Below are 71,547 nucleotides of genomic sequence, written 5' to 3'. Positions count from 1 at the left end.
CAGAGATGAGCTTCATTTTTGTTCTAACTGAACCAAATGCTCAACCAGTCAATGTTAGGACTGTGAGACATCTAGAAGTCATCTCATATCCTTTGCTGAGAGCTCGTACAGTAGATAGGAGTCAAGAAGTCTCGGTTCAAATTATTAAAAATTTGGGCCATACATATCATCTCTCAGAAACTTTCCGTGCTCTCCCCAATCCCTCCCCTTTCTGCTTTAATTTAATTTTTTTATTTTGAACTTAAACACCCCCTAAAAGAGCATTTCCACACACTCAGCAGAACACAAAAAGAGGATGTTAAATGGAGCTGTGAATCTATTTCATACCACTTGCTTAGATATATATATATGATAAATTTCACATGTTAATTTCAAAACTGTCTTTTGAACCTCCTTCTGTGTATTTTTTAATAATTTGAACTGGACCTGCAGTCAAGAAGATCTGGGTTCAGATCTGGGTTCAAATCTGGCTTCATATACTTACTAGCTACAAGTAAGGGACCCTGAGTAAGTCACTTTGCCTCTGTCTGCCTCAGTTTCCTCAACTGTAACATGGGGATAATAATCACAGCTACTTCCCAGGATTGCTGCAATATCATATTTGTAAGGTGCTTTGCAAACCCTAAAGTGTATAAAAATGCTAGTTATTAAATTGCACAGTAATACCAAGAATCCAAAAGGAGCCCTCTTCATGACCTTTCTCCAGGTTGGAAATGGGAACTTCAGTTTATAGATTTTTCCAAAGGTTTTTAACTAGAACAAGCCTGTGCCTCATGAAGCAATTTTTTGGCTGAGAGGACTCTCTCTCTCTCTCTCTTTCTCTCTCTCTCTCTCTCTCTCTCTCTCTCTCTCTCTCTCTCTCTCAGGACCCAAAGTGCAGCTGTTGTTTTTTTACTTTTTAAAGAGAACAAGATGGGACAGTTTTGCTGTGTGTTCCTCCAGCTCCAGCCTACTGTGAACAATCGAATTGCCATACGGCCACTGTCAGACCAAGCCGCCCCTCTGGTCATCTGAGCAGGACACAGAGACTTCTTGAAGTAACAAGGATAGTAGTGGGGTGGTTCTGTCTGTGCCTCTTGCCAGGACATCACTCAACCATGCCATGAATCATAAGGGGAAACTGTTTCCCTCTTTTTCCACAAGCAAAACTGAGCACAAGTAGGGCAATCATGTTTCAAGGGCTTGAAGATTCCCTGGTACACAGAAGAGGATAGCTGCCATATTAGGTTAAGCTAGCGCACTTGCTCAGGAGCAACATAGGAAAATAGGCAGGCTGTGATCAGCCACACTGACTCACTTGCTTTTTGAATGCCGCCATTTCCATCTCCGTCCCTTTGCACTTGCTATCTCTCATGCCTGGAATGCCCTCTCTTCTCACTTCCACCCCTCAGAATCTTTGGCTTCTGTCAAGACTCACCTACCGCTCAGATGAAGTCTTCCTTGATGTTTCTGGCTGCTAATGCCATTCCCTTCTCCAAAAAAAAAAAAAATCATTTGTATTCATTTTGTGTGTATGTATACAGACACATATTTATTTATTTATTTGTTTGTTTGTTTGTTTGTTTGTTTGTTTGTTTATGTAAAATTCTCCAGGTCATTAGTCTAGGGATTTCCAAGTGAGGAAATACCCTCTACCCTCACAGATCAGCACCAACTCTGTGAATTACAGGCTTCCCTTGGGGCACTGACAGGTTGGGACTTGTCACAGTCCCCACACAGTGAGTTTATGTCAGATTTACTTGAACCCAGGTGTCCTTGGCCCTAGACTCAGATAGGCAAGTTTTCACCTTGTCTTTCCTAAAACCAGGCCATTACATCACTTCCTAGAATCTTCTGGCCCTCTCCCCAACTCTTCCCTTTTCTATTTTAATTTAATTTTTTTAATTCTGAACTTAAACACCCCGAAAAGAACAATGCTACACAGGAACTGAGCTAGTTTGTGAACCTGTTCTCCCTTCCCCCCGAAATGAGGTGGCATAGACAGAATTATGCCCTCCACAGTGTTTGTACTTTATTCTAACTGTATTGTTAAGTGATTATTCCTTTGTAAAAGCTATGGGATGTTAAATAATTAAGTGGAACTTGCTACTGGGCCCATAAAATTGAGGGGAATGCTACCAGTGTAGACAAGCTGAAAGGGTCCTCAGAGGCCATGTAGGCCAACCCCTTCATTTTACAGATTGGGAAACAGAGGCCACAGAAGAATGTGCTAGGAATTGGGTGATCCTGATTGTGTGATTCCTCGATATTTGAACTCACACTTGTGTAGATTGGCATCTTTCTCCTCCAGTCTCTCCTGTGCCCTCTGACATTCCACCTTAAAAAAGAGTTATTCTTGTGCCTAAGCTATCTCCTCTACTAACTAGATGTTATGGTCCTAGAGGGCAGAGGCAGTTTTCCCCTTTGTCTTTGTATCCCCTAAGCCTATTATCAGGCACGTAGTAGGACCTCAATAAATATTCCTTAAATTGAATCTCATTGAGTAAATTAAGACATCCAATTAAATTCAGTAAACATTTAGTGACTGTCTACACTATGCCAGGCACTGTGGTTGACACTAGGAATTCAAAGACAAACAAATAAAAACCAAAATGGCCCTGGCCTTCAAGGAGTGTGTATCCAAATGGAGCTTGTGTTATTCCCTAGTGTTATCCACCAGAGAGTCGAACTCAGAGGGATGAAGATGGTGGGAAAGAGGAGGAGAGAGGAACAAAGTCTGGTCCATCTTTGGTGGGTTGCCAAAGTGGGATTATCTGGACAGTCCAGGGGCAGGTGAGCTCTGGGAAGATGGCATGGGATAGAAAACATCAAAGACATTCTGTCTACTTCACAGTGTGGCTTAAGGCCAACCCTTTCCTGAAGGCCCCCCCAAAAGATCTTGCTCAGTTTCATCAACCATATTCTCTTTCCCCTTCCCAGTCTAAACAACACTAGGCACATCCACATTTCCTCTGGAGCTGTGGAGAGATGTAACTCTCCTTTTGTGACAAGTAGAAAAAAAATGGTTCAAAAGTCAGAAGACCTGGGTTCAAGTCTAACCTCTGAAACTTACTAGCAGTGTGATCATGGGCATGGTGACTGGTGCTTTGCCCCAGGACACCAAAACTAGACATCTTTCAACAGCATAAAAACAAATCAGAGCCATCTCCACGCCCTGATCTGTATGTTGCCACTGGACCCAGATGGCTCTAGAAGAGAAAGTGAGGTTGGTGACTTTGCATAGCCCTCCTCACTTAAATCTAATTCACTTGCATGTCATGGCATCACCTCCTTGATGTCATGGTCCTCTTTGAGAATGAAGGACAAACAACAACAAAAACAAATCAGCTTAGCACTTAGTTACAAAGAATAATTGGTTCAAAGAAGATGTTACCCCACCATTCTCCCTCACTGTGTCCCATCCTTGCTTTGGTAACCTTCCCAGCTGTAATCTTGAGTTGGGTTCTCAGGCTCTCTGTCTCCTCTCTCCTCACCCCCAGTTGAGGGTACAATCCATTTGACTTGCTCCCATCCTCAATCATGGACTTTATCCCTAACCCTAGTCAGGTTTCTGGGGGGTTTTTTGTTTGTTTTTGCAGATCTCTAATGTTGCAATGAGAGTGTGAATGGAGAACTGCAACCTAAACCTACCATCAATCAATCAATCAATGTGTATTAAGCACCTACTATGTGTCAGGCACTGTGATAAGTACTGGAGATATAAAAAGGCAGAAGACAGTTCCAGCCCTCAAGAAGCTTACAATCAAGTCAAGTTACAATCAAGTCAAGTAGCTTCTGGGGAAAAAGAAGCAACTGAAAAGATAAGAAAAAAACAACAACTGAAAAGACACATTCAGTTCAGTTGTGTCTGACTCTCTGTGACCCCATTTTGGGGTATTATTGACAAAAATAGTGGAGTGGTTTGCCATTTCCTTCTCCCACTTACTTTACGGATGAGGAAACTGAGTTAACTGACTTGCCCAAGGTCACACAGCTAGTAGATGTCTGAGGCTAGATTTGAACTCATAAAGCTGAGTCTTCCTGACTCCAAGTCCAGTGCTCAATCCACTGTGCCACCTAGCTTCGGTCTTACGTAAAGAAAAGATAACACAAGCTAAGAAGAAAGTCACATGGGGCTAACTTCCACAGGCTGTCTTAAAAACTCAAGCTACATGCTTTCTTTTCAGGGTCACTGCCTCTTTACTGTTCTCTCCAGTGAGAAAGGCTTCGTTAGAACCAAACCTTCCGGTGTAATTAATGCTGAGAAATTCATTCCACCCACCCACTGTCTGTCTGCCTGGTCTTAGAAAAGAACCAGTAGATGAGGCTGAGTCCAGAATCCTGGGTCCTAGTTCATGCTCTGCTACCAACTAGCTATGTGGCCTTGGACAGGTTCCCTGACCCCTCTGGGCACAAGCTTCCTTCTCTGTCAATGGCGTTGGCCAAGATGAGCTCCAGGGCCCCTCCCAGCTCTGATCTTCTGAGATTCTGTGTATGTCTGGGTCTCAGGGCAAGACTGAAATCCTTTTTAGTAGAGCTGTTTTGTCTCTGACCTCTTCTTTGTGCTTCCATTATTTCTCTTCTGTAAGGTGACAAAACTCAGCCAGCTCTCAAGGAAAGTCCCAAAGACCCCAGGACACCTGGGTCCTCTCTCTCCCCACCCCCGCTCCCAATCCTATACTATTCTCATTCAGATCTCCTGCAACTCTCATCTGGGAAAAATTCACCAACTACTCTGCTGCCACCTCTATTTCCTTCTCTTTGCAACAATTGCATGGATGAGACACTGGCCAAGAAATTTGAGATGAGATTTTGTCATTGTCTCACTGGGTGGGACCCTGTCTTTTCCCTATCACTCCCTCCCAGGAACCTCAGACCTCCTCTGCTCACTGTTGCTACCTTGGTCTCTGTCTTTTTACACTCTGCCCTCCATTCACATGACCGAATTTTCACTGCGTTATTCCGTTTCTCTCTTCTCACTCTTCTGCTTTCACATTTCCAGTAGAGAAATTTGAAAAAGGAATATTCTCCCCTCCCCCAGCACTCCTGGCCTTTTTTCTGCTTTGAGACAGCAGAGGGGATGGAAGACATGATTTCCTGGCTAGTTCAAGTCTCAGCCCTGCCTCCCATCTATCAATCAATCTATAAGCATTTATTTTTTTTTTTACTTCTCTTTTTTGGTGAGGCAATTGGGGTTAAGTGACTTGCCCAGGGTCACACAGCCAGTAAGTATTGTGTGTCAGAGGTCAGATTTGAACTCAGGTCCTCCTAACTCCAGGGCTGGTGCTCTATCCACTGTGCCACCTAGCTGCCCCTGAACTATAAGCATTTCTGAAGTGCCCCTATGGGCTGGACACTGTGCAAGGAGCCGAGGAGACCAAGATGAACCAGCTCCTGCCTTTAAGGGGCCTACATCCTATCAGGGAAAAGAAAGGTCCACATCCAAGTATATGCAAATTCTAAGATAGGCACAAGAACTAGATGGGCCTGTGATTTCTTTGGTACAGAGAACTCCCCAGTGAGGACGGTCCCTCTACCAATGCAGGTTGACACCTCCTCTGAAACTTCTTGTCTTAAAAAATCGCCCAGAGCACTGAGAGGTTAATGACTTACCTGGGGTCATACAGTTGCTTTAAGTCAAAAGGTAGGATTTGAACCCAGGTCTTTGTGACTTCTAGGCCTAGGCAGCAGGCCATGCAAAATATAGACAGAATAAATACAGTGTAATTTGGTAGGGAACACACCAGCCAGTTGGGTAGATCAGGAAAGACTTCATCTCAAAAGAAAGAGGTGCATAAGCTAAGCTTTAAGGAATCCAGGGATTCAAAAAGAATGAAGTGAGGAGGGAATGAATCCCAGGCAAGGGGCACCAGCTGTGCTAAGGCATAAGGACGGGAGATGGACCATTATTACATGTGAAGAACAGCAAGACCAGTCTGGCCGGGACCGTAGAATGCATGAAAGAGAATGCACTATCGGAAACATGCTGAGGTGGGTCAGAGCTAAGTTGTAAAAGACTTTAAACATCGTACCAAAGAGAGTTGTATTCAATCCTCAAAGTCATAGGGAGTGACTGGTGTTTATTGAGTGGCAGAGTGACGTGACCAGACCTGTAATTTAGGCATATCACTTTGGTAACTGTATAGAAGAGAATGGGATGGAGAGGGAAGAGAACAGAGGCAGGGAGATAAGATAGGAGGCCATAGCAATAGTCCAGGTAAGGGTGATGAACAGGGTAACATATAATTATACACAAAGAGTAATGTGGGAAGTGGCTGGTCCTTGGCACACACTCAAATCTGCCCTTTCTGGTGGCTCAGACAGAGCATGCACAGCGATCGCCTGCCTTGTTCCAAACAGCTGAGGTTAAATTGAGTAAGGATTCTAGATCAGGGGAAAAACACGACACTCAAGTATTGTTTGCATTGAGATGAACAAGATATACGGGTACCTGATCTATTTGCAGGCAGTAAACAAAGAAATGTAAGGCAAAGGATTTACTGATTTACTTTGTCCTAAATTTCTCTACAGAGCTAGAGATAGAAAAAAAAATTCGACCAACTCTTGTTGCTCGATAAATGTCAAACCGAAGAGGAAATGCATCTTGGGAGCCTGTTTCCCACCACGCATGCCTGAGGGGCTGCTGCTCATGTAATGATGAGAAGTCTCATCATTAATGGATGATTGGTGGATGCAGAAAATATAAGCAATGACTGTGGATGTGCTCACTCAGAACTGAAGGGATGACCTACCAATGTCTCAGTTTCTTCTCCCTCCTGGTGGCTAGCAAGGTCAGTACCTCTGTGAGTGGCTGGCAAGGGAAGTGGAAATAAGCCATGGTCTCCAACCCAACATCCATCTGCCCCTGAGCACATGGCACTTTTGTTTCTACTGTGTGTATCCTTTCCCAATAGTAGGTATATGATTACTACAAGGTAGACATGTCCAAGTATTTTGAATTCAGAAGTCCTAAAGTCAATGAGAGTTGATAGCACAGTCCCCTGGAGCCAAAGCAGTGGCTGCCAAAGTGGTAAGAAGCTGATTACAGTAAATGCATACGGAAGGATGTGGAGAGGCATTGGTACAAGGGTGGCGACGGCTTCAGAGACTGTGGCTCCTTGGGATTGGTGGAGGTGTTAGCTATGGATTCTGGAAAGGCACCTAGTAGAGAAGTCTACCCAAGGGGAACCTCTTGAGGATTCCATGAAGGGAGAAAAGGACTTTCAAATCCACATTCTCAAGTACCATTTTATTCATTGTCCTCAAGGACCTTGTGTGCGAGAGGGAGAGTAGCCTCTTGGTTTAAGGGGGATTGTTTCTCAACAACTTTTTTCACTATACCCTCTCAGCAAATCTCTCTCTCTCTCTCTCTCTCTCTCTCTCTCTCTCTCTCTCTCTCCAATTTTTAGTTTTGAAAAACACAAATGCTTAACTATAAAAGGAAACACTTGATATAATTTTTTTTTTCAGTGATTTGGAATATGTGGATAAACCCTATATCTAAGATACATACAAAATGAAACTTTTGGAAACATAACAGGTTCTCATTTCCATGTGTCTCTCAGTGGAGGTTTGAGGAGGCAGTGGGGTGGGAGAAGCTTCCTGAACTATTCTCACAGCAGAAGGTGCGATAGATCGATTCCACCAGATTGAATCTACTTCCAATCGATTCCCCAAATGTTATAAAGCGCTCCCCTTCCTATTTGAAATGTTTGTCTCTGACCAAAGCTCTGAGGAGATGCCAAGCCTTTAGGCACGTGTTCCATAGAAATGTTAACCAGTGAGCCTCTGGGTATGTGTTCTCACTAGGAAGAAACGACAAAACACACTGCCTTCCGGAGGCAGAAAATGTTCACGCTAATACTTCTGCCATTATGAAACAACGTAGATGAGACAATGTCTCTGCCATAGGAAACTGCCTGCTGTTCATTTGGAGCTGAAAAAACCCCGAAGTTTTCTTGAAAACATTAAACGAAGCAAACTGTGACCTTTCTTTCTTGAGAGGAGGGCTAAGAGACATTGATCAAGGGAGAGTCACAAGTATTTCTACCTATTGACCGGTGTAGATTTCATCATTTTACCTGAGGATGATTGGTGTTGTAGGCAGGCAGCCCTTCACAGTACCGTCGCTGACCTGCAGCAACACACAGCTTTAAAGCAGACTGCTAGTGTCCTGACAAGGCAACACTTTCTCCACCAAATTGTATTGCACGAGAGAGCTTTTTGCATACGCAAATAATCAGACTGAGTTTCTTTCCCGGTAGGGAAATGGTATAGTAATCATGGCAGCTGCAGTCCTCCAAATATCAACTAACGAGAAGCATACACAAAATAACTCAAAGACATCGAACACTTAAACATTGGGAGGAGTAATTATGTAATTAAGGCAAAGGGGAATCTGACCACAGTAGTGAGGTCTGCAAACAGATAGCTCTAACTAAAGTGCAGTGTGTTTATCTGTCCTTGACAATGGGATTAATCTCCCTTTGGAGGAAAAGTGGAAATCTTTGTGAACTCGGTGAGTTTTTACTTATTATTTCCCCCCGCTTTAAATTATCTTAGTTAACTTTTCTAACTATTATTCACGTATCTCCTCTCTGACCCCATCACCACCACCACAATATGGGCGGAATCCTCAAAGTCCCCCTCAAATTCAAGCCAGCAAGAGGATTACAGAGATGCATAAATTTACCCAGGACTTTCTGGGCTACAACAAACACCCCAGTCGTGGAACTCAAAGCAAGACACTTCACTTTGAGTAAGTCTTCCTGGATTCTCATTCTCCAGCAACCAGACTCTTAAAGGAAATAACTGTCCTGGTTATTCATTGAAAGAACAGTGTGAAATTTTAACTGACTTCCCCATTTAACTCTGAACTACATGGGAAGACTTTAGTGTCTGATAAAAATAAGATTACAAAATGACCTATTATTTTCTTCACCTTTATCTCACCTTTCCCTAAATCTGCTTACAATTGTTTTTAAATATCCCACTTCACTTTATGGTACAAATCAAACTGCTAAAACTAACTTTTCAAAACATCGCCATACTCCCTAAGCAAAACTACAGCTGAGGTTAAATTGAGTAAGGATTCTAGATAATGGGAAAAACAGGACACTCAAGTATTGTTTGCATTGAGATGAACAAGATATACAGGTACCTGATCTATTTGCAGGCAGTAAACAAAGAAATGTAAGGCAAAGGATTTACTGATTTACTTTGTCCTAAATTTCTCTACAGAGCTAGAGATAGAAAAAAAAAAAATTCGACCAACTCTTGTTGCTCGATAAATGTCAAACCGAAGAGGAAATCATGTGCTCTTCTCCAAGAACCAGACTGACAGGGTGGTAGCCGGACCTTCATTTTCAGGGCTGTTGAAAGTGCTGTGTTGTCCTGCTAGAAGGATGCTTTTCCGTAGAGGGTTGTAGTTTCGGGTGAGCCATCTGAGCTGCAGCAGGGCATGTCACCCCTTGCAATAACACCAGAGATGTACAAGTTGATTTAGGTGCTTTCCCTTTCATGATCATCCTTATCTCCCTCTTCTTTGGCATCTCCACTATGAGGGGGTTCTACACAATTCTCATGCCTCCAGCTTTTACTGCAGGAGGCTTCCAGCTCTAGTCTCTGCTTTCTTGTCAGCAGGCAAAGACATTGTGGACCCTGACTTGCTCCCTCCTTTTTCCAGCAAATCTCTTTTCTAAAATTTAATGGCATTTAATTAATTGAGTTACAACACTAGAAACTCCAATTCTCTAGGATTACCCCTAGATTCCTAAGGGGAGTAGTAGTCAGCCACTCTTCGGAGACCCCAGCCCGCGAGTGGAGTACCCAGGTGAAGGAGTAACCCTGGAGATGGTAGGCCATAAAAGTAGATATAAGATAATTTGGGGTACAGGGAGTCACTAACACCTGGGTAGATCAAGAAAGGCCTCATGTAAGAGGAAGAAAGACTTGGGCTGAGCTTTGAAAAAAAAATTTAAGATTCTAAGAGGCCCATGTGGAGAGAGGAGTGTATTCCAGGCATGGAGATGGAGGGGCGGGGTCAGTTTGTTAAAAAGGCATGGACGGAGATGGGAGGTGGTTTGGCCCAAAGAGTGTGGGAAGTGGGAGTGAGATGTGCCTGGAAAGATAGGTTAGAACCAGGCTGTAAAGCTAAGTGGAGGAGTTTGATCGTGGAGGCCATAAGGAGATACTAGAGTTTATCTGTGTTGGAGGCCAACCAAAGGGTTTAATCCTGGCGGAGGGGCTGCCCCCGGGTGTCCTAGGGAAACAGGTGCTGGGTGAAGGAATTCTGTTGCAATAAGCCTGCTGCCTCCCCCTCTTTCTCGGTTCTCCTGCCCACCCAGGGTCAACAGAAAGGAAAGAAGCTGTCAGCTGTATGCTTCCACAGTCCACACGAAGGTCCTCATAAAACTCAGCTTCCAAACCCCGGGAGGTCTCCTATGTCTTCCAGCTGTGCTTGGGAGCTTTGCTTTTTTGGATAAGAGCTGGGTGCCTGAGTCCTAAGCATTAACAAACACGAGCAAGAATGTGTGTGTGCATGCGTGTACATACATGAAGACCTGTGCTGGCATGTGTGCCTATAATGCTAGCACTCCAAACCCCCCTTTCCCCCAGGGTGGACTCACCTGGCCCTTTGGCCCTGCCTCTGGGCAAGACTACCCCCGAGGTGCCCCCACCCCAAAGGAGAATGGTTTTTCTTTCTCATAAATGCCCACCCATGCAGCCACATCATGTAAATCTTTATGGCAGTGAATGAGCCTCAGAGCAGATTTGGAGGCAGGGTCTATAACCACAAAACAGTCTTCCAGGCAGGGAAACTACGTTCTAACAAGGCCAGTCCTGGTCACAGTCCTTCTTCCTCACGTAGATTTCTATGTGTGTCATGCATGACTGTTTACAGAAAACTCTTTGGACGCTTGTCAACATAATCTGAGACTGGATATAAAATGAACTCCCTTCTGCAGGGCATTTGTGTATGTATGCATGGCAGAGTGTGGGTGCAGCAAGGTGTCAGCATGGGTGTCTGTGTGCTAGGGTGGGCAAGTGGATCAGAATTATTGGAGGAAAAAACTTTTCTTAAAAATCACAGCCAGCAGTGGAATCTTTCCAGCCGTCGGTCACTTCCAGCCATGGCCAAGCTGAGGAAGAGGCAAGGGATAAGTCTGGCCCCCAGCCCTATTCTCCAACTTCAGACTTGGAGAAAAGCACCAAATGAACCAAAATAACAATGATAAAAGAGGGGGAAGGAGACAAATCTCCATAAAGCTCATAAAAGGCGGGGAGGGGAATAACAGAGAGCCTAAAAAATGAATAAGCACAGAAAAGTTCCAAATATGAGGAAGACATTCCATGGTGTGAGAGAATCATAAGATCAATCTGAAAGGGAGATCAATGTGCTAAATGTAGCTGGAATCCCAGAACAGAGAATAGAAAGGCCACAAGGCTCCAGAGAGTGCTTAGAAGGGCAGGGAGGAGGCCTTAAGGGAGAAGTTAGGGAGGGAAATTAGGGCCTTTATGGGGGGAGGGAACCCCTGGTTTGGCAGAGAAGTTTGTAAACATTAGAAAAGCACTGAACTCCCTGAAAAAAAGAATGAGGATTCAGAAATTCAGTGGTATAACAAGAAATATTAGAGAAAAATACATATTATGTCCCTCACAGTTTGTGAGGCATGTGGGCTGGTGAGAAACACTACCCCTCCCCCCAAGTCTAACTTACTGTGAGAATGAAGAAACTAGGGAGGGGAAGAGCTAGCCATCATGCAATGGGAAGACATTCCAAGGACACAGGAGATATTCAGCCAGGAGAAGAGAACTCGGAATCAGCTGGATCTGTCTCTAAGTATCTGAAAGACCTTCATGTGATGATGGGTGACCTGCTTGTTCTCTTCTGCCCCAGAGGAAAGAATCCAAAGAAATGGATAGATGTCGAAAAGGGGCAAAGTCATACTGAATGAAAGAAAGACTTTATAAGAAATGGGCAGTCCACCAAGAGAACACTGCCTTAGGGAGTGGTGGGTTTCCCCTCACTGTGTGGTGTATAAAAAATTCAAGAAACATAATTTCTGGGTAATTAGTCATTTTATTTTAATAAAAGATGTCAGTGGCACTCTTGAATGCCAAAGACAATCATGGCGGCAGGCTCCTAGCTTATATGCCTGGAAAAAGGGTGTTCCTGAAGGTGACAATCAGCTTTGATTGGTTAATAATTAATGAGAGATTGAATATTACAAGGAGAGGCTGGATTTATTCTAGTAAACTTTGATTATGTCATTTACTTCTAAATTACCCAACCTTGGGCAATCTAGTCAAAGAATTTATCCCCACCCAAACCTGAGTAGAATACTGGGTGGGGTCTGACCAAGATTGAGGAGAGTTCATTCAATCTCAAGAAACAGAACTTTTAAATGACTATAGAAAAAGGGGAAATTCCAGTTCTCCCCAAATCATTGGTTATTAATAATAATTTCTCTCAACTGGAAGTCTTGAAGCAAAATCTGGATGGCTTCTCATTGGGTGTTTTCTAGAGGGATTTGCAAAATATTTATTGCAGCTTTTTGTGATAAAGAATTAGAAAGTCCATGCTTGGAAACCTGGAAAGAAGGCTGGCAAAAATTAGGCTTAGACAAACATCTCATACCATATTCCACAATACCCTTGGAAACCCAGAGATTCCACTACTGACTTATAACCCAAGAAGGCCATTGATAAGAATAAATTCCAAAGATGTGCCAAAATATTTGTTGTAGCACTTTTCATGATGGCAGAGAATTAGAAAGTCAATGTCCATTGATTGGCATACATGAATTTAAAAACAAACAAGGTGGGGCACATAAATTTAGTAATGGAATATTACTGTGCTGTAAGAAATGACAAATGTGATGAACACAGAAAAGTAGAGGAAGATCTACATGAAATGATGCATAGTAAAGCAAGTAAAGCCAAGAAAACAATATATACAATGACTACAGCAAAGTAAAGAGAAAGAACAGTTTTTTAAAAATCAAAAGTAGGGGCAACTAGGTGGCACAGTGGATAGAGCACAGGCCCTGAAGTCAGGAGGACCTGAGTTCAATTCCAGCCTCAGACCAAACACTTGACACTTACTAGCTGTGTGACCCTGGGCAAGTCACTTAACCCCAATTGCCTTAAAAAAAAATCAAAAGTAAATGTTGCACAATTATAAAGAATAAGCATTACTCAAAAGAATAGATACCCCCACCCTACCCCTTTGCAGAACTATACTGGGCATGGAGGGAGATAGAAAAAATGTAAAACATGGTCTCTTCCCTTGTGGGGCTCATAGTCTCATATTACTTTTAAGGACTCAGTAGGATGGGAGATAACTTAAAAACAAGTAAAAGACAATCCTTAGTATGCTTCGCCATTGTATTTGCTCCTTTCCATTTTAGGAGAAGAGGTTGGAGGCTATAGTCTCGTAATTTCAAAATGTCAGGATCGGGAGCCCCCAGTTATCCCAGCATCCCAGTAGATGCCCTGAGGAGTAAGGAAAGACCTTTGGAAATGATCTCCAAGATCCATCCCAGCAGTAGCTGAGACAAGGTCACATCTGGATGTGATGTTACATTTGAAGGTTAACTTGTTGAGACTCCTAAAATAGGGACTCAAGTTGTTGGCAAGAGAGGTGCCGCTAGCACCCTGACAGAGGGATCTGGCAGCCTGGGTTTGAGAGAGTATACTAGAGAATACTTGCTACGGTCCTATCACCTGTGTGACCTTTTCACTTTTCTGGGCCTCAGTTTCCTCATCTGTAAAATGAGGGGGTTGGATTAAATGGCCTCCAGGGTCCCTTCTCACTCTAACTTGATGATCTTGTGATCCATACAGCTCTTAGGCTGCAGAGAAGGCAAAAGATGGGAGAGAGAAGGGCCAAGGAAGTCTCTGCATGTGTTTGCCAGTCCTCCACATGCCCCAATTAACCCCTGCTTCCAAACCCCTATTCCTGCCTGAAGCTGGAGAACTCACTTTGGGTATCATAGGCTTGGCAGTTAGCTGGCTTCAGTTAAAAAGTCCTGGAACACACAATCTCCAGATGTATTCCTGTGGTGTCTCCAAAGAGATCTGGAGCCCTGCCTAGCCTCTCCTTACCCCTCCTGACCAACAGTCCCCTCCCCACTCCCTTGCCTTCCTCCCACTCCTCAATCAAACATTGACTTTGGCTCTTGGTGGAGAAATTCCACCTGCCTCGGAATTTGAAGTTTCTCCCCTATCTCCCTCTTAAAAGCTGTGAAATGATTCATGCTTGTGAACTGGTGGCTTCCTCTCCTCCGCCAAGCTCCCTTCATCTTGGCAGTTCAATAGCTTCTCAATGGTCTCCTGCCTGCAGTCTCTCTCATTCATCCAGGCTACTCCTGGCAATTAAGCTTCCTAAAGCAAAACTTTGATCAGATTACCCTCCAGCTTAAAAAATGGTGTCTCCCTATTGCCCTAGGGAAGGCAGTAGAGGCTGGTGGATACAGTGGGGGTGCTAGAGCAGGGATTCTTCACCTGGGATCCATGGAGTTCATTAATAGAATTCAGGAGGTCTGAGAACTGAAATGGAAAATATATATATGCATATTTATTTTCACTTCTCTCTAATTGAAATGTAGCATTTCCTTCGATGATTTAAAAATCTTATTCTGGGATGACTCCCAAAGGGATCCTGGGCACAAAACAGGTTAAGAACCGCAGAGCAGAGTTCATGCTGGTCCTCATGTACTTACTTGCTGTATGACTGGTCATTTAATCTCTCTTAGCCTCAGTTTCCTCATCTGTAAAGTGGAAATAATAACAGTACCTATCTCTTGGAGGCATTCAGGGCTATCTTCACCACACTACATTGATTGCAAACTTCCCAGACAGCCTCTTTTGTATCCCTCACATTTTGCACACAGTAGGTGTTCGTCTGATATCATCAGAGACAGCTACTATACCAAGGGAGAAGGGACAGATATAGACTGGAAGAGGTGCCTTGGGGAGTCCTCTTCTGTCAAAGACCCACTTGGACAAGTCACTGACCCTATGTTTTAGCTACTTTCGGCAAATGGAAACATATAGACTTCCCTAGGGGTCTGTAAGCGGCTCCTGTGATAAATGACGCAAAACCTTCTGAAAACACTTTTGAAGCATTATCTAAACTGTGTTGCCCTCTGTTAATTATCTCCAATTTGTCCTGTCAGTAGCTCCTTTTGTACATAGCAATTTGCAGAAGAGTAGGGATTGTCTTTTATCTTTTTCTGTTTCCCTAGTGCTAAGAACAGTGCTTGGCACATAGTAAGCACTTAATAAATGCATGCTGATTAACTATATAGTGCAATTATTTTTTATTATTTTAATTATAATTATTTTAATTTGAACTTATTTAATTCTGTTTAATTATAATTATATTATTATTATTATTACAGAATAATAAGTCTTTTTAAAGACAAGTAAGATGGCTTTAGACAACCAGAGGCTCTTGCCATGAAGGGCAATGCAGCACGGTGGAAAGAATACTGGATTTGGTATTGGGGGCCTGGATTCAAATCCTACCTTACTTACTAACTGGGGGCTCATTAGCCTCTCTGGGCCTCAGGGTCCCACTCTATAAAATGGGTAAGAATACTACTACTTATCTCTCAGGGTTAGGAGGAGCAAATAAGCTAATTGATGAGTAATTAAATGATTAATAATAATAAGTAAAGGGCTTTGCAAACCTCTCATGCCAATGGCTCATATGTTCTCTGGTCCTCAGTTTCTTTATCTGTAGAACAAGAGATTTGTTTTTGATGACTTTTTAGGGTCCTTCCAACCCTAAATCTGTAATCCTAGTCATACAATCCTAAAATTAGGAGGGGGAAACCCCTTCATGCTGTACTCTTTTCATTTTCTGGTTGGAGTGGGGTAGGCATCTGGAGCTAGAATTGTAAGGATTGTGTGGATTTGGGCTCCAGTGAGCCAATGGGCCTGTTGTGGGACTGATGTTGGGAGCTATGGTTTAGCCAGAGTCTGGTGGGGATGTGAGATTCAGTTGGCATGAGACTAGTGTGCTGATGTGGAGAAGAGCGTGGGGATTAGGATTAGGAGAAGCAACTTGATCAACTGCAGGTTTGGCACAGTGGGTCTACAGTGGGGTAGAGTCAAGGGGCTCAGGTAAGTGGAACCCTTGGGCCTGGAGTGATGTCAGGAGCAGGGGACAATGGGCCATGAGATAAGAGAGGCCAAGTAGTATCTTAAGTGGTTCTGGGGCAATTTCCTTGGGACAACCCTGCTCTGTGGACGTCACCTTCTAACTCCTAAATAAAGTATGATGATGACCTGAGTTCTTGCAAAATAGAACTTAAAAGAGGCTGATAATGGGGCAGCTAAGTGGCGCAGTGGATAGAGCACCGGCCCTGAAGTCAGGAGGACCTGAGTTCAAATGCGGCCTCAGACCAAATACTTGACACTTACTAGCTGTGTGACACTGGGCAAATCACTTCACCTCAATTGCCTTTGAAAGAAAGAAAGAAAGAAAGAAAGAAAGAAAGAAAGAAAGAAAGAAAGAAAGAAAGAAAGAAAGAAAGAAAGAAAGAAAGAAAAAGCCTGAAGTTTGGCACAGCATCTCCCCACCCCAGGTGATTAGAGCCCAACTTTAACATAAAGTTCATTGTCAAGAAATAGACTAGGAAAATGAGCAAACAACAAAAAATAACTTAACCATAAAAAGCTACTACAGTGGCAAGGAAGGCCAAGACATACACAGAAGAAGAGAACAATGTGAAAACAGCTACAAGCAAAGCCTCAAAGAAAAATGTTAACTGGACTCAAGACCAGGAAGAATTCAAGGAAGAGTTAAAGAAAGAGATAGGAGTGGTAGAGGGAAAATGGGGAAAGAAGTGAGGGTAATGCAAGGAAATTATGAAAAGAGAATTAACAGCTTGGTAAAAGAAACACAAAACAATTGAAGAAAATACCTTAAAAAACAGAATTGGCCTAATGGTAAAAGAGACAAAAATAAATTCAATGAAGAAAACTCCTTTAAAAGCAGAATAGGCCAAATGGAAAGAGAGGTACAAAAACTCACTGAAGAAAATAGTTCCTTAAAAATTAGAATTGGGCAAGTAGAAGCTAATGACTGTATGAGACCTCAAGAAACAATAAAACAAAGCCAAAAGAATGAAAAATAGAAGAAAATGGGAATATCTCATTGGAGAAATAAAATACCTGGAAAATAGATCCAGGAGAGATAATTTAAGAATTATTAGACTACCTGAAAGCCATGATAAAAAAAGAACCTAGACATCATATTTCAAGAAATTATCAAGGAAAACTGCCCTGATATCTTAGATCCGGGGGATAAAATAGAAGTTGAAAGAATTCACTGATCATGTCCTGAAAGAGGCCACAATATAAAAACTCCCAGGAATATTATAGCTGAATTCCAGAGCTCTCTGGTCAAGGAGAAAATATTACAAGTAGACAGAAAGAAACAATTTAAATATCATGGAGCCAGTCAGGATCACACAAGATTTAGTAGCTTCCACATTCAAGGAGTGGAGGGCTTGGAATATGATATTCCAGAAGGCAAAGCTGCTAGGATTACAACCAAGAATCACCTACCCAGCAAAGCTGAGTATAATCTTTCAGGGGGGAAAATGAATATTTAATGAAATTGAGTATTCCTGATGAAAAGATCAGAACTGAGTAGCAAATTTGACATTCAAACAAAAGACTCAAGAGAAGCATAAAAAGGTAAATAAGAAAAAGTAATCATAAGGGACTCAATAAAGTTAAACTATTTACATTCCTGCATGGATTTCTTTTTGTTTATTTTGATTTGTTTAGGTTTTGCCTTTCTTTGCATCTCCAGCACTTAGCACAGTGCCTGGCATATAATAGTCATTTAACAAATGCTTGTTGATTTGTTGACTAAATGCTTGCTTTATATACATAATATTTACCATAAATGCATATGTATGTGCTATTATCATTGTGAGTGCAGTTATCTCCGCATAGTTATCTCAGTTGGTTGGGGAATCATGGCTTGAGTTTTGAACAAGAACTGGAATAAATGGATGATGAAAGCTGCGGCTGGATTCAACTTAAAGGTGCTTGACAGGGACGTACCCACTGAGGTCACTTTCCAGAGAAAAGTCCCCTCCAACAGCTTGCAGGGGAAATGATGAGAAGGGTGGGATGTAGGTCTGATGCAGGGTTATTCCTAGAATCATGGATCTAGGACTGTGGGATACCTCAAAGACCACCTAATACAACCCCATTGGTTTACAAATGAGGAAATCAAGGCTCATGGAGATTAAGTGATTATGTCCAAGGTTACACAGCATCCGATTTGGGATTTGAATTCAGGTCCTCGTACCCCAAAGTCAGTGTTCTTTCTTTCCACTATACCAGCTGCCTCCTCCTACATTACTTGAGCCTGGAATGGAATGATGGTACTTGGTCTGAAATTGGGCCTTGGCTTCAGGTTGGGGGTGGGACCTTTACATACCCTTCATAGTGAGAAGTCCGCAAAGCATCATTAGTCCCACTTTTTACTTTCACAGAAAATAGGATTTAGCAACTAGTTGGAGAGAAGTTTGGTTGGGTGGACTTGGTGACCTGTGCTTTCCATTCTATTCCTGGATCCCTAGGGCTACACACAAGGTCATATCCTCTCCTGTTCCATCTCCTTACCTTCATCCTCCATTCTTGAATTAAACTTTCTTTTGATCTGGCCCTAGCCTAGCTACAATATTCCATTCCATCTCCTCCTTCCCTGGCTTGGCTTAAGTTTTCACCTAGGCCTGGAATGTTCTGCCTCTCCACCTCCACCTCTAAGAGCCCCCAGCCCCCTTTGAACCTTAATTGAAGAGCTACCCAAGGAGCTCTCAACACAAGACGGCCTTCTTAAATTCTCAAATTTATTTATCTGGGCACAGACTGTCTCCCCCACACTAGTAGAACATAAACCTCTAGAGGGTAAGAACTCTTTCTTTTGTCTTTGCACCCTCAGGAATACCCCTGGTCCATAGTAGGCACTAAAGGACTTAGTAGTCCTCAGTTGGATTGAATCGGTCTGCGCCCGAAAGGACTAGCCACAGGTTGGCTCCATGGGAGGAGGGGCATTCATGGGTCTTAGAGAACACCAGTGCTTGAAAAGGTCCCAGATCTGATCTAATCCAAACCCTTAGTTCTGCAGATGAGGAAATCTAGACCCCGAGAGGTGACGTGCCTTCTCCAGGATCATAGTGCCAGTGAGTGGCATGGCCCTGACACTTAGTCCATTGATCTTTCCAATCGATTACAAGGTATCTTCATCAATTCTGGTTTGAGGTCTGCAGGGCATCCCAATTCTTCTCCCTTCCCAGCCCAGCATCAACCCCCCACAGGGGGCTTTCTCTGGGACCAAACTGACCTTCAGGCTTCTGGAGAAGAGTTGCCAGCTCAGCTCCATTCCCCATTTTTCCATCCCTCACCTCAGGTTTTTCTTCCATGAGGACAGTTGTCCTCAATTTGCAGATGGGCAAACAGAGGCCCGCAAAAGTGAAATCTCACCCTGGGTCACACACTGGTAAAGTTAGAACAAGAACCCAGGTGCCCTGAAGCCTCCACAACAGGAGATGCCTTCATTAGCCACAGCACCTGTGGTGCAGCCAAGCAGGGATATGGGAAGGGAGATGATGGGGGTGGGTGTGTGGGGAAGGGGAGAAGGGAGAGGGGGACAAGAAGTCACTGATCTGAGCAGGGGTGCTGGGGGAAAGGGGAAAGTGGGAAAATTCTCTTTTCACTTGTCTCTTAGAATCTCGTGGAGGGAATGCTCCCCAGTTGCCATTCCTGCCCTTATCAAAAGGCCTCACAGCTAGAGCGCTGGACTTGGAAGTCTAGAAGACTTGAGTGTGAATCCTGCCTCCTGGCACTTAATACTTGTTTGACCTTGGGCAAGTCACGTCCTTTAAGTCCTAACTAAAACCCCATCTTCTACAGGAAACCTTCCCCAACCCCTCTTAATTCCAGTGCCTCCTCTCTGCTGGTTATTTCCTATTTATCCTGTATATATTTGCTTAGGCAGCTAGGTGGCCCAGTGGATAAAGTGCTGGGCCTGGAGTCAAGACCTGAGTTCAAATTTGGCCTCAGATACTTACTAGCTGTGTGACCCTGGGCAAGTCACTTTACCTTATCTGCCTCAGTTTCCTCATCTGAAAAATGAGCTGGAGAAGGAAATGGCAAACCACTCCAGTATCTCTGCCAAGAAAACCCCAAATGGGGTCATGAAGAGTCTGAAACTGACTAAACAACAACAAATAGCCTTACCAGGTCTATGTGTTTGAACGTTGCCTCCCCCACGAGATTGTAAGTTTCTCGAGGGCAAGGACCGTCTTTTGCCTCTTTTGAATCCCCAGTTTTTAGTACAGTGCCTGGCACATAGTAGACACTTAAGAAATGTTTATTGAATTGAATGAATATCTCTGAATCTATTTACTTGTCTGTAAAATGGGCATAATGTTACCTATAGGACCCACCTCACCGGCTCTTTGTGGGACTTGAGTGAGATAAGGGATGATGACTATACCCATGATGTCCTGGGTAGAGGGAACTTCCAGCTGGGGAAGCTCCCTTCACCAATGTAGGTTGACACCTTGAGGTCACCTTCCCCAGAGTCACACAGCAAATGTGTGTCAGAGATGGGACTCGTTCTCACTCAGCCTGGTTCCATGGCTGGTTCACCATCCCCCCTATACCAAGGGTCTCTAACTGTTTTTGTTCCTTAAACCACTGCAACAAAATAATAATAACAATGATAGCAGCTATTTATATGTCATTTACTATGTGCAGACCCTGTGCTGAGCGCTTTACAGTTATTATCTCATTTGATTCTCACAACACTGGGAGGCAGGTGCTATTATTATCCCCATTTTACAGATGAGGAAAATGAGGCAAACAAAGATGAAGTGATTAGCCCAGAGTCCCACAGCTAGTAAGTGTCTGAGGCTAGATTTGAACTCAGGTCTTCTGACTCCAGCCCCTCTGCTGTGCCTCTAAAATGTGTTGTAGGGGCAGCTAGGTGGTGCAGTGGATAGAAGACCGGCCCTGAAGTCAGGAAGACCTGAATTCAAATCCGGCCTCAGACCAAACACTTGACACTTACTAGCTGTGTGACCCTGGGCAAGTCACTTAACCCCAATTGCCTAAAAACTAAAAAAATAAAACAAAATAAAATGTGTTGTAAACCTTCAAGGTAATTTAATATACTACTCATAATATTTTGCAATTATGTACTGCTTAAGGTGCCACTGAAGGATTTTTAGCGCTGAATCCCTTGAACCATTGTCTCAAATCCCCAGGGGGACTCCTGCTAAATGGCGACCACCACTCTATGCCACGCTGCCTTGAATGATGTAATTTTTTATTTTCAAATACTATATTTGTGTTAATTGTAATAATTTCAACAATACAAATCTGTGTCCACCACAAAATCCACTCGGTCTGGCAAGTGTGTTTCTCCATATAGATTTTTTTGGTTTTTACTTCAATTTGAAGCAAACAGTAAAGCACAGAAATAAGATGCTTTGGCCATTAGAGCAGGAGGAGGTCTGGGAGAAGCCATTGGAGCTCCTCCCCAGGCTAGCCCCACTCTCCAGGCTAGCCCACTTCCCCCACATCTTTTCCTCCCCAAGTCAGGCATTCAGTCAGTCCCTCTGCCTGTAGGATCTGGAATGAATGAGCCCCCTGCCCTTCCCACCTCCCCCCATGTCCCTGAAAAGAAAAAAACAATCCTCTTGCTCTTCTCTTGTTGGTCGCAAGAAGATCCTGGGAGGCCTTTCACAAGTCTTGGTTTGGCTAAAAGAAAGTGAGGAAATGCCCTCCCCCAAGCCCCCAGTCTCCTAGTCCCCCTAAGTGGGCAAAGGAGCAGGAGCCACAGCTTCCTGACCCCACAGAGATATAGGGGCTGAGCACAGGGCAAACAGGAAGGGAGGTGTGTGACAGAGAACAGGATCCAGTCCTCCCACCCTCTGACTGTCCCAATTGCACCCAACTCTGAAACATCTGTTGGTCTCCATTTGGGAATGCTTGTTGGTAGCCCAAACAAGGTGCTGGGAACTTGGGAGCCAAAGAGGACCCAGAGGAGGAGCATTTAGGGTTCAGAATCTGTCCATCCCTAGGAGCTGACTCTTTCTGTGGGATCCAGATGGAATTCCTGACTTCTCTTTGACTTGAGGTGGGTTGGGGGGATGTTTCCAAACAAAAACTAACCGTGTGACATTCAAACAGATAAAAGTCAGTCAAATCTTTGGCAATGGCCCAAGGATGCTGGGCAAAGGGAAACTGTCCCATCTTCTGTCTCCACTCTTCCTCGCCAAAAACGGAAGGGAGAAAGGGACACATTCGATCGCATCAAACAGGGCCAGTGGGGCTTGAATGAAGTCAGGGAAGGAGGAGAAGAGAGCTTGAGAAAGTGAGATCTTTTCATGATCCCTCTCTGTCTGGTCCATTGACAGTCTGAGCATGGATGCTCATCTCAGAGGAGGAGAGGTGGTTGGGAGGCTGTGAGTTACAGGTGGGCATCACTGGGTCAGAGTCATCTGTGCCCTTGGCCCGGGCTGAAGAAAAGGCTCCTTAGCAGGGAGGGGCAGAGAATTCACGCAGATCCACGATCACTCCTGAAAGAAATCGCAAGCAATTAATTACAGCAGAGTTTCTCAGTGTTAGAGGGGCAGGGTGGGTCCAGAGGGCCCAGGATTTTCTACCTAGGAAGGATTTAATAATTAATTCTGAATGAATAAATGAATGGATGAATGAATGAATGAATGAACACAGGATTCAACAGGGGTCATCTGAGATGATATCACTGCCTTTCCTGGAACACAGAATTGCCAGAGATCCAAAAGAACCCCTCAATCTAGACCAACCCCTCATTTTACAGATGAAGAAACTGAGGCCTAGCGAGATCAAGTGACTTGCCCAAGGTCACAAAGACATCAGTTAGGATTCAAACCCAAGTCCTCTGCTATGTATTCTTATTTACCCCAAATCCAGGAAATTGAACCCTTTTCTTTTCTTTTTAAATATTATGTTCTCTGTCCTCATTCAAACCACATCTAGAGTATCCTGGTCAATCCTGGGTGCTGTTTTTCAGGAGGGACATTTTAGGGAGAACATTGAGAAGCTAGAGGGTACTGGGGAGGTGACCAGAACCCCAGGGGCCTAGAGATGACAGACACCATTAGAGGATTGGCTGAAAACCTAAGAAGGAGTATTTAGCCTGGGGAAGGGAAGACTCAGGGAAGCCATGATATCTGTCCCCAAGTATTTGAGTGACTGTCATGTGGAAAAATATTCATTTTTTTTTCTGCTTGGCCTTAGAGAACAGAACTAGGAATAAAAGATAGAAGTTACAAAGGGGCAAATGTAGGCTTGATGTCAGGAAAAAACTTCCTAATCATTAGAGTGGAATGGAAATGGATTGAGTTGGGGGAAGTAATGAGTTCCCCATCACTGGAGGGCTGTAAGCAGAAGCTAGATGACCATTTGCTTGGTATGCTGGAAGGAGAATTCTTGGTCTGCTCTGGTTTGGAATCATCTTAGGTTCTTTCAAACTTTGAGATTCTGGGATTCTGAGCTAGGGGTCAACCCTCTGATTCTGAAACTAAACCAAGTCACTCATTCAGAATCAAACCCACAACCAATGGGGTCAACCCCATTAGCACCATAAGCTAGGGAGACCCAGACCCCAAAGATCCCTAAGAGCCTAGCATGCCTCACTTGATGTTTAAAACCTTTTCTGGCAGAGCCATAAGTAGACATTTTTCCACCAGAGGCAAGTAGCACAAAAGAGATTGGTCACCTAGCCAGGAAGGGACTCACCTGGGGTGTGAGCCATTATTAGAGGAAGGGTGGGTGGTCCATCCAGATGCTTCCTATTTTAACTAACTATTCCTGCTAACTAGGGGCTAAGCTCAATTGTTTCTAGGTTATTACAGGAATGCAAGCACAGAGGATCATCTCTAAATTTCAGCACCTCAGGGCAAAGGTCCAGAGGCCGCACTCTAGTTACAACTCTACCTTCCAGCTGTAATACTCCTCTTTGGATCTCACCACAGATGTACAAAATAGGCTGAGAAGCTCATGCTGGGGGTGGTTATCTATAGATTTTGCAAGTGAGGAGGGGGAAGGGCATCTTTTCTGAAATCCTTGCTTGGTGGACAGCCAGGTCTAAGATCTAGCCTTGGGGTTTCATGAGAGGGCTTTAGGAAGAGCCAGACTCACTAGGTAAAACAACTCACTTCCACAAAGCTGAAATGCAGCAGTGTGCAAATAGCTGGGGTTTGTGCCTGGGATGAGATGGGGGGTAAGAAATGTCCAAAGAGGAAAAATGATTCTTGGCAAAGAGGGGAAAGCTTTCTCTGATGAATAGTGACTAAAATGGAAAGGAGAAAGAAAGAGGCTTGATGTGGGAAATATGGCTCTCTCGTTTTTAGAGCCACAGTGCTCTCTGGGACCCTCCAGGAATCTGCTTTTTGTTAGAGTCTGATGGAGGATTTAGGAACGGAAAGCAGGTCCACCGGGATGAGAGGGGGAGGGGAGTCAGCAGGGGAGTAATTTACTGCCCTCGTCTTTCCTGGTGGTCATACTACAGGAGCTAACTCCTCAAGAAGCCTGCCTGTCAACTTAGGGGAAGGAGGCAGGGAGCTGTAGGAATGTTTCAGCAACACGCTCCGCTGGGCTGGCCATGGGCACACAGAGGAAACGGGCCCTACGCCCTGGGCCTTCCTTCTCGTGGGGTCAGAGATTTGGAGCTAGGAGGAACCTCAAAGATCATCAAATCCATCCAGGATGGATTGGAGTTCGGAGAGACTAGAGGCCGGGAGACCAATTCCAAAGCTTTTGCAATTGTCTAGGCGTGAAGAAATTGGGACCTTCACCAAGGAGGCAGCCTTGGGTGGGGAGAAAGGGGACATATAGAAGCACGTGGCAACAGATTGAATGACGAACTTAGAGACAACCAGCTTTCCCAGTCTGGTTGTGCATTTCTCCCTTTTACCGACACTGTGGTCCATTCAAATTGGCCTTCTTGGGGTTCTTCATTCCTCACCTCCAGGCTTTTGCCTCGGCTGTCTCCCACATCTGGCATGCACTCCCTCCTCACTGCCAACACCTGGCATGCGTGGCTTCCTTCAAGGCTCTAACGCTACCTTCTATAAGATGCCCATCCTGATTCCTATAGCTACTAATGGCTCCCTGCCCCACTCCCAAAATAAGTCTGTGTCTGTTTTGTGTACACCTTTATAAATACATGTTTCCTCCCCTAGCTGTATTGTAAACTCCTTGAAGTAAGCAAAGCTTACCTCCCTTTTATCTCTGCATCTCCAGTGTCTAATATTGTGCCTGGCACATGGTAGGCACTTAAATAAACACTTGTGGATTGATTGAATGCAATCCCTCATTTTACAGATAGGCCCAGAGAGATTATATCACGTGCCCATGGTCACACAGGCCACCTAAGCTGGGACTGGAACTCGGATCCTTTGACTTCCATCCCACTGAACCACGTCTGTATGTTAGGATGGAAACAACCTCATGGTTTCATAGATGAGGAGATCTAGGTTTGAATCTCAGTTCTGACACTGATGTAATATGTGATGCTAGGTAAGTCACCTAACTCCTCCGAGCTTAGGTTTCCACACTCGTAAAATGGGTGTGATAATAGTTGCCTGACATCCCTTTTGGAAGCAGCTAGATGGAGCATCAGAAGTGTGTACCGGCCCTGGACACTTGCTAGCTGCGTGACCCTGGACAAGTCATTTAACCTCGGTCTGTCTCAGTTTCCTAAACTGTAAAGTAGAATAATAACAGTACCTATGTCAGCAGGTTTTGTGAGGATCAAATGAGATAATAAAGTAAAAGTAAAGTGCCTGGCACATAGCAGGCACTAGACAAATGTTTTCGCCCTCCCTCTTCCCCTCTGAGGTAGTGGGCTCCTCCTGGGTAAAGGTCTTTAAACTCATCTAACCCTTTCCTATTTCCCATCTCAGTCCCAGTAATGCAGCAGAGCAAGAGTTCAGTATATAACTAACCCTTAGACTAAATAAAGATCCCGGAAGGAGTGCAGGGCCAGGAGTCAGGAGACTTGAGTTTGAATTCCGCTTTTGTCTCAGAAATTCCAGGAATGCCTGAACTGTAATTTCTTCTACCCTTGTCTCCAAACACTCCAGAACAGGACTATGTTTTCTAGAGGTTATTGACAAGGGAAAACCGCGTACCCAGACTCAGGCATAGACATCATGTTAAACCGAAGAGCAGATAAGGGACATTAAATGAATCCCAGCCTACGAATCCAGTCTGGCCCATGATCCTCGCTGCTTCAGGGCCGCAGGACGAGGGATTGGCTCCCCTCTGCCATGCTGATCTGGGGGTTGACCCACCAAGGCTCTCTGCTCCAAGTTCGGTTTTCCCACCCCAGGCTTGTTCTTACACACTCAGGATTTTGTAATCACCCAAGTGACCTTATTGACCAATGGGATAGAGTAATATAGATTTTAAAATGACTAATGACCGTTTCATGAATGCACATAAAATTCTCATTTTAAACAATGGGAATTAATGGGAAGAAAAAGGTCAGTTCTGGATCTGGTTTCATTGATGATGCCTGAGAACTCCCGGGAGTAGAAACTTCCTCCCAGATCTGAATTTCTAGCTCAAAGAATTATTTGGAGGTTATGAGAAGGTTAATTGACTCGCCCATGGCCACATAGCCATACAGCCATATATCTGACTTGGTGGCTAGGCCTCAAGTCAGGAAGACCTGAGTTCAAATCCAGCCTCAGACACTTACTAGCTGCGTGACCCTGAACAAGTCACTTCACCCTGTTTGCCTCAGTTTCCTCATCTGTAAAATGAGCTGGAGAAGGAAATGGCAAACCACTCCAGTATCTCTGCCAAGAAAACCCCAGATGGGGTCATGAAGGGTTGGACATGACTGAAATGTCTGAAAACAACAACATAGAGCCAGTCCATGGCAGAGGCGGGATTCCCAACCCTGGCTCTCTTACCTGTAACTCTGTCCCTTACACGTCACACTGTCTCTCGCTTTGCAGAATAGGCACTTACTATCAGTTGAAGCCAATAATGGCCTTCAATGCCTTCATGATTAATAGTGGTATTAAGTGCACTGTGATGAGTTTTGTTTTGCCTTTTTTTTTTTTTTTTAAACCAAGGCTCCTCACACCGTATTTCCTCTAAGACAGGCAGCCACCTGCTCGGGTCTACGGAGCAGTATCTTCCCGCACCTTTGGTACTTTCCCAGCAGGGGGCAGAAGCAACCAGGGCCCTGAGGACATCCTTCCCACCTGGTGCACAGTCCTCACCTAGGCTTGGAGCTTAACTCACCCAGTTCAAAGAGCGCCAAGAATTAGGACCCAGTACAAGAAGCGTTCCTGGGCAGAGCTACCTTCCCCTCTCCAAAGGTGGCAGGACAGGAGACGTTCCGGCGAAGCTGAAGGACAAGGGCTGTTTTCCCTCTGAGAGTGACCGCCAAGGGTGTGCTCAGCCTGGCGGCTCTTGTGGGCCAATTGTTAAATTTTTAGTGTGAGCATCGATACCTCAGAATTAGCAAAGGCTCACTACAAATTTGGGGAGGAGGAGGGACATCTCCGGGGATGCTGAGAGAGGCTTGGGCTAGGCAGCACTCACTTAGACCAAGGGGAAAAACCCATGGTGTTCCCAGGCTTCCCGCCGTCCTGCAGGGATGGCAGAAGGATGGCCCTCAAGCTCTAATTGGAAATCTCCCACTATGAGGATGTTCTGGGTGCTGGCTCAGTCTAGCCAAAAGCTTTCCTCTGCCCCTTGACATCTCACCTTGCCTTGGGCATCGGCTTATTGCCCAGCAAATGGTGGGCCCTGGGCATACAAAGACAAAGGGGAAACAGGCCCTTATCGCTTCTTGTCTGGACTACTGTGAAAGCCTCCCAATTGGTCTCTGAAATTGCCTCAAGTCTCTCCCCTTGCTAATTAATCTTCCACACCAAAAGTGATCCTAAAGGTAATAGCCCCTCTCCTCCATCCCCATTCCCCCCCCCCCTTCCCTTCCCCTACAGCTGCTGTGGCTGTGGTAGGATCAAGCTTCTGGGCTCTTCAGTAGCATGTAGGCTCCCTGAGGTCAGGCATTGTTTTATTTTTGTCTCTGTACTCCCAGAGTCCGGCACGGCAACCAGTCCATTGAAGATGCTTAAGAAATTTGTGTCCATTGACTGAGGAGCTTACATGGTACTAAGATAGAACAACGTATACACAGGTAAGTAAATGCAAAATAAATACAAATTAACTTAGGGGAGGATGGCACTAACAACTGGGTGGGTACAAGACCTGAGCTGAACCTTGAAGGGAGCTAGTCATTCCCAGAGGCAGAGGTGAGGAAGGAGCACATTCCAGGTATGGGGAACTGCCTGTGCAAAAGCCTGGAGGTAGGAAATGGAATATCATATATGGGACGTAGCAGAAAGAACACTGGATCGAGTCTAGAGACCTGGGTTCCAATTCAGCTTTGCTGTTTCCTAGCCACAAAAACCACGAAAAAAATCACATCAACTCTCTAAGCCTCAGTTTCCACATTTGTAAATAATCTGGGGACAAACCATACCAAACCAAACCATACCTCACCTGATTGTTACGAGGAAAAAACTTTATAAACCTTAAAGAATTAAAGAAACGTGGGTTGTTGTTGATACTGTTATTATTTCTTCCAATCACTTTGCCTCCCTCTCATTTCCCTACAGAATTCCCTTCATTTCACTCCATGGCCTACTTTATGATAAAATTGTGATAAAATTCCTATTAGTCTCAGTTGATTATTGATATCCATTATTCACATATTAATGTTATTGCTATTGGCTAGTCTCTGAGGGGGAAGGCATGAGCAGCTGGGGAGACCAGAAAAGGTCTCCTGCAGAAGGTGAGATAAAGGTGAGTCCTGAAGGAAGCCAAGGGAGGTGGAGCTACAGTATTATTATCCCCATTTTACAGATGAGGAACCTGAGGCACAGAGAGGCAAAATGCCTTGACTCGGGTCTGTTGTATAGCTAGCCAGTGTCAGAAGTAGGATTTTTTAAAAAATGCTATTCTTTGTTAATGCCTTGGCTTCCAAATATAGTCTAGAAAGAAAGAAAGCAAGGAAGAAAGAAAGAGAGAGAAAGAGAGGGAATAAGAGAGAAGAGGCAAGAAGAGAGAGAGGGAGGGAAAGAGAAGGAAGGAGAGAGTGGGAGAGAGAGAAAGGAGGGAAGAAAGAAGAAAGGAAAGAGGGGAGGGGAGGAGAGAAAGAGTGAAAGTAGGAAGGAAAGAGGGAAAGAGGGAGGCAGGGAGGGAGGGAAGGAAGGAGAGAAAGAAGGAAGGAGGGTAAGAGGGAGGAGATGATAGAAAGAGGGAAGGAAGGAGGGAGGAGAGGATAGAAAGAGGGAAGGAAGGAAGGAGAGAAGAGGAAAGGGAGAAAGGGAGAAAGAGCAGTGCCATAAAACTAACCAAGATAGTAACAGTCTGACAGAACATAATAGCGTTCCACCCGGCAGGGTGGGCTTTGAATGCAGCCATCCTGATTCCAAGCCTGGCACTCCTGCCCCTCCATCATGCCGCCTTGTCAGGATTTCTGTGCCCCTTCCACAGCTCCCTCTGAATGCAGCCTGTTCCGTGGCAGCCAGCGAGCTTGTGGGCGGCTTTGGCGAAGGCTGGCAGGGAGCTCCTGAACCAGCTGTGATACAGGATGGGTCTGGAGCAGGAGAGCCTAAAGAGCCAGCAGGCAGCCTCAGCTGGTCCCCTTGCTGGCGGGAGGAGCTGTGTGGGACAAGGTCCTTTCCCCGCTGAGGGTCCTTCCTACTCCCTCCAAGCCAGGACTGAGTCCCTGGGTCCATGGCGCCGGAGATCTCCCACAGCCCAGGGGACTGGCTCTGTAAGTCTTCCCACCTGCTGTCCAACCCCTTTGATGCTTTCCAGATGACTGCATTTGTAATAAGAGAGTTCCTTTAAAAGTAACACCTGCAAGGCCCTGACCGCCTGGGACACACGTTCACTCCCACTCTACCTGACACCCAGGCGGGCGAGGCGCTGCCCAGGGACTGCGGTGTGAGGAGAGGGAGCCAGAGCCGAAGAGGGGAGAGGGGCTAAGAAGCAGTCTGGCGCCTTCCTGCCCCACTCTTCTCAACTTTTCATCAGCTAACCTTTAAAAAATAACCTTTTCAGATAGATATCCTTCAAAAAGCATAGTGCATACTGTCAGGCTTTCTTAAATAGAAGCCTTGAATCTAATTTAATCTTCTTCTATAATGCAGAACCCAAATTAGGAATTTCAGTGACTATACGCAGACTAACAAATCCACAGCTAGAGGGCGCAATATATAGACACTCAGCTATGTGACCGTAGGCAAGGCAAGGAATAGCTCTCAGCCTCAGTTTCCTCATCTGTAAAATGGGAATAATCATAGCACCTACTTCCCAACATTGTTGTGAGTACCAAATGAGATAACATATGTAAAAAAGCACTTGGAAAACCTTAAATTCTATTAAAATGTTTAATAGTAATATAGCAAATGACCCCAGATTGTTTGAGTTCTGGTATCTTTTTTTTAAATAGTTTTTATTTTCTCCTTAGATGTCACTTCTGCAATCAGGGTTAAGTGACTTGCCCAGGGTCACACAGCTAGTAAGTGTCAAGTGTCTGAGGTCAGATTTGAACTCAGGTCCTCCTGACTCTAAGGCCAGAGTTCTATCCACTGGGCCACCTAGCTGCCCCTTAGATGTCACTTCTTCCTGAGATTAGTGGGCCTTCTTCCAGCACAGTGATTCTTTCATACACACACATATGTATAATATTTTTTCACATTTTAAAAAAATTTTAAGTTCCAAATTCTCTTCCATCCACCCATCCTCCACCTATAGAGAAGGCAATAAATGTAGCACAGTGATTCTTAAGCTGGGGTCCATGAACTTTAAAAAATATATTCTTTGTTAACTATATACTGTAATTGGTTACCTTTCTAATCTGATTTATTTATGCATTTGAAAACATTCTGAGAACGGGTCTTCAGATTTCAACAGACTGAAAAGGGGTTCAGGGCACATTCAAAAGCATTAAAACCCCCTCTTCTAGCTGACCTTGCTTAGCTTTCTAATTCTAATCTGCCCAGGGTCACACAGCTAATAAATGTCCAAGGCTGGATCTGAACTCAGGAAAATGAGTCACCCTGACTCCAGGCCCAGCGCCCTATCCACTGCCCTTTTAGCTGCCCCAGACAATGTGTACACATGTAAATATAAGGGAAGTAACCAGGTGAGCCCATCCCCTTAACTGGAGCCTGGGCCTCTTCCTTTGCTAAAGCACTTGGTGATTTGGGATAATGGAGCAAACACTGGGTGTAGCCTGGGTTACATCTCGGTGATTGGGGGGGGTGGGATGTGAGCAAATCTACAGCACTATAGAAGGGGGACTGCTTTTGCTCTCCCTCTGTCTTCTTTTTTGTCTCTAGAACATGTGCTTTCTTTCCCTCTCTCCTCCTCCCCCCACCAGGCACTCCCATGCACTCAAGAGCTCACACACACATACACACACACACACACACACACACACACACACACACACACTTCCCTAGATGGGTAGGGTGCAAATGATCACTGTTCACACGTGACACGTGAGCAGGTGTTTACCTAGGTGAGCTTGGGCTTCTGGCTGCCTCTTCTACTTTGTGTGTCTTTCCTTGAGCGAAGGTGTCTAAGCAGTAATCCTGGGATGGGTGTTTCTAGCCTTGGAGGCAGCCATGTGAGTACAAGAGGTCAGGAGCCATTTGCTCACTCAGTCGGTGCCAGCTGCGCTCTGGGAGGTGTCCCATCTGGCTATTATAATGCCTCTTGGAGGAGAAGGCAATCACCAACAGAGGGGAGTGCTTAGCCCCTGGCACGGATTGCTGCGAGACAAAGAACCTGAAGGAGATTGTGCTGAGCTGAGGGAAGGTGAAATGTCCATTCAGCATCCTGCAAACTACTTTATGTTCTGATGTCTTAGTATCAGTCTCCTGGGAGAGTTTAAGACTAATTCCAAGTTACTTCACGTATTGGTCAATGCAAGCTTGTGACTGTTTTGTATTCTAAGCATTTCTTTGATACTGGGAGAAACAAATAGCAGTCCTATACCTGATCTACATTGTAGATTTAGGGCCTTTCTACACTCTTTTGGGGCGGGCTAGACGAGAGCTAAACCTACACAGGGTGATTTTCCCCAAGGATACTGAGTGGGAGCATGGGGCGCCAATGAGTGAGAGAAAAGACCCTGGTCCAGGTTCTTCAAGAAGGAAGGAAAAGAAGGGAGAGAGGAAGGAGAGAAGGAAGCATTTTATTTAGCGTTCCCTATTGGCTGGACACTGTGCTAAGCACTTTACATATATCTTATTTGATCTTCATAACAAACCTGGGAGTAGGTACTACTATGATCCCTATTTTAGAACTGAGGAGACCATGGCAGACAGGTTAAGTGACTTGACCAAGGTCACACAGCTTAGTGTCTGAGGTGGATTTGAACTCAGGCCTTCCAGACTTCAAAAGCAACTAGGTGGTGCAGTGGATAGAATATCATGCCTGGAATCTGGAAGACTCGTCTTCCTGAGTTCAAATCTGGCCTCAGACATTTATTAGCTGTGTGACCCTGGGTAAGTCACTTTTCACCCTGCCTCTCTGGGATTTCCACCTCCCCTCTAGGGCCAGGCTGAGCAAAGCTAATCCCTGTTACACATATCATCCTTTCCAGTACTCAAAAACAGTTATCATATCCCCTGAGTCATTTTCTCTGGCCAAATGTCTCCATTGTCTTCACCATCTTCTCATATAGAATGAACTCTCCTGATTCAAACAAGTGAGTATTTTAAGGGCCAGCAATGGGATTGTAAAGACAGAAATAAAACACACCCTGCCCTCAAGAAGTTCAAATTCTAATAGGGGAAGGCAGCATACACATATGTAAATATATGTGTGTGCGGGGGTTTTCTTAGTGGAGATACTGGTGTGGTTTGACACTTTTTTTTCTCCCGCCCATTTTACAGATGAGGAAACTGATGCAAACCGGGTTCAGTGACTTGCCCAGTGTCACACAGCTCGTAAGTGTCTAAGGCTAGATTTGAACTCAGGAAGGTGACTCTTCCTGACTCTGGCCTGGTGCTCTGTGCACTGGGGCACCATCTAGTGGTCCCTTAGATGACACAGAAGAGCTCATACTTGACAGGCAAGCAGTAGGTACTGGGTTTGTGTCAGGAACTCTTGGAAACTCCCTCTACCCATGTAGGCGGGCACTTTTTCCGCCACGTTCAGTCAGAGAGTTGCCTAGAGCACTGAGAGGTGAAGTACAAGCATTGTACTGGAGCCTACAGCATTTATTAAGCCCTTACTGTTTGCCTGACACTGGAGACAAAGTCAAAACAAAAAGCAACAAAAGCAGACCCTGCCCTCCACGAGCTCACATTCTAATTCACAAGGGGCAATTCGGTCAGCCCAGCACTCGGCCTCTACGTGGAGGGCGGGCGAGAAGTGTCGCCTCTCTCTGGAAGCTCTCCGGTTTCTCAATGTCCTTCTTCAGTTCAGTTTCTCAGCGCTGAACTCAATACTCTAGAAATCATGTGACCAGGAAGGACCTTTCTTGAGCTCAGCTCCCCGCTCTGGTTCTACCCACCCCTTCCCCTCAGGAGAGGGAGCCTATCTAATGAACACTTGTCCAAGTCCTTTAGAGGAACTCAGGCACTTTGGACAGATGAGATGGATGCCCCCGATATTTGGATAATTATAAATATTTAGCCTTTCTTGGGCTGCTGCTCATTCCAACTGGAACCCAAAAGCAAAACAGAGGAGAGGAAAGAAGGAAAAATGAAGTGTTGGAGGCTGAGCAAAGTACAGATGAAATGCAAATAGGTCCTCCAAATCCCCACGCTTTGGGCTGTAAAAAGCTGACCACCCACCGGCAAACTTTATGATCGACTTTTTCCACTGCTAGAGCGGAGTGGCTGCCCCGTAATGGAGGGAGGGACGCAGGGGAGCGAGAGAAAAGGTAGAGAAGGGGAAGCACTGAAAGAGGAAAACAGAAGAACCCCACGTGACGTTCAGGGTCTCCTGTCATTATCTGACACATGAAAACATTCCTTCCTTCCTCCCTTCCCCCTGCACCCCCAGCCTCAGGGGGCCTGAGATCCTCCTCACTGTCAGACACCACACACAAAAGAAATCCAGCTCCAGAAAGGAATTTCTGTCCATTTCACATGTTAAATAAGGTGGGAAAAGGACAACAGGACCCCCAGTGTTAACTGCACTCTAGACAGCTCTGGAGGAATGGGGTGGGGTGGAGAAGAGGGGGGGAACGAGGTTGTGCCGTCACTCAGTGACTCTTTCTTTGCTCTATTCCTCCATCCCCTCTGACCTTCCAGCCACTCTCCCCAGGCAGCAGACTTGACCCCAAAGAGGCTTCACTTAATGAAGAAGTCGCCAAACGCTCCCCAGAGCACCCCGATTCCTCACACCAACAAACATATCTCAGAGGGCTGTCCCATGAGGCAAGTCTCTAAAAAGACTCCACACCATGGTATGATTCAATAGGCTAAGCCAAGCTGCCCACAGAACCGGTGGGTGGATAGGGGCGTCTATTAATGAGAATTTGGTCTCAGCCCGCTTTCTGATGAACTGACAAGGTCTCTATATCATTCTCCCTTTGAGTCCCTCCCTGCCTCTCCCCACCCCTTCTGCACTGTAACAGCTTTATGTTCTGGGTTTATTTAGGGTGACGGATATAATTACTTTCTGCTGCCGTGTTGTTCTTTTTTAAAATCTAAAAATCAATCAGGCTCTCTCCACACTCTGCCCTCCCCAATGGCGCCGCCTCATCTGCTACTCCTCCAGGCTGGACTCCATCCTTTCCAACCGTCCCCAGCCCGAGTGAACGTCCAAGGGAACGAAAGGCCACAGGGAGCATTAATAAGAGGGCCTTTATACACACCTGGAGGGAAAAAAACCCCGCGTTAATGTGCAGGAGAGGGAGAATATAACATTAAAAAAAAAAAAAGATAAGGTGGAGAAAACCTGAGGACTCCGGCCCCAAGCCCCAGCCGTCCCACCACGTTGACGGCGGCGGCGCTCTGACAGTGGGGCTGTTATTCATAACCAAGTTTCCTCTCTCACAAAGGACCTTTTGCATGGTTTTTCCTCCTGCCTCAAAAACAGCTGCTCTCAATGTTGTATCCTGAGTGACGATGAGGCTCTGAAAGTGTTTTGGGGGAACAGATGGCCAGGGGAGAGCTGGGGAATGTGCCAGCAGAGGGCCAGGGCAGGCGGCCAAATCCTTCAGTGACTGAGTCCTTTTGGTTCCAGCTCGCGTGCCTTTCCCCTGCCCTCTGCCCTCAGTGGCGCCAGGAGAACTTCCCAACCAGCGTTCTGAACATCTGGAGTCTGCGACTGCCAGGAGGGGGGGTGGGAGGGGGAGAAAGGCGGAGGGGAGGGGGAGGGAGCGGGGGGGAAAAAAAAACCTCTCCGCTCCAGCTCAGCTCCCATGTACTCCACAGCGTTACTGACTAACAGAACAGCTAATCGAAACCAAAAGGGGCCCAAATGAGAAGCAGGCCGGCGCCCCAGCTGCCGCCAGATGCAAGGCCGCTTCTAGCGGGGCTGCTCCGGGGGAATGGGGCGGGTTTTGCGAGGGGCTTTAAGACACCCGCCCTATTGTCTCCCTCCGCTTCCCCCCCAAAGCTGGAGACAGAGATGGCTCCAACTCTTGTGGGGTACCCCCCCCCAATGCTCCGGGGTGAACAGCTTTCAGCAAAGTATGTGTGTTTCTCTACAGTGCAGCCCGGAGGGGAGGGGGCCACGGGGTGGGGGCCGCTGTAAGGGGGGGGTGGCTCGGGAGGTTTCAATGTTGGGGCAGCCCAGCAGAGTTGGGAAAATAGAGGAATTGCTTATAAGGGAGAGCTGGGGGTAGGGAGGGGGCGCCTGGAAAGGAAAGCCAGAGGGGCGTATGGGGTCAGAGAAACTGGATTCTAACGTCAGCTCTGCTTACTTCAATTCCATTCACCCGATTCAAGGCAATAAACTTGTATTAAGCTTAATTTATTCTCTATTAGAAATGAAGAGGCAGAAGCAAAAAGCCCTGCCTTCAAGCAGTTTACACTCTGCTCGAAGAATTGGCAACTGCTCGGTCATGGGACTTGGGTAGATTGAGGGAAAGAGAAAGGGTGACACCAACCTGGGTGACTGGAAGAATCAGAGCCTAGATGAATGGAGAGAGGGAGGAAGGGAGACAGAGAGGCAGGGTGAGGGAAAGAGGGAGGGAGGGAGACAGAGAGGCAGGGTGAGGGAAAGAGGGAGGGAGAGGAGGAGGAGAGAAAAGAGAGAGAAAATTTATTAAGCATTTACTCTATACCAGGCACTGTGCTAAGCATATATAGATTGAGAGCTTGAAGGCAATTCAAAGATCAACTCCAAACCTCTCCTTTTACAGACCAGACACTGAGGCCCAGAGAATTTAAGAAAGTGATGCCCTCAAGAGAAATGGGGCCGTTTGAGGGGGGAGATAATGAGTTCCTTTTTTGACAGACTGAATTTGGGATGTCCCTGAGACATCTGCAAAGATGTGGAGAAAGACTATGGGCAGAACAAGCAGACAGGAAGGAGTCAGGAAGACCCAGGTTCAAGGTCTTAAGTTGCAGATCTGTGAAGGGATTGCCCATACAGGGAACTCCCTACACCTACAAAATCACACTCTTGTTGAGGGAGCTATGATGTTTAGACAAGATACATCAGATGGGATATATGGTCTAAATAAAGCCACAGTCCCAGCCCTCACAGAGAAACACAAGTAGTGCTAATACCCAACTGCCAATTGAGAGCAGCCCATCTACATTAGGTTAGTCTTTTTTTTTTTTTTAAACATTAGGTTCGTCTTAGAGGGTCTCTTGGCTCACCCTGAGGTTTTAAGTGACTTGCCCAGGGTCTCACAATTTGAGTCAGAGGTGAGACTAGAACCCAGGTCTCCTTGCTGCCTCGATGTAATTAGCATACACAATTTCATGAAAAAACCATTAGAAAGGCACAAAACTAAACGTGAGTGACTTTAGGCAAGCCAAGTTCCCTTAGACCAGTTTTCTATTCTGTGAAAAGAGGGTCCTGGACGAGTTGACCTCTAAGTTTCCTTGGTTTCCACATTTCTAACAGGGTCATAGGCTGAGGGGAGGGGAGTGAGGAAATGGGAGGCAAAGGCTCTGGAGGCAGACGGAACAATGTTGTGGAGGGCTGATGGGGTGTTTGCTTCCATGTGTATTTTTGAATCCTCTTAAAGCTGTATCTGTTCGATCTTTAGCATGCTGGCTTGACTTGCGTGTGTGCCTCCGAAACTGTGGGGATCGTGTACATTTCAAAGCGACGGGTATGCATTTCACTAAGGATGTCTGTATTTCTTGGATCACTTGTGTCAGCTAATCACTGTGTGTATCCTGTGGTTTGTTACATTTGTTGTTTTCTGAGTGGGAACTCCTCGGCACGTCCCTCTCTCTGCATCTCCCTCCGTGTCTATCTGTGTCTCTGCCTCTGTCTCTCTCCCTCTGTCTCTTTCTTTCTCCTCTCTCTCCATCTCTCTCTGTCTCTCTCTCCCTTTGTCTCTGTCTGTCTCTCTCAATTAGGCACATCCATCTCTATGGAAGGAAGAGTGGGCAGGAGGGGTTCTGAATAGAAGAATGGAAAAAAGACAACTTCCCCTAAACCCAAATTCCCCTAAAAATTGATGAATACATGCACTGGAACAGATCAGAAATGTACAATGGAAACCTGAGGGAGCGTGACACAGTAGGGAAAGCATTACATCTGGAGTCAAAAGCTCTGAGTTCAAATGTCAATTCTGCCCCTTACTAGCTTTGTGACCTGAGGCAAAGTCTCTGGGTCTCTGTTTCTTTAACTGTACAATAAGAGGCCTGGATTAGATGACCTAGAAGGTTTCAACCTTAAATCCCATGGACCCCAGGTTGCCACCTACTTCTTGTGTGACTTCCATAAATTTCAAACTAAAAAGGAACTGGGAGGTCATCTAATCATAGGATCATAAAATCTAAATTTGGAAGGGTCCTCAGAGACCATCTAATCCAACCGGTCATTTTATAGATAAGGAAACTGAGGCCCTGAGAGCTGACAACTTCTTTAAGGTCATGCAGTCGGTAGCAGTCAGGGCCTCTGACCCCAAATCCAATGCTTTTCCCATTGTACCACGATCCCTGCCTCTTGTGGGCCAGTTCCTCAAACTCTAAAAACCTCAATTGCAACCTTCTTTAACTGTTGTCGGCAAAATGGGAGAAAAGAATATTTCCCACCAGGCTGTGATGAGGAGAGTAATTTGTCAGCCATAAAGTGCTGTAGAAATTCAAGCCGTTCTTATGGTCCAACATCTCCAGTGAACAGTGTCACATATGAAAGGAGAAACAGCAGCTGAAGCCTTTGCCTTCAGACTAACAGCTGGTGGCAAATGGCGATGTCATCAAATGCCAGGAAAGAGAAATCGCATCCATTGTTATGCTCAGAAGATAATTTGGTATTTGTTTGTTCCCACTCCCCCAATATGGACAGACTTCACAGACTTGGACATCTAAGAGAAGTTGTCTGGAAAGAGAGTGAGAGGGAGAGGAAGAAAGGGAGAGGGAGAGGGAGGAGAGAGGAGTAAAAGAGGGAGGGAGAGGCGGGGGAGAAAAGAGAGAGAGGGAGGGAAAGGGAGCACTCTCTTCCATCCATTTGGAATTTGACTGTTCCCAGGCAGAGGGGCCTGTGAATCTTGCCACCCAAGCAAATGTCCTTTCCCACTGGCCCTGACTACCCTGTAATCCTCCAAATCTGGGTCTCCGATGAAAGCCAGAGGAAAGAATGGGGTCAGGGCAAGGATCGGAGTCATTCAGGCAGAAGTTGGAGGGGGTAAGATTAGATGAAAAGGGTTATAGAGAAAGGAGCACAGCCTTCCAGCTCAGGGCCCAGTCTGCTCTGTAGGGGGGAGGAGGCCCAAGCTTGGTTATTACGGCACAGTCTTCCCAGCACAATTATGGAACTGGGTCAGTGGATGCCAGCGGATGCCTCTTTCTGGAGGACAGTTTAGAAATCAACTAGTCCAAAGTCCCCTCATTGTACAAAGAAAGACCGAGAGCTGGGGAGAAGAAGAGACTTGCTCAGGGTCACACAGAGAACTGGCAACAAAGCCAGAACTAAGATCTGGGTCTTCTGGGCCTCCCTAGTCCCACACTCTTTCCCTTCTACCTTGCTGCCAGTATAATAAATACCTTGATTACCCAGTGTACCCCTTCACACACTTCCTGGTCCAACCGGACTGGCCTTCTTTCTGTTCCTAAAACACTATGCTTGAACTCCCATCTCTGAATCTTTGCAATGGCTGTCCTCCAAGCCTCCAACCGCTTTCCTCCTCATTGCCTCCTCTTAGAATCCCTTGTTATTTTTAAGGTTCTGCTGAAGCACCATCTTCTACATCTTTCCTGATCTCCTCCTCCCAAGCTGCTCTCCCCTCACCCTCACCTGCTGGCATTTATTTTGCATCTACCTGTAGAATGAAAGGCCCTTGAGGGTAAAGACTATCTCCCCTTCGTATTTGAACTCTCAGGACCTAGTGAATTGCCCAGAACACAGTAGATGCTTTATAAATGTTTGTTCCCTTCTCCTATTGTGTGTACAGAGGCAGGGATAGAAAGCTAACCTTGCAACCAGGAAATCCTGGGTTCAAATCCAGTCTCTAAAACCAACAGGTTGTATGACCCTGGGCAAGTGAGTGACTGAACCTCTCAATATTTTGGGCAACTCTCTAACTGTGGCTGCAGAGATGTCAGTCTGTAAGGGTAGAGGGAGTTTCCTCACTCAAGGATTCTCTTCACCCCTGAAACTCCAGGACTAGTGCCTTACCTATCCCAACTGTGTACAGATCATGGTACTGGGTGCTAGGGAAATGACCCCCCTGCCCTCATAGAGTTTATAATCTAATAATGGAAGAGAGCATGCATCCATAGATAACTATAATCAATCAACAGAACACAAAAACACAGGGGAAAATGTTCTGATGAGGCAGAAGAGTATTATTGAAGGAGGAAGAGGCAGAGATTATAACCCAAATCAGGGATCAAGAAAGGTTTTGAGTTTTAAAGGCTGAGTAGGTATCCAAAAGGCAAAGCCAGGGAGGAAGTGCATGGCAGGCATAGGCTAAGATGTGGAGGTAAGAAAGTCCAGTTTGGCAGGCCCAAAGAGGATGGGCTGAGGAGGAGGAGGCTGCAAAGGGAGAGTGGCCCCAGGTTGTGGAGGGCCTTGAAGACCCAACAAAAGCATGACCCTTCCCCCCTCTGGGCCTTTGTTTAACTGAACAATGAGGGGGGTTGGGTTGGACTTCAAGAGTGAGAGTAATGAACTTTGAGTCCGGAATGCCTGAGTTCAGACCCTAATTCAAACATTTACCTTGGGCAAATCACTTAACTGCTCTGGGTCTCAGCTTCCTTATCTGTAAAATAAGGGGATTGGCTCAAATGCCTCTAAAATGCATCTATGATCCTATGGCTCCCTAATTCTTTCCCTCCTTCCAAATCAGGGAGTCGCATGACTTCAGGCCTCTTTTAACTCCCCTTACATTCAGATAGCATCATGTATCTGAGCTGGAAGGGTCCTTATAGCTCAGTGAGACCCACGTTTTACTTTACAGATGAGGAAACTGAGTCCCAGAGGCAAAGTGACTTGCCCAAGGTCACACAGATAATAAGTTACAAAGCCTGGGTCTGAACTTGTCTCAGGACTCCTCAATCAGTAGGAAAACTCAGCCCCCTTTCCACTGCCCCAAAGTATACATCCATTCAAGTGGAGGCAGTGTGGCCCAATGGTGAGACTGCATAGCTACTGATAAAAGGACAAGGTTAGGAGTCAGAGGACCAAATAATCTCTTGGACCCTTTTCCAGCTTTCGGTCCTATGACCCTCAATGTAAGCTATGTAAGAGTTCCCAGAATCAGACTCCCCTAGGGGGCAGATGGACATGTGCCCAGAGTCCTGGGAGGTTACTAGCTCATGGGGCACTTTTATTTTTCATGTGGGGGCAGGGAAGGATTAGCAGGGACCTGAGCCCTTGGAAACTCTGCCTCAGGGCCTGGCTTCCTAGGGAAATTCCTCCTGGCAGACAGGAGCCATTCCAAAGAGTAGGAGCTCTGAGAAGCCCCAGCTCCTCTGCCCACTCCCTACCAGGGGGCTCTTTTTTCTTCTTCTTTTGTCTGATTATACATATTTGTTATAAGACGTCATTTCTACTCTAGTTGGAGAGAGGGGGAAAGGAAAAGTGGCCAGATGGGCCTCAATAGACATGGGAGAAAAAGAAAAAAATATATATTGTACTTTATTCATTGGAATTCATTAACTTAACTCTAAATAGTTATTAAACAAGATGAGGTGGTTGTAATGGTGCTCAATATGAAATTTTCGATAAAAGATTTCATTTTTCTCTAAAGATGTGATGCTCCAATTGAAGGATGCTACATGAGGTCTGACAGACCCAATGTGGCCTCCACAGGGTGCCAAGGTGCTTCTGGGAATACAACCTGAACTTGAAGGAGCTTTCTAAGTATTTGGAGCACACTCTCGGCTCACCAAAGTCTTCTAGTCAACAGCAAAGAAAGCCCGGTCTCATTCAAGTGAACTGCTGTCAGGCAAGGTCTTTTCCAAGTCTGTTCTTGTACAATTAACTTTCTTTCTGAACCCCCAAATACAGGACTTCTTGTGGTCCTGCTGTCTTCTACCTTCTACCGTCTGTCTGGTAATCCAGCCTGTCAAGATCATTTGAGTTCAGAGGATTAAAAAAGATCCTACATCTAAGGGACAGCTAGGTGGCACAGAGGCTAGAACATCAGCCCTGGAGTCAGGAGGACCTGAGTTCAAATCCAGCCTCAGACACTTATTAGCTGTGTGACCCTGGGCAAGTTACTTAACCCAATTGCCCCCCCTCCCCAAAGATTCTATATATCTAGAAGCTGGAAAGAGCCTTGTAGTAGCCCACCTAACTTCACTTTACGGATGAGGAAACTGAGGCTCAGGGATGTGAGGTAACTTGGCCAAAATCACACCAGGAGTAAGCATCAAAGGTAACATCTGAATCCAGGTCTTCTGACTCCAGAGCCAGGAAGTGCCTCAGTCTTGTCAGCTACCAAATTGGTTACTCTATCTAATCATTCACAATTTCAGCAGGCATGCCATTGTCCAGGTCATTGATGAAAAAGTTGAACAAGACAAAGCAAAGGACAGAACCCTGTGTCATTTCCTCAGAGACTTTTGGGCTGATATTAACCCATTTATCAGTTACCTAAGTATATGATTATCATTCAGCTCACCTTTCTCTACCTTGTCTACAGGAATATCCCAAGTGTCTTTATCATAAACCTTGCTGAATCAAGGCATATGCTATCTGTGCGTCAATCTATGATCCCTAGTTGTTGTTTTAAGGCATGGGTGTTAATTGGATTTATCTAGCAGGTAGGTGGCATAGTGGATAGAGTGTAGGGAGGGCCTGGAGTCAGGAAGACCTGAGTTCAAGTTTGACCTCAGACACTTACTAGCTGTGTGACCCCGGGCAAGTCCTTTAACTCTTTTTTGCCTCAGTTTGCTCATCTGTAAAATGAGCTGGAGAAGGAAATAGCAAACCACTCCAGTATCTTTGCCAAGAAAACCCCAAAGGGGTCACAAAGAGTCAGACACAATTAAAAAACTGAAGTGGGTTAATTTGACGTGACTTTTTTTGAACCAGTATTGGTTCCTAGTGATCACTGAGTTGTTTTCGAAATTCTCATGAACCATCTGCTTAATCATCAATGTTTTCAACTTTTGCCCCCAGAGAGTAAAATTAAACTTATTTGCCTGCAGTCTCCAGACTACAATTCCTTCCATGCTTTTGAAAACAGGAACCTCTTTTCCAATCTCCCTACGTGCTTTCCAAACCATTTTTCAGTATTTTCTCAGTATACTGTTAGCAGGTCTTCTAGGACCCTAGAATTAGACATTTCTGGGTCTCCAGTTTTTATCTTCTTTAAAATGATTACATACCAGGTGCTGTCTTGCAAAGGTCTTATAATGATAGCATTGCTCAATTCCCTCAAAGATAGGTTTATCCTACCTCCTTTAAGGGGGTCCAACTCTTTGTGACCCCATTTGGGGTTTTCTTGGTAAAGATACTGGAGTGATTTAGCCATTTCCTTCTCCAGCTCGTTTTACAGATAAGCAAACTGAGGCAAATAGGGTGAAGTAACACAGCTGGTAAGCATCTGAGGCCAGATTTTAACTCAGGTCGTCTAACTCCAGGGCTAGCACTTTATGTACTGAGCCATCTAGCTGCCCCCATATTCTATATATACTACTCTTTCTAGATGGAAAATCATTCTCCTTGATGGAGAAAATGAAAGCAAAATATTTTACCTTTCTTTGAATTCCCAAAGCTTAGGGCAGTATCTTGCACCTAGTAGGCACTTAATAAATGTCTGACTTACTGACTAACCTGAGTATTTCTTGCTTTTAAGGAGTATCAGAATGGGACTGCCTGTCAGTGATCTGTAAAGGAAATGAAAGGCTGAAAAGTTGGTGGAAGAAGATGAAAGAGATTGCTCCCTCCCTTTGTCTACAGCCCCCAGACTGAGGCTCTCAGCTGCAGAAATACAAAGTTCCCCAACTTGCATTTCTTTCCTCACCCCACGAAAAATAACTTGGTCTGTGTAGGGCAATGAGTTTTCATGGGCTTGCTCTGTAGTACAATTCTCTATGCCCAACCTGGTAAATGGTGTGGGATACCCTGTGAGCTACCATAGCATCAACTGAGGCTTTGATCATGGCCATTTACGGGGCAAAGCAAAGAACTTCAGTGTCTACAGGGAAAGACTAGAGTCGAGTTACCAGGGACATCTTTGGGGACACCTGCCCACTCTCTACTGGTCAGAAGAACATAGGACCATCTCAACTGAATCTGAACATCTAGTCAACTGGGAATAAGAATGGTAATTCACACTAACAGAGAGTACTCCAGTTTTCAAAGTGGTTTCACATGGTGTTTTAAGGAGGAAGATACAAAAACAATGCTCTATTTACAGAGGACTTGAGGTTAAAGTCTGGTATGAAAGTAGTATTAACCCCATTTTACAGTTAGGGAAACTGAGGCTGGGGGAAGTAACTTGCTCAAGGTTACCCAGAGAGGCTAAAATCTGGGCCTCTTCTGGAACAAGGCTCTTTCCACCAAACTATAATCATACAACAAACCCAGGTCTTCTGACTGGCCAGTCCCCCACACTGAGATGGAGAGTGGAATATGGAAACAGGCACAAGGGATTTGGAGAAGATAGCCCATGTAAATGCAGGGCACCATGGCTTTTCCCTGTCCTCTTCTCTCTTTGGGCTTTGGATATACCCATCTGCCTACTGCCTCCAGATGTCTTGGACAATAACTACATTTATCCATCTACCTATTTATCCATCCATCCATCCTTTTGTCTTTTCATTTATCTACCTATCCATTTATCTGTCTCTTCATCTATCCGTCCATCTGTTCTATCTGTCTATCTATTCATCTATCCATCCATCTGTTCTATTTATCTATCCATCTGTCTGTTCATCTGCCTATCTATCCATCTTTCTATTATCTATCCATCCATTCATCTATCATCTATCTATTCATCCATCCATCTGTCTGTCTGTTCATCTGCCTATCTCTCCATCTATCTATTCACCTAGCAACCTCTCTCCCTAGTTTATTCTTACTGCTGTCTCTCTCATCGGATAATCGTGTACATATGTATTATATATATTATATATCTTCAGTAAGATACAGGACCTTCCAGGGCACGGCATAGCTTCTAACAAATTGTTTTGTTTTGTTTTGAAAAGTTTAACCTGTGATTTCACTGGTAGATGCTTTAATATAGTAGAAACTTACTAAATGTTTGTTGATTTTTTTTTCTTTTTTGCCCTAACTTGTGATTTCATCAACATTGGGAATGGGGATGTGGGGGATGGGGGGTGGGGGAGTGGGAGCAGGTTCTAGGCTGGGATCCAGGGCCAGAGTGGGTCAGAAGCAGGGTTTGAAGCCAGGGCTTCCTGACTCCTGACAAGGATGTTCCCCCCGCCCCATGCTTTATACCATGCTGTCTAAAGCTGTTATCATTGCTACTGAATAGAAGAAAAGAAAGGAGGGGTAGCCCCTCGAAGTGATGTGAGGTACAAAGAATGCTGAGCAAAGAGGATCATGAAGCTGGAAGAGGCTTCAGAAGCCTCCTCATCTATGAGGAACTGAGGCTAAGAGGTTAGGTGACTTGGCCAGGGTCACACAGCTAGTGTCTGAGGTAGGATCCAGGCTCACTATCCTATAGGGCCATACTGCATTTCATTTCAGCCTACCCTATCCACTCCTAGGGAGCAACTTGGCGAGATGGAAAGAACGATAGGGTTGGAATTAGTCTGTCAACAAGCATTTATTACAGAAAGACACTGTGCTAAATGGTTGGGCTAGAAAGAAAGGCAAACAATGAAGCCTGCCCTCAAAAAGCTCTCCTTCTAATGGGGAAATCAGATGTTCTGGGTTCGAATCCCAGTTCTGTCGCCCCTGTGACCCTGGGCCAGTCCCTTGCGCTCCATTTCCTCTCTCTGTAATGAGGGGGGAGGTGTCTCCTGGGTCACCTCGGGTGCCCCTGTCCTCTCCACCCTCCTGGCTGCCTGACCCCCGCGGAGGTTCACTCGGAGTTTACAACACTCCCTTTGTCACCGAGGGCCGCTGGCGGCGGCAGCAGAGCCATCAATCACAGCCCTAATTTGCCCATGTCACACGGTCAGAGGAAAAGCAGTCGGGCTAGGCTTCCTCTCTCACCCCCGGCTTGATGGTGATTTCATCTAATTGGTCCCGCCGTAAGTAAGTGGCCGGAATGCGCAAGGCAATTAGTGAGTGGCCGGCCTGCCCATCGGACAGCGCCCATGTGGCTTGGGCCGAGGGCTCCTGAAGGATGTGGGGTAAGGGAACTAAGGGGCCGGGGGCAGACGGCAGCCCCAGGAGGAGGCCCCGCCAGCCTCTGCACACTCTCCCTGATGCCCGCCCAATCACAGGCCTGAGCCCCAGGAACAGCTCCTAGATGGGCCCATCCCATCCCGGGGCCAGATGGCTGGGCCCCCGGGTAATCGGGGTGAGCCCCCGAGAAAGCGAGAGGTCGGCGATGGTGTAGACAGGGAAAGAAGGGATCTGTGCAAGGGCAAAGGAAGGGGGTAGGGTGGCGAGCTGGAAGACACCTCACACTAAATCACTAAGTCCGACTCCCTCCTCTTACAGATGAGCAAACTGAGGCCCAAGGAAGTGAAGACACTCTCCCAAGGCCACACAGCCATCTGACTCGGCATTAAGCACATTTACTCTGCATGTATCGTGTATGTACATAGTTGTCCCAAAGTCGTCTCTCCCGTGAAATTGAGAGCTTCCGGAGAGCAGGGGCGGGCTTGTCTTTGTTTAGCACAGTCTCCAGCACATAGTAGGCACTTAATAACCGTTTGTTGACTGATTGAGCACACTGCCTCCCTAGCATTCAAAATCCCCATCTCTCCCTCCCCACTCCTCACTCCCCACTCCCTCACCACTCCCTCAGCCTTGAGATGGGAAAATGGCTGCGAACGTTTGATGAGGCCAGCTTTTCAAGGGTTGTCACAGGGAAAGGGATTATGCTGTTCTGCTTTGTCCCAATGGCATAACTAGGTGCAATGCATGGTGGGGGTTTTAAAGAGGCCGATTTAGGCTTGAAGTGTAGAAAATCTCCCAAAGATTGTGGGCGTCCCAAAGTGGAACGTGCTGCCGCAGGAAATAGTGGCTTTCCCTCTTCTTGGAGTCTTTAAGCAAAGGCTAGAGGACCATTTATTTGCTAGAGAAATCTTAGAGGGAGTTCCTGGTTGGATTGGAAGCCCTCCGAGGTCACTTCCAATTCTGAGATGCTGAGATTCTAGCCCCAGTTTCTTAAGGGGCCCCAACCTAAGTGGGTGGGATGGGATGGCATATGTTCTTAGTGGTCCTACCCTTGAGAGGGGAGTTAGCATCCCTCTGTCTGCCAGCCTCATTCCAACCGGGTCTCATTGAGTAAGAATCAAAAAATGCCTCCAGCTAGCAGAGACCCTAAAGATCTTCTAGTCCAACCCCATTCTGCAGATTAGGAAACTGAGGCTCAAAGGGGACACCTACAGTTTATTTCTCTGCACATGCCTAGTAATCCCAACAGCACAGTAACCTGGAAGAATCCTCATTAAAGAACATAAATCTTTCATTACGCAGCATCTAATAGGCTGATTATTGAGTATAATCCTTTCACTTTACAGATGGGAAAACTGAGGCCCAGAGAAATTAGGCAATTTGCTTCAAGTTACAGATTTAAGCACTTAATGTTCCAGAGAGAGGGCCCTTGTTATGAAGACTACGGTCCCGCCTAGAACACAGTCCCATGGATGTGTGTGCCTAGGGTTACCAATTTTTTTTTTAACGTCCATTACACAAAGGATCCCCTCACTACTGTGCTGATAGGCCAGTGTCTCATGAGGTCCACTGTCTGTGGATTGTCAGAGCCCCTTTACTGCACATAGCCCTCCTCTTCTCCCACGACCCAATGGCCAGGCCCTGGAGGACTTAAGCCCTCCATCTCCAGAGTTCCTGCATGTCTGCTGTCCTTGTCACAGTGGGCATACCCTCCTATGAAGACCTCCATCAAACAGACCCTTGAAAATCATGAACCACCGTTCCCCTCTTCTCCCTGACAAGGTCACAGGGAAATCATCCCCGTGGATTCCCCCAGAACCTACCTTCCTCTTCTTGGACCTGCCTTCTGCTTGCAGGGTCCGGGTACACTGTTCCACACATTCAGAGAAGCTCATGTTACTGTGGTCAGCACTGTAGTCCAGATCAGCCAGCCTGGCCAGGGAAAGGATATAGTTACAGGCTATCCTCAGGATGGCCAGTTTGGACAACTTCTGACCATAAGAATAGCAGGGAACCTAGAAAGGACAACAGAAAACATTTAGGGCGAGGGCTGGTGACAGATACATGGCTGAGAGACAGTCTGGGCAACAGTAGACTTGTGATCACCGAGGGTGCCCTGGAAACATGGAGATGACGTCTTTGCATTGGTTACAACTTAGAATCAGAGATTCAGTGTTAGAAGGTTCAGTCTGGTGGTCCAGCCACCTCATTTTACACATGAGGAAACTGGAACCCAGGACTCGTAAGGAATTTGCCTAACATCACACCTGCGGCCAAGCTGGGATTCGAACCTAGGTCATCCAACTCTGAATCCAGTGCCAAATAGAACTGGGAACAGCGGATGAAGCAGTGGGAGCCAGAGAAGGAATGCAGAGGCTCTCCCTGGCTGGCAGACTGTTTTTTTCTTTGTGGTACTAGATCAAACCCTCAGCTTCTCTAAGGCTTCACTGCAGAAGAGTCCTGGTCATTTCTTTATTTTATTTTATCCACTTTATTTTATCCCCACTTTACAGATGAGGAAATTGAGGCAAACATAGGTTAAGTGACTTGTACACCATCACATAGCTAGTAAGCATCAGAGGTAGGATTTGAAACCAGATTGTCTGGATTCCAGGTCAGCACTCTTTTCACCACACTTCATCCCCTTTCCCCATCCCCTTTCATTCTAACGTCCTTCCTCTGTTGATTAGTTCCTATTTATCCTGTATATATCTTGTTTAAACATAATTATATGCCTGTTGTCTCTCCCACTGGATTATGGGCTCCTTTAAAAGCAGGAACTTTTTCCTTTCTTTGTGTCCCCAAAATACAGCACGCTGCTTGGCACACAATAGGAGCTTAATAAATGTTTATTGACTGAATGACTAACTTCACATTTGAGATAACATGTGTAAAGCAATCCTTAAGAGCCCTATATAAATGCTAGTTATCAGCAACAGCAGCAGCCTCGTTAAAAGAGAGGCCTAATTATCTCTCACAATAAGGGATTAGGGGAAAAGCAAGGTTGTCCTAGACAAGAATAGTCAGGACTTTGAATTTTCCACACAAAATACTTCTTCTCTGAAGGTACACTACAACTAAGAAATCCATGGGGCCCTTTAAGGACTAACCTGGAACTCAGAGCACAGGAACTGGCCCAAGGGCCTACCCTAGCTCCACAGAGACCCTGGCAAGTTAACAAGGGACATTTGTAATACAGCTAGGTCCCAATTAGTTTGAATAAGGAATCCCATGAAGTGAGCCAATGTATTTGACCTCACACCATTCAAACTTATAATTATGTAAAATAAGGCAACTGGTTCCAGCCCAATAGAAATATGCAGTGTGAATCTGAATAATGCATCCATTTCAGGGGATTTCTTATTCCCACTAATCCAGACCAAGCTATACTAGAGAGTGCCATAAAGTAGCATTTAAACTCAGTTTCCTGGGAGTGGAAGTATGCTAGCTGAACATCAATTAACCAACTTGCTCTTCAGCTTCAGAGTTTGATGCCACTGCTCTGGTCAATGATAGCTAACATTGATATAGTGCTTATTATGTGCCAGACACTGTACTAAGAGCTTTTTGCAAATATTATCTCATTTGATCCTCACAACAACTCTAGAAGGTAGATGCTATCATTATCTCCATTTCACATATGAGGAAATTGAGGCAAACAGAGGTGAAGTGACTTACCCAGGGTCACACAACTAATGTCTGAGGACAAATCTGCACTCACGTCTTCCTGATTCTGTTAGTTCAAATCCAGCCTCAGACACTTACTAGCTGTGTAACTCTGGGCTAGCCACTTAACCCTGTTTGCCTCAGTTTCACCACCTGTAAAATGACCTAAAGAAGGAAATGGCAAATCACTCTAATATCTTTGCCAAGAAAACCCCAAATGGAGTCAAGAAGAGTCAGAAACGACTGAAAAGATTGAACAACAACAAAAACAACAACAGAATAAGCACTCAGATATTTGCTGAATGAATGAATGGATGGGTGGATGGATGAATGGATGGATGGATGAAGAGGGTTTCATATAATCAAATAGAATTTACAATAAAGTCAATCAGAAAAACATAATGATTAACAATAATTGTTACTGTTATATGATACTTCAGCATTAAAAAAAAAAGCAGGTCACATAAATGACCATAATCTTCATGATTTAGGATTGTAAAATGTTGAAGTTGGAAGGGAGTTTAGTGATTATGAAGTCCAACCCACTCATTTCACAAATGAGGAAACTGAAGCTCAGAGAGCAATGGAACCAAGCTGGGGTTTTTTTTCCCTATGTTTTCCACTTTTTTAATTCCCCTGTGTCTACAAACAACATTAACATGGACAGTTTTCCCTGATAACAGACACTACTTCTCATCAGCACACCCACTGGCTGACACATGAATTAAAAGATACATATCCCAATTTAACCTTCCCAAGAGCCTTAGAACTAAGGCTCTCGTTAAATCATAGAATCCCAGAGTTGGAAAAGACTTCAAAGGCCATTTTGTCCACCCCATCCAGGGGTGGGGGTCCTGTAGCCTCGAGGCACATGACGCCCTTTGACTGAATCAGCCACACTTGAGGACTGCAGGTTCCCCACCCCTGCCATAAGAATCCCCACTAACATACCCAGCAAGGGGTCTCCCAGCCTTTGCTGGAAGGAGAGAGAAATTGCCTCCTCTCAGTCCAGTCCATTCTACCTTTGGAAGGCTGTTTAGTAGAAAATTTTTCCTAATATCAAGCCCAAATTGGCCATTTTGCAATTTTTACCCGACACTCCTGGTTCTGCCCTTTGGGCCAAATATAATAAGACTAATCCTTCCTCCATGTGAGCTCCTCAAATCCTTGAAGACAGTTATCAGACCCCTCCTGGGCACGTCTAGTTTCCTCAAATGATCTTCCAGGATTGCTCCCCAATGGACACTACCCAGCTTAATCAACGTCCTTCTTAAACACTTCCTCACAAAACTGAACATCATATTCTAAATGAGGGGCAGAGTACAATGTGGGTCTATCACCTCTCTATTCCTGGAATTCAGGTATCTCCTAATGCATCACCAAAATTTATCAGCTTTTTTGGCGGCCACATGACTCTGCTAATGCTTTGAGCTTTCATTCCCTTAAAAGTCCCTGCTCTTTTTCAGAACAACTGCTGTCTAACCATGCTTCTCATACTATACTTGGGAAATTGATTTTTTGAGCCCGAGTACAAGACTACATTTACTGGTCCTAAATTTCACTTTAGGAGAATGTATTCCATGAAACAGTCTAATACTCTGTTATCTCCCTCCCTGCCCCATTCCCTGATCCCTGTCCTTTCCTCCCACCAATATTCCTCCACCTGAGGCTTCCTTGAGTGAAGGAGTTGAAAAGGCTGGGGAGAGAAGGTCAATTTTACATGCTTTGCAATTGTGTCTCAGTCGGACCCAACTGACTCCCAAATGTCCTCCTACAAATATTTGAGAGACAACTTCCAATAAATATTGGTTTGTACTTTAAATATATGAATGGCGGGGGGGAGGGGGATGAAAGATGATAAGAGAGAAAAAATTACCCAAGAAAAGGATGTGAGGTCACTTGTCAAAGTCACAGATGTCCAGACAAGAGTGGATACCTATAGTATAATGATCTAAGAAGGGGAGTGCTAAGGAGATAGGCTATCATAATGGAGAGTTGAGATTGGTACATAGTGTCAGGTGAATGAGGGAAGGGTCTTTCAGAACATCCAACTCCAGTGTCCCAGTTACACTCTGGGTTGAGTAATTCTTGTCTGCCTAAGTCAGCAGGACCTGTCCCCTTTCACCCAAGCTCAGAGTACTCTTTGATATCAAGAGTTTGGTACAAGAGGTTCCTAAAGGGAATCCAAATATTAGTGAAATGAATTCTCCTTTGGGACTGGCCTTTAGAGCTAGCTTATCAAGTACACACACACACACCCCATTACTTCATAGCTACACTTAGTTTTGTTTTGTTTTGACCCCAAATCAGAGTCATGGAATCATTAATTTAGAGCAGGAAGGGAGCTTGGAGGCCAGCAAGGCTAACCCTTCATTTTTCAGATAAGGAAACTAAGGCCCAGAGATGTTATGTGAATTGCCCAAGATCATACACAGTAAGTGGGATTTGAACCCTGGTTTTCTGACTGCAAATCTAGGGTGCTTTCCCACTGGACCACACTGCCTCTCAGAATCAGAATCTGGAGTTGAAGTTGGAGCAGGCCTCATGGGTTACCTGGTCCAACTGTCTCCTTTTATAGGTGTAGTGAAACTCATTTTCCTCAGAAAGAAGACATGGCCAAGGTCCCACCACTAAGAAGCAGTCAGTATGGTGGGAATTCAAATTAATAACTATTTATGCATCAACTCTCTCTAGTAGACTGTAAGCTCCTTGAGAGCAGAGACAATTTATCTTTGAATCCCCAGAACCTATCAGTGCTTGATGTCCCTTGGTAGGTGATTAATAATGCTTGCTAAATTGAATTAAAAATCTCGCACAGGAAGGTCCCTGAAGGCTCTAAGGAGCTGATTTCATTTGAGCCTCACAATACTCCTCTGAGAAGGTGGTACTATCGTAATTCTCATCCCCATTGTATAGATGAAAAAGCCAAAGCTCAGAGAGGTGAGCTTTGGTCCCCCATGCCAGGTCTCCCAGTCAGGAAATGTCACCAGTGGGAAGGGAGTACAGGTCTTCCTGACTCTATGGCCAGCACCTTATCTCCTTACACCACACAGCCTCTTAGAAGGAGACCCCACCAGAAGTAGGAGGCAAGTCCAGGACATTCCAAGGTCCCTGCTACCCCCTCCCACCCAGGCCCATCCAAGAAAAGTTGGCAGAACAATGAGTTGAGGTTGTTCCCAGCAAGAATCCAGGGGAACACAGTGCTTCCCCCCCCCCTTCTTCAAACTCCTTTATCAGCCCAGACAAATAAACAAGGCGTGCTGCACAGGAAAGGTACCAGTCCCTGGGGCTGGGGTGAGTAGCCCTAGTGCTGCAGCCCCCTGCATCACCCCTAAGTTTCCTAGGCCAGGCTGGGCCTCCAGGAGGGGAAGGCCTCAGGGACTGGAGGCTGGAGAACCCATCCCTGTGTCCAGATGGGCACAAATGAGAGGTGAGAGCAGAGAGAGCCAGAGGAATGAACACAAGGGGAGGTGAGCTGGTGAGCAGCTGCCTGAGGCTGACTGGAAGGTGGTGATAGTAAGGGCAGGCAGCGTGAGAGCCGGCCTGGCCTCATTGTTTTCTCTGGGAGGCTTGGCCCAAAGAATTTCCAGAAGGTTCATTTAAACATCCAGCTTTTTTTATTAGCCCTTGGCTCTGTGACAGCAATGTCCCCGGGGCATGACAAGTCAGATGCTCTCAGGCTGGGGGTCTGGGCTGGCTAGTACCCTGTGGTAGTGGGGGGGGGGCAACAAGGGGGAAGAGGCAGAAGGGGGTCTGGAGCATCAGGTGAGGGCAGCTGGCTGCCCGAGATGGAGAGGGGGCTGGGAATCCCCTGCCATGGTCCACATCAGGAACTCCTGTTTGCCATTTGCTCTCACAGCTTCTGCCTGGCTACGGCAGAGCAGACTTTACAAGAGCATTGCTGCTATTTGAAAGCTATCTGGTCCCTTTCATTCCCTCCTCCATCCCTTCCCCCCCCCACCCCCAGAGGAATCCAGTCTCTTAAGCTCTGGTGCTAGGATGAGGGAGATTCCTTTGGATTCCTGACCAGTTAGGAATCCTTGCTGGTCCCTCCCCCTCCCCCCCCCCCCCCAGCAGCTGTAGTACCGAGAAATATCTCCTGGAAAAGCAGTGACCTCAACAGGAGGGACAGACTGTCTGCCTGAGCCTGGCCAGCAGCATTATGGGTAGGGGAAACCCAGCTGCTTGGTGCACTCATCCTTAATGGGGAGTGAGGGGCCCAATAATCAGCCAGCCAATTGGACAAGCATTATGAAGTAGCTGGGTGGCACAATGGGTAGTGTACTGGATTTGAAGTCAGGAAGACCTGAATTCACATCCTGCCTCAAACACTAAGTAGGTATGAGACTCTGTGCAAGTCACGTAACCTCTCTCAGCCTCAGTGTCCTCATCTGTAAATTGAAGATAATAACAGAACCTGCCTCTCTAGATTCTGGTGAGGATCAGACAAACAAAATTCTACCTGTCAAGTGCTCTGGAAACCTCAAAGCACCACAGAAATGCTATTATTATTAATTATTTTACCAGTGCTGAGCACTGGGGATACAAAGGTCAACATAAAATAGCCCTTGCCCTCAAAGAGCTTATGCTCTACCGAGCAGTATGGCAGAATGAAAAGAGCCCTGGCTTTAATGGCAAAGCAGTGGGCTTAATTCCCAGCTCTTCTCCAAACTGCCTGTATAACCTAGGGCCAGAGACCCAACCTTGGTCTCCTCATCTTTGAAATGAAGGTTTGGGATAAGAAGACAATTTTATAAGGCTCTTGGCTCTCTGGCTTTGGGGCATTCACATATGCTCAGTGTGGGCCCCTCAGGCAAGTTGGCCTCTCCATGCCTCAATTCCCTCACAGTAAGACTTGTTCATCTCAGATTAGGTCTGTAAGGGCCCTTTCTACTGATAATCTGGCTCCAATCATCCCTAAATTGAGGAGTGGACGAAAGTGAAGGAAGGTCCAGCACACTCTCTAGCCTAGGACTATGTTCTAAGGGGGATCTGAGAGCCGGGATCAGGAGCTTCTCCCAGGGCTGAGCTACACATAGCTCTTTTCTCCCCGGGGGGAAAATGACCACTTGGTAACCATTTAAAATTCTTGCTAAGTTTCCTTACTATTAGTGCGTCTCCATGTCTGTGACTGTGCATTTAAAATCAGTCTTCCACAGTATAGAGATCACATAGTAGTATTTGGCTTCTCACAGAGTCAGTCAACAAGCATTTGTTACTATGTGCCAGGCATTGGGCTGAGCACTGAGGATCCAAAGGAAAGCAAAACCACCATCCTGCCCTCAGGGAGCTCACAGTCAACATGCACAAATAGATACACACAGGATAAATTGGAGATAATCTCTGAGGTAAAGCACCAGCAATGGAGAAGGGGTTGAGAAGAGCTCAGGAAAAGCCTCCTGCAGAAAGTGGAATTTGAACTGAGTCTTGAAGGAAGCTGGAAGGCAGAGGTGAGGAGGGAAAGCATTCCAGGCATGGGGGACACCTGGCCAAAGAAAAGCAAAGTGTCAGGAAATGGAGCACAGTGTTTGCAGGACACAAAAAGGCCAGGCCAGTGTCAGTGAATTACAGAATGTGTACAGGGTAATAAAACCAGAAGACGGGAAAAGTAGGAAGGGCCCGGGTTGTGATGGTCATTTGAAATGCCAAGCAAGAGACTTTCTACTTGATCCTGGAGGTACTAGGGCCACTGAAGCTTGTTGGGAAGGGCACGTTCTCATCTCTGCATTAGGGGAATCCCTTGTCAGCAAGGTCAAGGATAGAATAGAGTGGGGAGACCAATCAGAGGCCATTGAAATAGTCCAGACAACAAGTTGTGAGTAGCTAAAGTGGGGACAAGGGGGGGTTGGCTCTGTGAGTGGACAGACATGCATGAGAGATGCTGTAAAGTCAGAAATGACAAGATTTGAACAATAGATTCACTATGAGGAGGGAGAGAAAGCAAGGATTCCAGGATGGAATCGAGGGTGCAAGCTTGGGTGGCTGGAAGGAAAGGAGGGACATCAAAAATCATAAGAAAGTTGGGAAGAGGAGAGGTCTTGAGGGAAAGATAACCAGTTCAGTTTTGGACATGTTGAGTGTGATATGCCTCCAGCACATACAGTTGGAGATATCCAATAGAAGGCTGGAGATGGGAGGCTGGAGGCCAATAGAGAGAAAAGAGCTGGATACACAGATATGGGAATCATCTGTATAGAGATCATTGAACCTACAGGAGCTGATGAAATCGCCAAGTGAGAGAGTAGAGAGGAAAAAGAGAAGAGGGTCTGGGACACAGCCTGGAGAGGCACCTTAGTTAGTGGGCATGACATGTATGAAAAACCAGCAAAGGACACTGCAGGGCAGCGGCACATATGGGATGAGAACGGTGTCATGAAAACCTGTAGAGAAGGGTATACCAAGAAGAGAGGCTGATCAGCAGAGTCGAAGACACTCCTGACCTATTCTCCGAATGAAAGTTGGGTCCACTTGAGTGGTTGGGTGTGGGTGGGTGATACTTATCCACATTCCTTTCTCTGATCCCCCTTTATGACCAATGGTGGGCCTTTGTAAGATGGCTCTGGGGCAGCCTGGAAGAAAGTTGAACCAAGCAGTAAAAGATCCAGGAAGACAATTGTAGGGATAGAATCTATGTGACCTTTGCCTCCTAAGTGCTGACTAGCTTCACAGGAGGCTGCAAAAGAAGCAGAGGTGCTGTCTCTATCAGGGAGGAGGCCATAGGAGCTTTGGCCAGAAGGATCCACAGACATTTCCAAGTCCAACCCCCTGGCTTTATAATCAACCTACCGAGAAGCAGATGAGCAAAGGGAAAGTGACTTGTCTGAGATCACACAGACTAGAAGGAGCTGAAGGAGGATTAGAATCAAGGTCTCTGGTTCCAAATCCAGCATCCTCTCCAAGTACCTCACAAGCTATTTGGGGAGATGGAACATCACCGTGGCTGAAAAAAATTTCTCAGGCACAGCAAGAGATGAGAGGATGGAAGGGAGAATGAGGGAAGGTTTGAGGGGAAGTGGGAGGGGAGAGGAAAGGAGGAGAGAGAGGAGAAGGGAGGGGAAAGAAGGAGAGGCTCCCATCCCAGGAGCCCCCTCCCTTCTCTGTCACCTTTCAGTTCTTCAACCTGCCCCTCCTCCCTCCCAGGCCCCAGGCCTCCAACACAATCTTTCCCGGCACAGTCTGGAGCCCAAGCAGATACATGCATGGAATGGATCCAGCTGGGCATACATGGACTTAATCTGACAACCATGAAAGCTGTTGGCTGGGCAGCTGGGCTGATAAGTGTGCACTGCTGTCTTTCCATCTGCCCCCACCCCACCCCGCTACCCTGCCCTGCTGGTGGTTTGACACTGAAGAGTCTGTGCATAGACAGAAGGCTAGAAATGAGAGAGCTCTTATATACACATATGAAACCTCTCTCTCTCTCTCTCTCTCTCTCTCTCTCTCTCTCTCTCTCTCTCTTTCCTCCTCCCCCACCTCCTCCATCTCTCTTTGTATCTGTCTGTCTCTCTCTGTCTTTCTATTTCTCTCTTTCCTCTTCCTCTGTCTGCCTTTCTGTCTGTCTCACTCTGTCTCTGTCTCTATTCCTCTGTCTCTCTGTCTCAGGTCTTGAAATGGACTTCAAAGGTCACCTAACTAAACCTGTGTGAGACAAAGGATTTACTCTACCCCTGACAAGTGATCATCCAGCCTCCAACTTTTGAAGACCACCACGGACAGGGAACTCCCTCCCTCCTATGGCTCATTCCACTTATGAATGGCTCTGTCAGAAGGGCAGCTAGGTGGCACAATGGACACAGCTCCGGGCTTAGAATCAGGAAGACTCATCTTCCTAGGTTCAAATCTGGCCTCAGACACTTACTAGCTGTATGACCTTGGACAAATCACTTAACCCTATTTGCCTCAGTTTCCTCATCTGTAAAATCAGTTGGAGAAGGAAATAGCAAACCACGTCAGTATCTTTGCCAAGAAAACCTCAAATGGGGTGACAGAGGGTCAGACATGACTGAACGATAACAATTGTTGAGGTTTTTTTGCTCTTAATTTATACTTAAAACTGCCTCTCTGCACCTCATACCTGTTGCTCTGAGTTTTCTGGAGCTCAACAAATCTAATTCTCTCTTCTGCATAAGAGCCCTTCAATTGCATGAACACATTGACCATGACCCCCCTGAATCTTCCCTTCTCCAGACTAAACATCCACAAATCCCTTGACCCAACCTCAAATGGAATGATTCTAAGGCCCTTCAACTGGCTGCCCTCCTCTGGAGCCTCTCCAGCCAGCTTATCAATGTTCCAGAACTGTACACAATTTTCTAGGGCAGAGTACAACGGTACTATTATCTCCCTAGCTCAGCAAACTGTAGCTTTCTTAATTTGACCTAATATCACATTAGCTTTGATGGGTGCCACATCACACTACTGGCTCATCTGGGGCTTTTCTTATTGGAAAATCCCTAAACCTTTTGAGGATAAACCACTGTCAAGATCTGCCTCCTTATGATTATACTTGAGAAGTTGATTTTTTGAACCCAAGTATAAAAATTTACATTTATCTCTATTAATGATATTATTCAATTTTTAAAAATTAATAGTTGTCATTAACAATAATACTAATAGCAACAGTTATCATTAATGATGGTGGCTAGGATTAATAATAATAATTGATAGTACTACTCTGAGACAAGATACTTTTTTTTTATAGTAGGGACTCTGGACATGGAGGTATTTGGGGAAAGGAAAGGCTCTCTCATATCCTTTTAAATTACAACTTGTAATTCAATTCTACATATTTGAGTACTTTGTATAGAGCCCTGTTAGTCCCAAGAGAGGTACAAAGATGAAAAGAATTAGAACTCCTGCCCTCAAGGAACTCGACCTATTGGGAGAGAGGGTAAGACATGAACACAAATAATGCTAATACAGGATAGGAAAGTATTTCGTGGAATGGGCTGACTTGGGAGGTAGCGAGTTTCCCATCCCTGGAAGACATAACAACCACTCGCCTGGGATGCCATTGAGGGGAATCTTTTGCAGATCCAAGTTGGATTGGACCAGATGACCTCTGAGATCCCGTGATTATCTAAGGCAAAACTTATAAGCAGGAATCCATGAGCTTTTTACCCCCTTTTTTAGATAACTATTTCAATACCACTGGTTTCCTTTGTAATCCTATGTATTTTATGTATTAAAAAACACTATTCTAAGAAGAGGGTCCATTGGCTTCACTAGGCAAAGGGATCCAGGACACAAAAAAGTTAAGAACACCTACACACACACACACACACACACACACACACACACACACACACACACACACACACTATAAGGGTACCTGAAGAAACGTTCAGTGAGAGAGGTACATTCCTTATTCTCATCTATCAACTTAACTGCACAAAGAGCCAGGCTTTGGTTGTACTGGGCTTGGGGCTAGACATCATTCAGGGGTTCCAAGTCACTGTCCAACTTCTCACTGTCCTGGGGAAGGGGGAAGGCTCCCCTTACCTAATTCCCTAGGTGTTTAAGGGGGACCAATGACAAATGTCTGTGAATTGAGAAACAATGCTTGCCCTACATAAACACACCAGAGCAAGGCTTGGTTGTCAAGGCAACACCTTCAAGGGTACCTAGTCCAACCTGGACCAGAGCAAGAATGGCCTACAACATCCCTGGCCAATAGCCATCCAGTCCTTGTTTGAAGAACTCCAGCCGGGAGCCATGCACCTCCTTCTATGTAGCAGCTGATTGCACTTTTGGACAGCTCTCAGGGTTTAGGATTAAAATGTAAGTGTGAGAGCTTTAAAATGTATAAGGGAAGACAAAGGTGTTTCACTAGGAATGACAGAGATTATGTTTAATTTGCAAATCATACCCCCTGATGGAAGGAGAGATGATAAATGGGATATGATGAACCAAGCCAGAGAAAGCGAAAAACCAAGACAAAGAGAAGGGGACATTTGTACAAATCAAATAGGTTGATGATGGAGTATATATTTGGGAAAGGGAACAAGTGGATGGAGACCCTGGGTGAAGAAAAGTCCTAGATTTGTCCTCAGAGGACCTGGTTTCAAATTCTGCCTCTATCATGTAACTACCTCTCTGACCTTGGGCAATTCATTTCACCTCTCTGGGCCTCAGTTTCCTCATCTGTAAAATGAAGGGATTTAATTGGATGCTTTTCCTCTGCTGATGTTATTCAGTTTATCCTGTCCGTATCAGAGATGTACATAGCTCCCTGAGAGCAGAGTCTGATTTTTGCTTTTCTTTGCATTGCAAGTACTGGTATGACATATTGCCTGGCACATAGTAGGCACTTAATAAATGCTCATTGACTAACTTACTTTGTGATCACAGGATCACAGCCAAAAGGGACTTCAGGGTCAATCAATACACATTTATTAAGCACCTACTATGTGTTAGATACTTAACCTATCTGGGCCTCAGTTTCTCCATCTGTAAAATGAGCAACTTGGATCCAAAGACCTCTAAGGTCCCTTCCAGCTCCAAAGCTATGATCCCATGAGTGGAGGGGGGAACCACAAAGACATAAGGGAGCTTTTCATAGAAAATCGTGGCTCAGACAGTAAAAAGGGAACCAAAAGACTTAGGAAAGCCAGGATAGGAGAGGAAGCTGGGTGAGGTGCACAGAACCCCCACGAGGTGACCTAAGTGACTTCCCCTCTTTTGGCCTCAGTTTCCTCATCTGTAAAAAGAAGGGGCTGGCCTTCTAAGATCCCTTTAGTTCTAAATCCTCTGATCTTGTGATCATTCCAAGTGCAGGAGCTGGGGAATGACCTTCATTGACATTAACCATGAGCACCAGAAGCCAGAGGGGGTGTCCTGGAAGCCTAATCCAGGACAGGGGTGGGGCTGAAGAGAAGAAGAAGCCAGGGCCAGGGTCCAAAGGGCATTTCTTTCCAGCCACTTCAGTGCCCTTGCCATTCTGGGTTTCCAGAGTGGAGGGAAAACTCCCAGTTGTTGAAGAGATGGCCATATGATAATAGGGAAGGAAGGAGACTAGTTTAGGACCAGTCAACTGGGGCTAGCCACTCTGGGAGCCCGGGCACCTGGAGACTTTGGGTCAAGAAAATCTGGGTTCAGAATTTGCCTCCAACACTGCCTCCCTGTGTGACCTAACAGTGACTTGACTTCTCCACCTTTTGGTTTCTTTCCCTGACAAATGGACACAAGAATACAGGTACCTGCTTCACAGGATGGTTGTGAAGCTCTAATGACATATATTAATTGCTTTGTAACCCATAAGGTCCTATATCACTATCAGTTGTCATCATCATCCTCACCGTCATCATCATTCTCATTCTCATTAGTCTTGGCTTTTCTACTGATTCACTCAATGTGTGACCATGGGCATGAATTTTGGGGGGCACTTCTCTCTGGGCTTTGGGTTCCTCATCTTTAGTGTCTTTTGTCTTTTGGTGAGGCAATGGAGGTTAAGTGACTTGCCCGGAGTCACACAGCTAGTAAGTGTCAAGTGTTTGAGGTCAGATTTGAACTCAGGTCCTCCTGACTCCAGGGTGGGTGCTCTATCCACTGCACCACCTAGCTGGCCCGTTTCTCATCTTTAAACACAGAGATTTGGGACATCGCCTGGTGCTTTGGAAAGTATGCTAGCCTCATAGTCAGGAAACCCAAATTGTAATCTCAACTCCATCACTTACTCCCTGCCTAGGAAAGTCACTGACCTCACTTTCCCATCTAAAAAATGAGGATAATCCCTAAGGTCCCTGCCAACTGTAACATCCTATGATGCTCTGGTCCTCCCTCCCCTTGCTGAAAGGACTTGGGGATCCCCCACAGGCTGGAAAAATAGAACTTTTCCTTTACTAAATCCTTAATGGAGATGGGAGAATAGAGCAGGGAGCGGGGTGAGAGATGCTCTGCTCCTTTGCAGAAAGAGAAACCCTGAGCTTGCCAATTTCATTTCCAAATATGATTGTTAGTAAATCCTGCAGGTCTGGAGGAAGCCTGATGCAGCTGATAATGTTGGGTCTGCAGAAAGAGTGAGTGTGGGCCAGGATTCTAAAGACCTGGATTCCAAATCTGGCTCCACAGATGAATTCTCTCATGACCTTGAACAACCCACTCTGTTTCCTGAAGCTCAGTTTTTCCATCCAGTAAAATGGGTCTAATTCTACTTACTTTGGATGACCTCACAGACATAATGGAAGGAATAAATGGGATGGAAAGGGCTTTTCAAAGATTTAAATCAGTCACCATGTTCTGTGGACTCTACCTCTGAAATCTCTTTCCCATGTATCCCTTCTGTTTATAATACATAATATTATATATGTGTATATATAACGTGTGTATATATAATGTATATTTCACATAATATGAATTCCTCCCATAGAATATAAGCTCTTGGAGAGCAAGGACTATTTAATTTTTGTTATTGTGTCCCCTGTGTCTAACACAGTTCCTGGCATACAATTGGTGCTTAATTAATGGTAGTTGGATTGAATTGTATCCAACATTGGATTGAAGTTAACAAGATTATTACTAATAAAAACAGCTGCCATTTGTATAAGCACTTTAAGGTTTGCCAAATGTCTTACATATACCATATTATTCAATCTTTTCCATCTTCATTGTCACCAGCCTAGCAAAGGTCCTTATTACTTCTTGCCTAGACTGTTCCAACAGCCTCTTGACCAGACCCCTCCGCAACCCACGGACTCTAGCCTCTCCCCGTTCCTGTATCATCTCACACAGGAAGTTGCCATATTCCTGTTTCCAGTACACAGGTCTGATCACGTCACTCCACTGCCTATATATGTATGTATATATACATGTATGCATGTGTGTATGTACGCATACATTCACATACATATATACATATATGTATATGTGTAATGAAAAGGTTTTTTTTAAACTGTCTATAGCTCCCTGTTGCTTCCTAAAGAAGAATTCCAGGCTCTTCTGTCTACATTCCAAGCAAATGGAATCAGTTTCTCTCTCCTCTCACCCCCTTCCCTCATACTCCACCTTTTCTCACCTTCAAGTTTTTGCACATAATGTTCTTTGGAATGAGGAGCGCAGTGGTAAAAATGGATAGAGCACTGGGCCTGGAGTCAGGAAGACCTAAGTTCAAAATGGGCCTCCAACACTTACTAGCTGTGTGAACCTAGGAAAGTTACTTAACCTATTTGCCTCGGTTTCCTCAATTGTAAAATTCTGTTATTATCAGACCTGCCTCACCGGGTTGTTGTAAGGATCAAAAGAGATAATGCTTGTCAAGGGCTTAGCTTAGCACAGTGCCTGGCACATAGCAGGTGCTATATAAATGCTTATTTCTTTGACCTAGAATGCCTTCCCCACATCTTCGACTGCTGAAATCTTACTTGATCTTGAGGCCCAGCTGAGCTTCCGCCTCCTCTAGAGAGCCCTTCCCTGGTTCCCTACCCTCCTGCCTTGCTGGGAGTGATCCCTCATTCCACTTTGCTCCCACCTCTCTTACCTATTTATCCCATTCTGCCATGTGCTTTATTCGTGCAGGAGCCTTAGCTCTTGTACTAAGGTTACAAGGGAGGGCAGGCGGGCAATGGAACTTGACCTGAGATCTCATTGGGATAGTGAACCCCACTTCCCAACATAGCTCTGTACCTTACAGTCTTGGAGAGCTGCCTCGAGCAGGAGTGTCTGACTTGTGACTAGCCAGCAGCACAGCCACCAGTAACACTCCCAAATTAAAATGGAATGGGGAAATATTTAGCAAAGTAAATTAAAATACTGTAGGACATAGATAATGTTAATATATGGTTTTCTAAGCCAGCATGACCAAAGGGATCCTTATGTATGTGGTTGCACTAAGAGGTTATTACTTGCCCAGGATCACACAGTTAATGCATGTCAAAAGCAGAATTCAAACAGGCATCTTCAAGGTTTCCTCCCTGAGGGCAGGGATCCTGTTTCATTTATCCCTAGCACTTAGGTCATTGCATTGAACATATTAGGCTCTTTGTAAGTTTTGATTGAATTGAGTAAATGAATTTTATACAATATTGGAAAGTGAGCCTCTCTCTCTTCCTTTCAGAAGTGGGGAACTACAGGTGTAGAATACTACATACACAGTCAAATCCAGATGGTGTGTTGGCTATGTTCGCTGACCCACTTTTTAAAGTATTTGTTCTAAAGGATGGTGGGGCGGGACATGTTCAGAAATGAAAGTGATATAAAAAAGAAAGGGCATCAATAAAAATATCAAATGTTTCCAAAGCAAAGGGTTTCATCCAAAGCAGTAGTATGAAGTGCTGGCTAAAGTCCAAACCCATGAGGGTTCCCATCAGAGACTGGTGGGATGCTGCAGGATCCCCTCCCACAGAGCCACAGACAGAAAGGACATCTGCCCCATGGCGGGACAATGCCAAGGGGACCTCAGCCTGCTGGCTGGCATAGCCATCACAAGGGAGATGGTCAGTGATGATATGACCCTGGTTCACCTTCCCCAGGAATGAAAAGCTATGTTCTAAATATGGTCCCAGGTATTGGTTTGTTTTTTTTTTTTAACTCTCCTCTTCCACCTACTGCCCCTACCCTTAAAATGATAATTTAGCTCAAAAATATGGTCATCTCAGGACCTTTCTCCTCAAGGGCTCTATAACTCTCCAGGAAATCCCAGTGGATCACTGGGACTTGAACTGGAAGGGGGCTGAGAGATCACTAGTCCAACCCCTTTATTCTACAGACAGGCAAACTGAGGCTGAGAGGTAAAGAGGCATGCTTACTAAGGACATACAGCCACTTAGTACCATAAGTGAAAATAAGAACCCAGATTTCCTATCTCTGCTACACTATGATGCCTCTAAGGTACCTCTTTCCCCACCCAGTTTTATCTTCCCATCATGGCAGAAAGCAAAGTGTGAAAAGAGAAAGAGTCCCAGCAAAATTTTAGCAGCTAGGTAGACCAATGGCTAAAGTGTTGAACCTACAGCCACGAAGACATGAGTTCAAATCCTGCCTCAGACATTAGCCATGTGACCCTGGGAAAGCCAATTAATAGCTGTCTGCCTCAGTTTTCTCATCGGTAAAATGGGATTACCTCACAGAATTGTCGTGGGGAGCAGATGAGGTAGCATTTGTAAGGCACTTTGCAAATCCTAAAGTGCTATATGAACGCTAGATAATTAACTAGCAAGGATTTTATTAATGCACGGCAAGGGAGTATTTAGGAAATGCCTGTTTAAAATAGACAAAATAGCTGCCTATATGGGAACAGGTCCACCTGGAGTCAGAGGGTGGAGTAGTAGCAGCAGCAGCAGCAGTAGTAGTAGCAGTAGTAGTAGTAGTAGTAGTAGTAGTAGTAGTAGTAGTAGCAGTAGTAGTAGTAGTAGTAGTAGTAGTAGTAGTAGTAGTCGTCATAGTAGTAGTAGTGGTAGCCTCAAGGTTAGAATCACTATTAAACTGGTAATAGGGACCACTACAGAGAGGGGCCCAAATGATCCACGCACCTCAGCAGGGAATCGCTCTTGGCTCACCCTGCTTCACTGGCAAAGTAAAGTTGTCTTGGGTATATTCTTTTCTGGCCTCTTCACAAATCCTGAGTATTCCAAAGAATACTATCACTCACCATGTTAAGTGGCCCAGATGTAGACAGTGGAGGCTAACATGCCCCTAGATAGAGTGGAGTCCTTTTAGAGAGACTGAGAAGATCTGTACTTTTGAAACTGGTGCCTTCTAGCTCTGGCATGGGGGCTGGGGGCGGGGCGTGGAGAAGAACAAGGATTGCCTCCCCCAGTCCTTCCCTAGTACATTCACTCTAATCCAGCAATAACACTCTAAGCAGACAAGATCACGAACTTCTCAGGACAGCGTTCCCTCCTTCTCCAGATGCCCTACCTCCTAATCTCTGCTTCTTCCTAGCTCTTTAGATCCAAACCAACCAGCCCACACCCCCCCAGGTTGGAGCTGGGGCGGGGGGCACTGTGTCCATTCAGACCCTGTGATAGGACTCTAAGGCTCCCTTTCCTTTCTCTCTACTCCTCCCCCACCTCCTCCTCCTCCAACCCAAGGGAAAGCTTTTGAAGACAGGAATTTTCAGCTGCCAGGAAAGTGAAATATGAGGTCTAAAGTCAGAAGGCACCAAACTGCCCAGTCATAGGAATCTGTCTCTCTCTCCAGCTGCAAAGCAATTCACTAGACAATGGCAGTCCTTGGCCCCAGGAGTTATGACTCATCAGCATCACCATTACCATCAACATCAACATCATTCATTCATCCATGCAACTCTATTTATAAAGCACCTACTATGTGCCCAGAGATAGTAATAGGAGGTACAGAGCCAAAGAAAAAAAAAAGGAAAGCTCCTGTCCTCAAGAAGCTTACATTCTAGTGGAAGGAAAGGGGAAGAGCATGTGCATAAGTTAAATTCAGAATAGTGGTTGGGGGGACAGGAGAAAATAAAGGGGACTCAGGATAGGCCTTCTGTAGGTGTTGTCGCTCCATCAGAGCCCCGAAGGGGCTACGAGGCAGGAATAAGGAGACATTCCAGGCAAATCACCATCACCCCACCATCAAAGTAGGCAAGCCCTTCCTCCAACTTGTGGGGGCAAAGGTCAGTTCTCATTCCAGGCCATCTTTTTTCCAATCCCCATCCCCATCTCCAAGCAGATAAGCAGACACTTCTTGCTAAGGGAAGACCAACCCCATGGATTGTGGGAAGGAGGGTCCCGAACTCTTACAGGCTGGTGGGGAAGTCTAAGGGGAGAGAGAGTAAAAACCACTTCCCCCCCACCCCAAGAAGCCTCTGAGCTGTGTTTGAATGGCAGGAGGAGGAGGGAGGGAGAATTAGCTACAGGAGGCAGAGCATTGCGTCCTCGGAGCTCGTTAGAAGGCATCTCAGAGGTCATCGAGTTCAAGCCTCACATTTTGCAGACAAGTAAACTGAGGCTCAGGGAAATCGAATTTTTGATAAACCTTAAAGCGCCATATAAATGCTAGCTGTTATTAGGTAATTCGCCTAAGGACACAAACAGGCAGTAAGTATCGGAGAGGTGGGATGGGAACCCAGGTCAATCCACCCCTGATCATTACGAAGCTTTCTACAGTGCCACGCTTCCTCGGGGGACTAGCCTTCCCCCCACCCCAATCCCCCAAACTCAGGCCCCCGACGGGAGCTGGCAGGCGAGGCAGAGGGGCAAGGTCCTCCGCCCGGCCGCCCCCAGCCCCAAGCCTCCCGCCGGGATGGGTCTACAGAGCAGGGGCTGAGCTGAGCGTGTGCGCGAGGGTGTGAGCGTGCACGCCGTACCTGCTTCCTGAGCGCCTCGAAGGCGGCACTGATGGTATGCACCCGGGTCCTCTCCCGGGCGTTCGCCAGCAGCCTCCTGGTCTGCTGGATAGCTTTGATCTCCGAGGAGACGCCTGCGGCTTCGCCCAGCCGTTTCCTAGGCGAAGAGGCTGAAGGATCAGGATGGTTATTGTAAATTACGTGTGAAATTGACGAGAAGGAACTTCCCGCCGGCCGCGGCGGCGGCTGCGGGGGCTGCGGCGGGGGCTGCGGCGCGGGCTGGCGAGGGGGCGGCGGGCACAGCACGATCCGGGAACGCGCGCCCTGGTCCCCGAAAGTCTGCGGAGCCTCTCGCCCGTCCCGGCTCCCGGGAGCAGCCGCCAGGCCCGGGGGCAGCGGCGGGGGCGACGGGGGCAGACCTCGGCCAGGCCCCGGGGGGAAGCAGCGTTTCCGCATGTCTAAGACCTCGCTGCCCCGGGGGCCGCCGCCGCAGCTTCGGCTCCTGCGGTCCCCTGGTAGCGGCAGCAGCTCCGGGCTCTCCTCCGGCGGAGCAGCCGCCACGGTCGCTCCCTTGGCCGGGATCAGCCGCTCGGTGCGCTCCCCTAGTCCATTGGCCTCGGGCTCGGGCGCTCTCAAGTCCGCCCTGAAACTTTTGTAGCCGTTCACGCGCCTCGGCCCCTCCTGGGTCTTCCTCTTGAGCTTTTTGGGGCAGCTCACCTCCTTGATGCATAGGCTCGGCCATGGCCCCCCCTCGAGGGTCGGGAGGCTTTTCATGTTAGGCTCCTGCCAGGGACAAGGTGAGGGCCGGCGGAGGGGGCACGGAGACCCTGTGCGGGGATAGGGGGACGTCTGTCCCGCACCGTCCCCCGGAGCTCTCTCTTCTCTCCCAGCTTCTCTCTCTCTCTCTCTCTCTCTAGCTCTCTCCTCTTCCTCTTTCCCGCTCTCTTTTCCCCTGGCTTTTCCCCTCCCTTCTTCTCTCTTTTTCCTTTTTTCCTCCTTGTCCTTTCTTTCTGTGTCTCTCCGTTTCTCTGTATTTCTCTCTCTCTCTCTCTCTCTCTCTCTCTCTCTCTCTCTCTCTCTCTCTCTCTCTCTCTCTCTCTCTCCCTCCTTCCCTCCCTCCCTCTCTTTCCCCTTCTCTCTCTCTGCTCCCTCCCTCCCTCCCTCTCTCTAGCAGCTGCGCCGCCGGGGCTCCTCAGGAGCGATGTGAGGCTGTCTCTTCCCGGAGCGCTCACAGTGTCATCTGAAGTCGTTGCCGCATTGCCAGCATTTTTGGAGAATGCACGCTGAGATCCATCTGTGTTTGCTTAGCCTCAGTTTACACAGAAGCCCTGTTAGTGAGATCAGTCAGCAGGCCGCCTGTTAGGGGAGACTGCTCCCACAGCCAGGAGACTTTCCAGCCTCCAGCCGCCCAGATGAGCTCCTTTAAAGAAACAGGAAGCATTTTTCAAAACAGCTGTGCTGCCAATCTCCTTTGTCCACTCTCTCTCTCTCTCCCTCTCTGTCTGCTCACATACTCCTATACACATGACCCCCCCCCAAAAAAAACCGTTTGATTTTTATTTGCCTTTTAAGGCTTAGAGTTTTCCATGTCCTTCTAGAATACTCATCACCTGCACATGGTTTATTGACATTTCCTCCCTTCTGTGTCTCAAGGCTATGATTTTAGAGGGAGTGGTAGGAGGGAGGGGCAAACGCTGCCTTGTTTTGGCTGTCAGAGACATAGCATTGCCTTTTCTGGACCAATAAGTGAGGCAAAGACAGAAAGCTGCAGAAATCCGATGGAGGAAACAGGCCTCAGTTGGACCTGGAAGGAATCCTAGAGATCTTCTCTTTCATCTTCCTGGACTGGAGATGTGAGGTGACTTGTCCACAGTCACATGGGTCCTAGCAGTAGGTGGCAAAGCTAGAATTCAGAGCCAGGCCTTCTGAGTCCAGTGCTCTTTTCCGAATGCAGGATTACTTCAGAGGAAACATGGGATTGTGGGAAAAGTGCTGGGTTTGTAGTCAAGGGAATCTGGCTTCAACCCCTCCCCCCCACTACTTATATGACCTTGAACAAGTCACTTAATGGCCACCTCTCTGAGCCTTGGACTAATTCTCAGACAAGTGAAGATTAAGTGATATGTTCCAGGTCCTGTAGTCTGTAAAATAAAGAAGATGGACTAGGTGATCTTTAAGGTCCCCTTCAGCTCCACATATACGATCCCACAACTTGTTCAGTCCTGTCCAACTCTTCATGACCCCATTTGGGGCTTCTTGGCAAAGCCTTGGAGTGGTTTGCTGTTTCCTTCATCTCATTTTACAGATGGGGAAACTGAAGCAAACAGGGTTAAATGACTTGCTCAGGGTCACCCAGCTAGGAAGTATCTGAGGCCAGATTTGAACTCCTGCCTCCATGCACTATGTGCACTATGGCCCCACCTAGCTGCCCCAATCCCTCAACTAGTGGTCTCTTAAGGTTCTTTGCACTCTAGGCTTCTGATCTTTCTGATCTAAAATCCCTTCTCTTACTAGGCCTGTGGACCAATGAATCCCCAAAGGGTAAACCCAGCAATTTCCAGCTTCCAGTTCTGAGCTCGACTCGATTACAATACCCAACAGTTCAGCAGCATTCTAACAGTATTCAGGTAGAATGCAAAAGTCAGGAGCTGGAATACCTAGGTCCTTAATGCTTGAACTCTGGGCCTCATTGATGAGAGATGATAATAACTATGGAATGTTAGAGATAGAAGGGATTTGGGAGATTATCTAGCCCAACCCCCTCCCAGGAAGGAAAGCCTGACAGGAGGTAGTCTCAGAAATAGAAAGGGGAAGTGGGGTCCACAAGTCACCAGGCATTTATTAAGCACCTACTATGTTCCAGGCACTGTGCTAAGCACTAGGGATACAAAGAAAGGCAAAAAGTTCCAGCTTTGACGGAGCTCACAGTCTGTTAGGAAAGAGCCTCCAGACAGCTCTGTACAAACAAGTTATATACAGGATAACTGGGGGGCTGGGTGGGGAGGGATTGACAGCACAGCCTTCCCTCTGACCCAGTTCCTGGAAGGAGAGTAAAAAAAGGATCTTCTCCCATTCTCCAAGAGCCCATTTCCCCCCTGAATAGCCTTTAAGTTCAAATTCCCATCAAGACATTTGTGCACAGCTAGGTTCCTCCTGTCACACCAAGAAGCCTCTCCCTTTTCACCCTACCAGAAGCAACATAGGACTCCTGTTCTTGTCTCCATATTCCTTTTTATTCTACCCTAAATACTGATTTTACCTCCTGGAAAGGTCTCAGGATCACAGATTTAAAGCTAGAACCTTAGAGGACATTTTGTCCAAGACCCTCACTTTATACGTAAGGAAACAGGCGCAGAGAGGTTAGGTGAGGTGTGCAAGGGCAGTCAGAGAAGGTCTGAGCCCGACCATTTTACAGATGAAGAAACTGAGGCATGGAGAGGTCATTCATTCAACAAATACTTATGAAGTGCCTGATGCATGTAGATTACTTTGCTAGACTGTCTGAGACTAGCCTAGCCTTGGCTTTGCTGAGGGAGTCAAAAATACTGGCACAGATACAACAAATGTTAGGTAAGTCAAAGTCTCTGCCCTTTTTGAGTTTACAATCTCAGAAATAAGATGCTAACAAATTACAATAAGATATAATGTTACAAGAGGGGTGCAACACATAGGACCATGGGAGATCTGAGCAGTCAGGCATTTATTAAGCTCCTACTGTGTGTCAGGCACTGTGCTAAGCACTAGGGATACAAAGAAAGGCAAAAAAAAGAAGAAGAAGAAGAAGAAAAGGTCTCTGTTCTCAAGGAGAACATTTGGGAGCTCCAAAGGTCTAGGATAAACTTCTAGAGAGAAGTAATACAGCTCCACATTCCACTTGTGCCTCCTGGGTGGAAGGGGGGAGGGGTAGCAGCTCAGCCCCCCACTCCCCAATGCTGCAGTGTCTCTGCTGCTGTTCATGAAATGTGGTGCTGGGGGGAAAAAAACCCTGAAGATCATCTACAACCTCTGTAAACAAAAGAGGAAACTGAGGCTCAGCGAAGGGAAGCAGCTTACCAGAAGTAAGACAATTACGTAGCAGAGTCAGCATTCAAACCCAGAACCCTTCTCTCTAAGATCAGGGCACTTCCCAATACCCAGCACTGTTGCTGTCCCTGACTCCATCTCCCAAGTTTTCAGTAGCTCACTCCTCAGAGCTCCCCCAAGAAGGCTTCCTTTCCACTCTGAACGCTCAGTGCTTCCTCCGCTGGAGAAATCACCAGGACTGGATTTCCCTCTAAGGCAGCCATTAGTTTGTCACCTGGGGTCGCTGAAGTTGTTTTTATTTTAAATCATTCGACAACTGTATTTCAATATAATTGGTTTTCTTTATAATCCTATGCATTTAGAAACGTGGTTCTGAGAAGGGTAGGCTTCTCCAGCCTGCCAAAGGGGTTCATGACCCACACAAGGGAAGGTTATGAGCCTCTGATGGAAATCCTTTTGCTTTGAGAAATGTTCTTGCTGCATGTAGTGGCCGATGCCTGCCATGCTAGCTAGAAGGCTGAGGCTGGTGAAGCAGGGTCCAAACTAAATCTGGCACCAATATTTGCCAGGGGTCACCAAAGGAAGGTTCAATGGACCCAGATCAGAAACTAAGACAGTCACTGCCTCCGTGCAGCCTGGATGAG

The 71,547-nt window shown here is 46.0% G+C and overlaps 1 protein-coding gene, 1 long non-coding RNA gene and 1 pseudogene across 2 annotated transcripts; 1 reads left to right on the top strand and 2 right to left on the bottom strand.

Moving 5' to 3' along the window:
- Nucleotides 1-9,344: 9,344 nt before the first annotated feature.
- On the bottom strand, nucleotides 9,345-9,631 carry LOC114041815 (annotated as a pseudogene).
- Nucleotides 9,632-21,327: 11,696 nt separating this feature from the next.
- Nucleotides 21,328-67,827, bottom strand: ATOH8 (atonal bHLH transcription factor 8). The gene is made up of 3 exons (XM_027860437.1): nucleotides 66,902-67,827; nucleotides 47,799-47,990; nucleotides 21,328-22,601 (listed from the first exon to the last, which is right to left on the bottom strand). The coding sequence occupies exons 1-3, from the start codon at nucleotides 67,652-67,654 to the stop codon at nucleotides 22,596-22,598; spliced, it is 951 nt and encodes a 316-aa protein (XP_027716238.1). The 5' UTR covers nucleotides 67,655-67,827; the 3' UTR covers nucleotides 21,328-22,595.
- LOC114041810 lies at nucleotides 35,578-44,524 on the top strand. The gene is made up of 3 exons (XR_003568946.1): nucleotides 35,578-35,765; nucleotides 37,298-37,363; nucleotides 43,511-44,524. It is a non-coding gene; the product is annotated as an uncharacterized LOC114041810 (long non-coding RNA).
- Nucleotides 67,828-71,547: the final 3,720 nt, after the last annotated feature.

This window comes from Vombatus ursinus, unplaced genomic scaffold, assembly GCF_900497805.2.
Source record: "Vombatus ursinus unplaced genomic scaffold, bare-nosed wombat genome assembly UNPS02014181.1, whole genome shotgun sequence".
NCBI classification, from domain to species: domain Eukaryota; kingdom Metazoa; phylum Chordata; class Mammalia; order Diprotodontia; family Vombatidae; genus Vombatus; species Vombatus ursinus.
The sequence above is the reverse complement of the archived record's forward strand: the minus strand, read 5'-3'. Positions and strand labels throughout refer to the sequence as shown.

Coding starts and splice junctions, on each gene's coding strand:
- ATOH8 (XM_027860437.1), bottom strand. CDS start 67,654: ATGAAAAGCCTCCCGACCCTCGAGGGGGGGCCATGGCCGAGCCTATGC. Junction 47,991..66,901: donor TCGAGGCGCTCAGGAAGCAG/GTACGGCGTGCA, acceptor TGTCCTTTCTAG/GTTCCCTGCTATTCTTATGG.